This window comes from Marmota marmota, unplaced genomic scaffold (genome assembly GCF_001458135.2).
Source record: "Marmota marmota marmota unplaced genomic scaffold, marMar, whole genome shotgun sequence".
NCBI classification, from domain to species: Eukaryota; Metazoa; Chordata; class Mammalia; order Rodentia; family Sciuridae; genus Marmota; species Marmota marmota.
The window spans coordinates 1217043-1289131 of NW_026000240.1; the positions used below are offsets into that span (position 1 = coordinate 1217043).

Here is a 72089-nt window from a genome sequence, read left to right on the forward strand (position 1 = left end):
TATTTTTGGTTTTGGGTATTGAACCCCATGGCCTTTTTCATGTGTTAAGCACATATTCTACCACTGAATCACACTCCCAGTGCCTCTTTTGCCCATTTTTTTTAGTGAATTCTCTGACTTTTAACTATTGTTATTGATTGATCAGTTAATTTATTCTGATTTTGAGTCCTTTATCAGTTACATATATTATTCAGATCTTTTTTTGATTCCCTGGCTTCGTTTTCACCATTTTTTTTGTGTGTGTTGTGTATGTGTGTGTGTGTGTGTGTGTGTGTTTCTGAGGATCAAACCCAGGGCCTCACGTGTGCTAGGGCAAGCACTGTACCACTGAGCCATACAGTCCCTTTTAACCATCTTAATGATGTTTTGATGTGTGTGTGTATATTTTTTTTTAAAGTTTCTAATTTTACTATAGTCCAACAGATCAATGCTTTCATTTTTGATGCCTTATGTATGAAATCTTTCCTACCCCAAGGTCATATTTTTATTTCCTTTTAGAAGTTTTATTGCTTTATCTATCTCATTTATATCTACAATACACTTGAAAATAATTTTTGGATAATGTGAAGAAAGAGATTAAGGTTCATATCTTCTCCTTGTGGATAAACAATTGACTCAATCCCATTTATTACAAAGACTGCTCTGCAGCACACTTTTTTTTTTTTTTTTCCTTTTGAGACTGGATCTAGTGATGTTGCCCAAGCTGGCCTCAACCTCCTGGGCTCAAGTGATTCTCCTGCCTCAGCTTCCCTCTGGGACTACAGATGCATACCACAGCACCCAGCACTAAATCCATTCTTTTTTTTTTTTTTTGGTATCAGGGATTGAACTCAGAGGTGCTTAACCAGTAAACCACATCCCCAGCCTCTCTAAATTTTAGTTAGAAACAGGGTCTCTCTAAGTTGTTGAGGCTGGCTTTGAACTTGTGATTCTCCTGCCTCAGCTTTCCCCACACCCACCTAAAATCCTTTTTTTTCCCCCTTTTTTGGTGTCTCAGCCTCCTGAGTATCTGGTATTGCAGACATACAACACTGTGTGAACCATTTTTTTCTTTTTGGAACTTGGGATTGAGCCCAGGGATGCTTAACCACAGAGCCACATACCCCAATCCTTTTAAATATTTTATTTAGAGACAGGATCTTGCTAAGTTGCTTAGAACTTCACTTAAGTTGCTGAGTCTAGCTTTGAATTTGTGATCCTTCTGCCTTGGACTCCAGAGCTGCTGGGATTCCAGGCTCTGCACACTTTGCCAGGCTGGCTAGCTGGCTTTCTTTCTTTCTTCCTTTCTTTCTGTCAGTCAATTTTTAAAAAAGATTTCATTCAGATTTTTAAGTATTCTAAAAGGATGATCCTCACACTATACTGTAACATGTTAAACTGATTCTGTAAGCGATAACCAGTGTTTTTATTTGTTTGTTTTAGGAATAGGATCAAGGCATTTAGTTTGTTTTTGGTTTTGGATGGGGTCTTGTTATGTTGTCTAGGCTGGTCTTGAAATCCTGGGCTCAAACAATCCTCCTGCCTCAGCCTCAGAGCAGTTAGGACTATTGGCACACACCCATCCTAGGTATTATAATTATTAATACTAATTTGTGGTACTGTGATTGAAGCTAGGGGTCTTCTACCACTGAGCTATATTCTGAGATCCTTTTATTCACTTTTTTTTTTTTTTTTTTTGAGGCAGGGTCTAAGTTGCCCAGACTAGCCTCCAACTTGTTTTCTCCTGCCTCAGCCTCCTAAGTCACTGGGATCACAGGCATGTGTCACCATGCCCCCCTAGGTGTGTGTGTGTGTGTGTGTGTGTGTGTGTATTTTTAAGTAAAATAATTTAAATTTTCAAGTAACCACAAAACTCCTTGTATTTTCTTTTCAACATCTGCATCAAGTCTCTGTTAAACACATATCATTTGAAAGAACATAGAATCTTTTTGTCTTTCTTTGTAACATGTTTTTCCAACTATGAACCCATCAGTAATTCCCATGCCATTAAACATTTTTCTAAGCATATTTTAAAAATTTTTTCTTAAACTTTTAAATTTGTTTTAATTAGTTATACATGACAGTAGAATGTATTTATGCACTTTGATATATTATACATAGATGGGATATAATTTCTCATTTTTCTGAGTGTACATGTTGCAGAATCATACTGGTCATGCAAATATATATATATTTATATATATTATTACTATATATATATAAAGTAATAATGTCTGTCTTATTCTACTATCTTTTCTATCCCCACATCCCCTCTCCTCCTCTCCCATCACTTCCCTCTACCTAATCTAAGATAACACTATTCTTCTCCAGTGTCCCTCCCCACTTTATTGTGAATTAGCATCCACATATTAGAGAAAGTATTCGGCCTTTGGTCCAGCTGGATATTTTTTAAATCAACAGGGTAAATCTGATTTGTGGCCAGGGTGATAAAGTACTGGTCTCAGAGGACCTAAGTTTTGCAGGGAATATCATCCTTTGAAGATTTCTCCAATGATGGAGATGGATAAGATATATGGTAGAATAATACAGCTAGTGATGTTCTGAAAAAAATGAACAAGGATTTTATGATCCTGGAAAATAACATTTAAAATTTTTGTTTTGACTTTTGGAAATTGAAATTATATTAATTGTAAAGAAATCTATTTAGGCTGGGCATGGTGGCACATGCCTATAATCCCAGCAGCTTGGGAAAATGAGGCAGGAAGATTGGGAGTTCAAAACCAGCCTCTGTAATTTATCAAGGCCCTAAGAACTTAGTGAGACCCTAAGTTTTATTTTTAGTTTTATTTTTATTCTCAAAAATAAAAAATGTGGTGGCACACAACTGTAATCTCAGCAGCTCAGGAGGCTAAGGCAAGAGAACTGTGAGCTCAAAGCCAGCCTCAGCAACTCAGTGAGGCCCTGACTCAAAATAAAATATAAAAAGGGCTGGGGATGTGGCTCCGTGTTTAAGTGCACATAGGTTCTATCCCTGGTAAAAAAAAAAAAAAAAAAGCCAAAATAAAAACAGAATAAGAAAAAATGTTGAAAATTCTAAGAACCAAAAGAATAAGGCATCATAAAGAGCAGTAACATCAGTTAGAAAATTAGAGTATGTTATTTTAAAAGGAGTAAATTTTCAGTAAGAGAATTAACAGATACAAGGAGAAAGAGAAGTATGTGCCTAGTCTCCCCAATGCTTTTTTGGAAACAAACCCATTATCAAAAGGGTTTTGTCACATGCAGCTATGTGTCCTGATTAATCTCAGCAACTACGTGCCACTTGGGAGAACTGGTGGTAATAACATCAGAATGGTTAGTTGGGGCCAGTCTGGGCAGATAAGTGGGTCTAAGTAGTTAAACCTGCTTACCTTCTGTGTTCCCTTCCTGGATTTATGTTCCCTTCCAGGATCCACCCAGTCACTGAGGCCAGAAACCTGGGCTTCATCTTGACTCCAATATCTCCTACTGATAATGTGACTAATTTTCCTACTTGGCTACTTTAGGATTTACACTAAAATCAGTAGGGCACAATGATGTATGCCTGTAATCTCAGTTGCTCGGGAGGCTGAGACAGAAGCATCATAAGTTCAAAGCTGGTCTTGTCAACTTAAGTGCGGTCCTTAGCAACTTAGTGGGACCCTATCTCCAAAAGAAAAATAAAAAGGGCTGGGGATGTGGCTTAGTGGTTAAACACTCCTGGGTTCAATCTCCAGTACAAAAAAAAAAAAAAGATTTACATAAAAATACTCTGTGCTCCACCAGAATATCCCCATTACCTACAAACTATGGGTTCTAACCTTGCTACTTCCCCATATTCCCCAGCAAAATCATTGACCTAGTCCTAGTCTCACCTGGAGAAGCTAAACTCCAGAGGGTTTTCAGGACACTATGAATTCAAGCTTGAGTACTTAATTCTTAAAAAAAAAAAAATTAGACTTCTAGAATTATTATTATACTAAAATTGTTTTTTAGAATAAAGTTGCTTAAATACATCCAAACTCAACATTAGGAATTAACTTCTTATGTATCCAGCTTTTATACAACTATAAAAATCAAAAGCAAATTGAAAGAACGATCAAGGCTTGCTGTGGGACAAAATACCCATTTATTGAGGAACAGCTCTGCATATTTATAGAGCCAGGGGCAGTTTGACATTTGGCATGGGGTGCTTTTGATTGGTGGGTAAGGATTAGGTGAGCCAGCAGGGCTAGTCTGATTGGTGGGTAAGGATCAGGTGAGCCAGCAGGGCTAGTCTGATTGGTGGGTAAGGATCATGTGGGCCAGCAGGGCTCACCATTGGACAGCAGGATCATGTGAGTCAGCAGGGCTCACCATTGGATGGCTCTTCTTGAGGGATGGGGAAGTTAGTCTTTGGAGCCAGGGCAACTCCCAACATTCCCCCCTCTTTGTTATTAAATGAGAGTGGGTGTCGACTCATTCTGGCTGCTTCCTGCTGAAATGGGGTGGTGTGGGAGAAAGAGAGGAGGGAAGTAAGGAGCCCCCACAGGAGGGTAGAAAAGACCGGTATCAATGAAGGTTCCTTGCCACCACAGATCCATGATGATGTCAGTCCATTCAGCATAGATCTCGACTGGAGGTATCATCAGTAGCCAGGAGTTGGTAATTCCTGAGGAGAAGCTGGTAAAAGCTTGATTAGAAATTTTTTACCCACCTGAGTCTGAATGAACTTTATGATAAAGGGAAGGAACAGACACAGGGAGATTTTATAGCCCAAATCTAATGGGGTCTCTGGGTCTGCAAGCTGTCTTGTTGGCACAAGGGGGGTTAAGTGTTCAGCCTTGAGTGGGGGCTTGGGTGTTTGGGCTTGAAGCAAACAGGTGATAAAGAACCAGACAGAGGGTTTGAGAAGCCAGGTCATCCTGCAGCTAACTTTGTTTGGCATGACCTGCAGACCAGCCTGTCCTGCACCTAACACCCTCAATTCCACTCTTCATTCCTAGTCCAATCTAGCTCCCTCCCCTCTCTATTAAGGCTGCTCTTCAAACTTTCTCCTAACTGGGTGTACCAGCTTGCTTCTCTCTTTGCCTTTCTCAAAGGCGGCCAAGGGAGGATGGTGGCCCATTGTTACCATATTTCCCTTTGAGAGCAGTCAGCTCTCTCCAGGTTTTATGTAAAACACCTCAACTTTAAATACTGATACTTGAAATTCTTACAAAACTGGGAGGGTAAACAAAACACACATGTTCATCCTTAGGCCCAAAAGGCAACTGGTAAAGTGCTCTCTTATGATCACACTTATTCAGGGTTCACCATGCTCTGGACACCTAAGTGGTTTGTCAGAAGGACAACACACAACAGTCCCACTACCAGCCAGATCCAAGCAAGTAGGGGGTCTGTAAGGAAGAGAAAGGGGTCTGGCTGGAGGGGGCCCTTAGGGTCACTTGCCTTGAATATAGGTCAAAGAGAGGACCCAAGAAGGGCCAGAAATGAATGGAACATTGACAAGAATAATTAATGACAGGTGACAATCGTTGGCTCTTCTGATGAAGGTGTAGGAGTGCCGGGCTTAAGCCTGGAAATATGAATCCATGGGGTAAGTTGGTTATTAGGTAATTTGAGTTTGGCCGCTGAGGGTGTGCACATAATCACCTGAGCCAGGGCCCTTCCATTTTGGTTTTAGAGGGGACTTTTCCCCCGGTGGGCAATAGTAAACAAGTTGACCAGGTGTTAAGGAGGTAAGGTTTTGAGAGAGACTGGGGTCAGGAAGGAGCCAGTCTTGATAGTGCCAGAGTTCAGAGCGGAGATGGAAGAGGAGGGGCAGGGCATAGGTTTCGGAGATGGGTAGGGGTTCTGTAGGCAATCCGGGAGGAACAAGGGGACGGCCATACATGACTTTGAAAGGTGAGAGATTAGAAGGCTTTTTTGGCAAGGCTCTAATGCACAATAAAGCCAAGGGGAGCACCTTTACTCAGTCCAGGCTTAATTCCATGGTGAGCTTGGTGAAGGTCTCTTTAAGGGACTGATTGTCCTTTCAACATTTCCAGAAGCCTGAGGGCGGTAAGGGCAATGGAAATGCCAAGGGAGTGATAGTATGTGAGCCAGTCCCTGAGTTACCTGCTAGGTGAATTCTGGGCCATTGCCTGATTGGATAGAAGTGGGCATCCCGAAACGGGGAAATTATGTGAGTCAACTACCGTAGAGGCCTGCTTGTTAGAAGTGGGAAAGGCTTGTTTTTCACTCTGGGCATGTTGGTGAAATCAGTCTGCAGCCGGGGTATGACCGCTGGCCTGATGAGAAGGAAAAGATTTAGGTTTTAATGGAGTATTGGTATTGGTTCTCAGGCATATCTGACAAGCAGAAGTGATCTGTTGTAGGAGGGTCTTATCATGTGGGGAAAGGGTGAAAAAGGAGTGAAGGAAAGTAGTGAGACTTTGTGGACTAGAATGAAATAGAGAGTGAAGAAACTGGAAGAGTTGTTGGGAATCTTTGGGCCAATCCCCGGTAGCGGAGAGGAGGTAAAGCTCTGTAGGGCGGTTGATCCAGCCGCTTGATCAGCCTTGGAATTCCCCATAGTAGTAAAGGAAGTGTCAGTTTGGTGGGCCTTGCAATGGATTATTCCCAGTTGGGAAGACAGCCTGGAGGCTCGTAGTAGGCCAGAAATAAGTGTGGGATTAATGACTGCCGTCCCTCTGGTGGTCAATAGTCTCCTTTCTTTCCAAATGCTGTGTGGGAGATCAGGATATGGAAGACATATTATCTAGGGAGAGGGTTTTTCCCTCTGCTAGCTCACTGCCCTTGTGGCAGCTATGAGTTCAGCTTGTTGGTTGGTGGTATTGGGTGGGAGAGGTTTGGTTTTGCCTCTATGATGGATGAGAGGGAAACTACAGCATACCCCACTACTTTAACCCCTTCTTATATAAAGGAGCTACCATCTGAGAACCAGACGAGGTCCGAAGAGGGCAGGGGTCCCTCAGAAATGGTGGTAGGGCAGGATAAAATTGTCTCTAATACCTCCAGGCATTTGTGGACAGGATCTTGTGAGTGAGAAGATGAGAGGAGGGAGGCAGGGTTTAATGGAGAGCAGGGCTGAAAAGAGATGGGAGGGATTTTCAAGGAGAGACAAGGAAGGATAGAACCCTGGAAGGAGGAAGTGACTGTAGCCCCCTTGTAAGTAAGAAAATCCTTTAGATGGTGAGGAGATGAGATGGTTATCAGGGAGCCAAAGGTAAGCTTGTGTGCTTCTTTCTGGAGGTCATGGGCCTCTGCTAGGGTTCTGAGGCATGGGGGCCAACCCCTGACGGTGGGGTCGAACTGTTTGGATAGGTAGGTCATTAGTGCAAATGTGGGGCCATATTCCTGACCCAGAATGCCCAGACTTTGTCCCTATTTTTACATAGAGGGTGAAGGGTTGGGAGAGGTCTGAGAGATGCAGGGTGGGTGCCCAGAGGAGGGCATTTTTGAAGGGCTTCCCTACCTCCAAGGCCTCTTGGAGGCCCTTGGCCAGATTATATAGTGGCCTGGTGAGGAGGGAGAAATTAAAAAGTAATCCAGGCCCTGAAGTACCCAGCCAAACCCAAGAAGGAGAGTCATCTTTAGTCTTTGGTGTAGGTATAGACACAATAAGCTGTTTTCTGTCTACTGTAATGGCCTTTTTCCCTTCAGAGATAGAGAACCTAGATACATGCTATTTGGGCCTTTTGTGGAGAGGCCCGATATCCCTTTAAGGCCAAGAAATTAAGTAGGAGAACTCTGTCATCTGTTGAGCGTCCTTTGGACGGCTAGAAGAATTTGTTTGCAAGAGGTACAGAGAGCAGGATTGGATCAGAGCAAGAAGAAAGCCTGGAAGAGATCCCTTAGAATGAAGGGATCCAGGGACCCAAAAAGGGGCCTCTGCTTTGGTTGTCTAAGGGATAAGTGGGCCAAGCCTGGGTGCTATATTTGATCCAAGAGGCATTGTAGGGGAGAGTCGACCGGCAGAGAGGACACGTTACCCATGTAAGGAGGAGGGAAGAGGACGCAGAGAAGGAGAAAACTGATTTATTGGCAAAAGGGGTGTCCCCACTAGAGCCAAAAAATCAGGAGTGCCTAAGTGGCAGGTTCAAGCTGCAGAGATTGGTCGTCACTGAATCTTGACAGTCGAAGCTGTCGTCCTGGATGGAGCTGGAGCTGTGGGAGACCTTGGCCAAGGCTTTTCGGGACCCCTCCCGGATACTCCCAGGGCCGGAAAGAGGGGAGAGAAAGGGGTAGGTAAGCATCTCTCTAGCGGCCGAGTAGGTCCCTGGTTCGATCCCGGATTTTGGCACCAATGAAAGAATGATGAAGGCTTGCCGTTGGACAAAATGCCCGTTTATTGAGGAACAGCTCTGCAGATTTATTGGGGGGGGGCGGTTTGACAGTTGGCATGGGGTGCTTTTTGATTGGTGGGTAAGGATTAGGTGAGCCAGTAGGGCTCACCATTGGACAACTCTTCTTGGGGGATGGGGAAGTTAGTCTTTGGAGCCGGGGCGACTCCCAACACAAATCATAGCTAATAAAATTAAACTGACACCATTAACTTGCTATCATGGCTGATGTCTGTTTTACAGAAACTAAATCTCCTCTTACAGCATGGATTTGACACCAGCTACTTTAGAGCAGGTTCTCTTGCATTTGGCAAATGGATATTATCTTGGGCAGAGGAATGACTCAATTACAAAACTTTTCTCTAATTGAATTACATCTATTGTTTGGTTTATGTACCCTCAATTTTATTTAGATTTTTCAAAAGCCTGAATATTTATATCTGCCATTTATTTTATTTATTTTTTGGGGGGAGGGTACTGAGGATTGAACTCAGGGGCATTCAACCACTGAGCCACATCCCCAGCCCTGTTTTGTATTTTAGAGGGCAGAGTCTCACTGAGTTGCTTAGCGCTTCACTGTTGCTGAGGCTAGCTTGAAATCAGTGATCCTCCTTCCTCAGCCTCCAGAGCTGCTGGGATTTCAGGTATGCCCCACTGTGCTTGCCTGGCTCTGCCACTTATTTTTAAAGCATTTTAGGTTTTGTGAGTTTTTCAAACCAAACTCCATGACATCATAAGGAAGATAAAGTCTTCCTGTTATTTCCTGTGACTTCCACTACTGCTATTGAGGAGGGAGAACTGATGGTAGAGCACTGGGGAAGGGGTTTATTGACCCTTGTGTTGAGTGACTCCATTGTCTCTGGGGGACCTGTATCTGCTGAAGGAGGTGTTTCCCTTGAACATATGCCCAGTTACAACTCTTCTTTGTATTAATATTTCTAACATCATAATGTCAAACTAGAGAAATATGGGCAAGTATTAAGTTTTAAAATATAATGAAAAAAAATCTTTTTTTTAAGAGAAAAATGAGCTGTGATAAATCAAAGCAAGATGAACCCTAACAAAGACAAAGAAAGATCCAAACTTTTTTTTTTTTTTTTTGGTAGCAGAGATTGAACACAGAGCGCTTAACCACTGAGCCACATCCCTAGCCCTTTTATTTTTTGAGTCAGGGTCTCACTAAGTTGCTTAGGGCCTCACCAAATTGCTGAGGCTGGTCTTGAACTCGCAATCCTCCTGCCCTAGCCTCCCCAGTCATGGGAATTACAGGGATGCACCACCTTGCTTGGTTTCAAACTTTCTATGTACAAGGGACTTTGGGTAGTAACAGATTTAGAAAAATGACTAAGACATTTGTCTTGAAACTGCACTTTTAATGCAAGCAACCTTTTTACAAAATCATTTTGAGATATAATTTAAAAATAAAATTCAATAATTCAGTAATTTAAAAACTACAACTTGATGAGTTTTGGAAAATGTTTATAGTCACATAACTACCCACAATCATGATGATCACAGAACATCCCCATTTCCCTAAAAAATTCCCTTGTGCTTCCACCAGACTTGGTCACACATACCTGCAACATTTGGGAGGCTATATGATACTATTTATATGACATTCCAGAAAAGGCAAAGCAGAAAAAAGATGAGCAGATGAGTGCAGTGGGTGTAGCTCAGTATTGCTAAGTGCTCATCTAGTATGTGCAAGGCCCTAGGTTGGATCTGCAGCACGGCAAAAAGAAAAAATAAAAATAAAAAGAGATCAGTGGTCACTAGGAGGCAGAAGTGGGTTACAAGATTGATTTCCAAGAAGCACAAAGTTTTTTTTTGGTGGAGGTGGCAGTACTAAGAATTAAACCCAGGGAATGGGAGGGTTACTTCTGATCTACATACCAGCCCTTATTTTTTCTTTTTTGGTATTAGGGATTGAACTCAGGGGGGCTTAACCACTGAGCCACATCCCCAACCCTTTTTCATATTTTATTTAGAGATAGGGTCTCACTGAATTGCTTAGGACCTCCATAAATTGCTGAGGCTGGCTTTGAATTGGCGATCCTCCTGCCTCAGCCTCCTGAGCTGCTGGGATTACAAGCGTGTGCCACAGCATCCAGCTTTTGTGAATATAATTTTTATTTCTCTTGAGGAAAATAAGTGGGAGTGAAATTGCTGGGTCATAGAGTAAGCATACATTTAACTATAGAAACTGCCAAACTGTTTTCTAAAGTGGCTGTATCATTTTGCATTTGTACCAACAATATGAGTTTCAGCACCACATCCTCATCAACATTGCCATACCTTTGTAATTTTAGCCATTTTAATGGAGAGGTGATTTTACATTGTGCTATTTATTTATTTATTTTAGTTATAGATGGACACAATATCTTTATTTTATTTATTTTTTTGTGTGGTGCTGTGGATCAAACCCAGTGTCTCATGCATGCTCAACCACTAAGCTACACCCCCAGCTCTACATTGTGTTTTTTTAATACTTTAAAATATATATATATATAATTTTTTTTTTTTAGTTGTAGTTGGACACAGTATCTTTATTCGTTTTACCTCAGAGCCACAACCCCTGCCATACATTATGTTTTTAATTTGCATTTACCTAATGACTATTAATGTCAGGCACTTTTTCATGTACATTTTGGCCATTTACGAATCCACTTTGGTGAGGTGTCTGTTTAAATCTCTTGCTCACTTTCATTTTATTTTTAATTTTTTTTCCATCTCCTCAGAGTTACTTTTCCTCACAGAGCTCAATATAGGTTTGTGAAAGGGTCTTAAAGTTTATGTTGGTTGTGGGGTGGACAAGTACCAGGACAAGCCACACCAATATACTCTTAAGAGAAATAAGGCAGTCCTTACCCTTAAGCATCTTACACCCCAATAAAAAGAAAAATAGACAAACATGATTATAGTTTTTTTTTTAGGGGGGTACCAGTGATGGAACTCAGCGGCACTTGACCACTGAGCTACATCCCCATCCCTGTTTGTTTTTTTTTTAATATTTTTATTAGTTTTTGATGGACCTTTTTTTTTTCATATGCGGTTTTGCGATGCTGAGAATCAAATCCAGTGCCTCACACATGCTAGGCAAGCGCTTTACCACTGAGCCACAAACCCAGCCCCTCCCCATCCCTATTTTATTTAGACAGAGTCTCATTGAGTTGCTTAGTGCCTTGCTTTTTGCTGAGGCTGGCTGTGGGAGGCAATCCTCGGAGGTGATTTGAGTTACCTCCTTGTCTAGGTGAGAGGCACTTAGGCACATCCTGTGTCCAGAGTTTTCCCCACCCTTCTCAGGTCTGAGGGCTTGTCCGTGTGGAGGCGTGTCTGACCACTACCCCGAAGACCTTGGGATGCTGCCCCCCTTAATTTTCACTGGATGGGATTTTCCCCAGAATTTTTTGTTCTCCCATAAAAGTCCACTCCCTGGCATGTTCTCTCTCTCTCTCTCTTTCTCTCTCTCTCTCTCTCCCCTCAATAAACTTTGCTACCACAATAGGTGGCTGGAGGCTGGCACTAGGAGGAACCCTCCTGGAGCTGGTTTAAAGGTAATTAGAGTCTTGTCTCTTTAATTCAAAACTCCCTAGCGGTTTCTCATGTTTGGAACCTTGATTCATGAAGCTGGTGCTGGTCACTGGCTTTGAACTTGCGATCCTTCTCCTGCCTCAGCCTCCCAAGCTGCTGGGATTACAGGTATGTGCCACCACACCTAGCTATGATTATAATTTTTTAACATAAGACTCATAACTTAATCACCTCTACAAATATCACCAAATAAGGTAATATTTAAAGGTTTCAGTGATTAGAACCTGATTATCTTTGGGGGCATATTTTTCAGCCTACTAAAAATGGTGGGGCCGGGGGCGGTTGTCACTGAAAGTCTACTTCTGAGGGAGCAATCACTGAAGTTCCTACTTGTTACCTGAGCGGTCAGCAGACTTACCAGAGATAAACCATAGTCAAAAATGATATTCTGGTTCTCTGTAAGCTCAGACAGAGATGCTTTCTTTTGCTTACTTTAGCTTCACATTTCTTCAAAGTCTCATTACTCAATCTAGACATCTCTCTTCCTTACACTCAAACTGTAGCAAAACCTTTGGCACTCATAATAGTTCATTTTGTTTATAATTTTCACAATGAATATTTACTACCAAAGTATCAATAGTTGGTTGTAAATCTTTGGGGTCAAGTTCCTATTTATCCTGAATGGTAGCTGACTCCCAGAGCTAAGCTTGTTTTGGAAATATCTCCTCATATGGGAGTGGGCCCCTTTGGCAATAATCATGTATGTGATATCACCTCTTAACCAGAGATGACTGGATCAGGGATAAGCACCTAAGAGGGACCAATCTGATTTTCTCAGGAAGTTGGAACTTGGACCTGGGACACTGTTCCACTTGGTTTCTGGCTTTGAAAGAGTTGCTGATGTAACCCCCAAAAGCCATCTTTTTTTTTTTTAAAGCCACTAGGTAGAAAGAAACAGAGCCAAGTGACTACAGGGACTCAAGAGACAGAAAGTACGGCGGTCTTTGTTCTTAATGGTTTCCCTGGAAAGAGACTGAAGAGAAGGGAAGGTCCATTTCACCTCTGGGTTAAGAGAGAATTTTACTCCCTCCTCCTCTCTTGTCCTGATGGTAAAAAGTAAAATTTCCCTTTTTGTTTGGGCAGTCTGAGTTGGTGTCTGATATTCAAAATCAGTAGCTAAAATGATGTTGTACTTGGGTAAATTTCAAAAGATCTTCCTATAATTTCCAGAAGTTATTCATGATTATTACTGCTTGCTGGCATTTAACATAATGTTATAAACATTGGATAAGCATGTAAGCACAATATTATGATGGTGTTGTTTTTCACCCCATAAAATAGCACAGAAGACACCTTAGGGAAGTCTAAATCAACCCCTTCATATAAAAAATAAATAAATCAAATAAAAAAGGCTCCATGAACACATTTTGAAAATGGCTGGTTTCTGGCTCAAAATTGCTGAGGCTTCTCTTGCCATCTCTAGGAAAGGGCTTTCAAAAGGTGGGGTGCTTATAGACTCATGTCCCATCAGCATAACCCCAGCAGTACATACTTCACTGTTCTTGGCTTTCTCAATTATTTGAGTCAATAAATTGATTTTTATTCCCTTAAGTCAACATTTGTTTATTTATTCATGATGCTGGAGATTGAACCCAGGGCATTGCACGTTAGGCAAGTGCTCCACCCCTGAGCTATATCCCTAATTCCCTTAAGACAATTAAAATTTGGTTTTCGTCCCTTACAACTAGAGTCCTGAGCAATGTAGTGAAACCCTGTCTCAAAATAAAAAACAAAAATGGCTGGGGATGTAGCTTGTGATAGAACACCCCTGGATTTAATCCCTAGTACTACTAACAACAAACAAAAACACTCCAAGGGGTAGGCAGTGTGAGGAAAAGCTTAAAGAACATTTAGAAAAAGAAAGTGTCTTGCTAAATTGCTGAGGCTGGCTTTGAACTTGTGATCCTCTTGCCTCACCCTCTCAAGCCACTGTGATTACAGGCACTCACCACCACACCCAACTGAAATTCTGATTATTTATAACTTCAATATATTCTTGCTCCCTCCAGCATCATAGCCTGAATTGCTGTATAATATTTTAAACTGACTTGACCCTGGAATGCTTTTCTTATAAACACAGGATAGGCAATTGGTAAGGCCTCTGTGCCTTACCAAGAACAAAAGATTTTTTTCTTACAACCTGGTAAGGCTCCTCAAGACCTTTGAGATCAGGGCTGCAGTTATAGCTCAGTGGTAGCGCACTTGCCTAGCATGTGTGAGGCACTGGATTAGAACCTCAGCACTACATTAAAAAAATAAATAAAAGTATTGTGTCCATCTACAGAAAAAAAAATGTCTGGGATCAGAAATAACTAAGGTTGCTGGGCTTGGTGGTGCATGCCTATTATCCCAGTCACTCCAGAGGCTAAGACAGGTGGATCACAAGCAACTTAGTGAGGCCCTGAGCAATTTAGTGGGACCCTATCTCAAAATTAAAAATAAATTAATCAAAAAGGACTAAATATGTAATTGAGTGGTAAAGTGCCCCTGGGTTCAATCCCCAGTAGCAAAAATAAAAAGGAAATAACGAATGTCACAACTAATGTGGTAACCACTTTTGGATAGGGATGTGGGCTTCCCTAAGTCAGAAGGCTTGACAAGACAACCAAAGACCTTTCCATGCAACTAACTGTGCCCAAAATTTTCCTGGGTCCTCAAGTTACTTAACTTAGGTATTGATTCCTGTACCAGTAAAATGGGAGAAATCACTCATTTCATTGAGTTGAAATAAAATATATGTAATATATATAAGAAATGAAATATATGTAAAATGACTGGTACACAGTCAATACTCAATGAATATTAGTTCTCTTTCTCCAAATTTTAATGTCATTACTATATGAAATATTATCCAATTATCTTCTTCTGTTCAAATGACTTAAAAATTTATACAATGAGGGCTGGGGATGTGGCTCAAGCATTGCCTGGCATGCGCGTGGCGCTGGGTTCGATCCTCAGCACCACATACAAATAAAGATGTTGTGTCCGCGGAAAACTAAAAAATAAATTTAAAAAAAATTCTCTTTTAAAAAAAATTTATACAATGAAATGGTATGATTTTACATGATAAAGTGTAAGATTTACAGATTTACAGATAAGTGAAGCAGAATTTTTAAAAAATCTGAATCGGTTTTTCCACAGTTTTTATTGGATTTAAAATTCATTTAAGGCATAGACAGATATACAACTAGTTTGATCAGCTACTAATATATTTTGACGTCCCTTTATTTTTGTACCTAAGAGCCAATTCACTTTTTCTCCATGTTCAATATTTAGCTTTGGTGAGATTTTGCCATGTTCTTCCTCATCTGTTACTGAAGCATTAGTGTTTCCACCCTGCTTGGTGTAAGTTGCTCGTTTAGTTTTCTTTCTGTGGGTATGTTTTGCAGGACTCTTCTGTTTTTTCTCAACTTCTCTGCTCACATCCCATAACATTATCTTCCCATCATTCCCTCCAGTAAGCAGCAAATAGGATTCCGACAGAAAGCAGACCTGGGACACCCCCAAGGTGTGGCCCTTAAATCCCAGTTCTTGTTCACACTTGACTCCCATCACCCTAAAGATTCGAACCTTACCATCTTCAGCACCACAACTAAAAATATTGCCACATGATGCCACAGAGACAGAGTGGGCTAGAGCAGGATTTAAGAGTTGACCAGGTGATTGTAGGCTTTCCATTTCTTCTGTTTCATCCTCCTGTAAATTTGTAATCCAGAGTGGCCGGGCTTTCTGAAGATTCCATAGCATCACCTTTAAATAAGATGAAATTACAGTCATACAAAGTACTAGCCATTTTGCTCAACCACAGTATTTGTCCAGCTTCTAATAAAATCATCAAAGTAGTCTGAGAATGATCAGTTGGATACATCCCAGCAATATTTAAAAAACCAAATCAGACTCTACCACAACATGCCAGTAGAATGCCACCTAAAACTGGACTTAAAGCTAGAATGCAGAAGGGATGGTAGAATTTACAAAACAAGATCCTAAATAATGATATGAATAGAACTCATTAAAGTGTAATTATTAAGCAGCTACCAGTTTCCATATCTTTCTACCTCATCATTTCAAGTAAACTGAAGATTATGCTGAGCAGGGTGGCACTGCCTGTAGTCCCAGCTCCTTAGGAGGCAGAAGGATCACGCAAGTCTAGAAATTCAAGGCTAGCTTGAACAAAATAGTGAGACCCTGTCTAAAAAACAAAACAACAAGGGGAAAAAAAAAAAACCCTGCTGATTATGAAATTTGTTAATTTTCATCTATGCTTGTTATAAAAAGTCCTAAATAAACTAAATCTAGATTATTGTTGAAATTATTTCTGACTGGAATGGCTTTTCTTTTCTTTCCCATTACTCAAATTACCAACCCTAGGAGCTTACATATCCCACTCTCTCTCTCTATCCCATATCTAGTTCCAAATCTTTTTTTTTTATTTTTCAGTACTGGGGATTCTACCCATGTCCTCACACATACTAGGAAAGCACTCCACCACTGACCTATATACTTACAGCCCATTTTTATTTTATTTTGAGACAGGGTCTCTCTAATTTTCCAAGGCTGGCCTCAAATTTTAGATCCTCCTGCCTCAGCCTCCTAAGTAGCTGGGATTATAGGTGTGCACTACTGCATTTCTTTTTTTTGGAACCATTTATATTTACTTTATCTTTTTAAATTTTAATTTTGTTATATATGACAACAGGATGCATTACAATTCATATTATACATATAAAGCACAATTTTTCATATCTCTGGTTGTACACAAAGTAGAGTCACATCCTAGGGTAATGATGACCATCACATTTCACCGTCTTTCCTATACATACTGCATTTCTAATCTACTAATTGACATATAATGCTGGATTTTCTGCTTCCAGGGATTTAATTCATCTTTGCTTCTGCCTAATATAACAGCTGGGAAAGAGGAGAAATCCCAAATGTATCTGCTAATTAATTTGACATCCTGGTTTTATATTTGGCTTTTTTGTTGTTGTTCCCTACCATGATCTTAGATCTACTAGACTGACTTAAACAAAATGCTAAATAAAACAACAACAAAAAAAGCTTTGAGAACTAATTTTACACTATAATATTCAGATTCATTCCCCCCATGTCAATCTATGCTAATCACTAAACCACACCCCTAGTCCTTCCCCCCCACCACTAATATGCTTATAAGAATTTTTCGCTATTTATTTACTTGTTCTAATTAGTTACACATGTCAGCAGAATGCTCTTTGATTCATTGAACACAAATGGAGCACAGATTTTCACTTCTCTGGTTGTACACCCTAGTCCTTTTTAATATTTTATTTAGAGACAGGGTCTTGCTGAGTTGCTTAGGGCCTTGCTAAATTGCTGAGGCTAGCTTTGAACTCTCTATTCTCCTACCTCAGCCTTCCGAGCTGCTGGGATTACAGGCCTGTGCCACTGAGCCCAAGAAGGAAAACATTCTTAATCCTTTCAAGAACAGACATTTTATAACTCACATTTTTAATGGACAGTAGGATAAACACAGCCTTGTTTAGATAGTCAAATGAACAGATCTAAACTGATAAGATCATCAGTTATGCTATTAAAAAACCTGAATACAAGGAAACTGACATTACAGAAATCTGCTAGCTTAAGTGGATTGGCAGGTACCCCAGTTCTCATACAGCCCTAGAATGTCAGGACTGTATTTTCTGTCCTCCTAAGACATTAAAACAAACTGCACCAAATGTGTTTTCAGCAGATGAACATTTTTGTATTTGATTTAAATTATCTAAATGTGCTAAATAATTTTAGAGTCTACCAATTTTATAGTTATTTCCAAGTACTAATAATTTGGATGGTACCTGCTTAGATATTCCTTTTATGTTTTTTGACCCTCAATCCCTGATGCTGGGGATCAACGCAGGGCCTTATACATGCCAGGCAAGTACTCTACCAATGAGCTACATCCCCAACTCACTCTTTATGTTTATTTGTCTTAACTGCCAAAGACTCCAAAGCATTTCACGCTCATTTCTCAACCAGCTGTTTGAGCAGTTAACACCCTAAGCAGGAGAGCTAGAGATAGTGAAAGAAAAGAATAAAAGTTTGAGGCTTATAGGTCTGTAAAAAGTCAAAGGGACGGCTGGGGCTGGGGCTGGGGCCAGCAGCCGAGCATTTGCCTTACACCTGTGAGGCACTGGGTTCGATTCTTGGCATCACATGAAAAAAATTAATAAAATAAAGATATTTAAAAAAAAGTCAAAGGGAGTGAAAGTAGACAACTGGCAAACTGTCAGAAGTGAATGCAAACATATCAAAATGACCCTGCTCAAAAATTTCTCCCTACTTTGTAGTACTGGAGACTGAACCCAGGGGTGCTCTACCACTAAGCTACATCCCCAATCCTTTCACAATTTATTTTCAGATTGGGTGTCACATTACTGATGCTTGCCTCAAATTTGAGATCCTCCTCCCTCAGCCTCCCAAATTGCTGGAATTAAAGGCATGTGCCACTGTGTCTGGCAGGTCTCTACCTCTTTGAATGCAATTTGCCTAATTATTTAAACCGTCTAAATAAAAACAAAGACTTTTATAACTTTTATGCCCTTTTACTATCATGTCTATGTTCTTGGGCTCCCCAAAAGACAGGCTATTCTTAAAGTTTAGAATAATACTGGACAACCAGGTTTTTAAAAGAAAACTATAGAAAAAGTTTCAACTTTGGTGAAGGAAGGAATTGCTTGAAAACATGGCGGTGGGGCTGCAGCTCAATGGTAGAGAGTACTTGTCTAGCATGTGCCAGGCATTAGATTTGATCCCCAGAATTAAAAAAAAAAAAAGTTGATTTTAGCTGCAATTGCTATAACACAGACCACTACAAATGTTAATCTGTAGTGAACTTTTAACATTTTTGCCAGGCAAATCAAAATAGGTTACTACCTAAACCCAACTTTCACAGAATATTTGTTTCCTAGGCTGTTAACTAGCAGCTGCCTTACCACTAAAATATCTTACCTAGAAGTGGAGGCAAAATGATAAAATTCTGGATGTTCATTCCTCATCTAATCTGAAGAGAACAGGTCACCTCTGCATATTTAACTACCATGCCTAGTGAATAATGAATGAGCCAGTGATGAAAAATGGAATAGCTGGAAGATGAAAGAATGACTAGTCAAAAACACACTAAAACTGTTCTCCTTAAAAAAAACAAAACAGGTATCAACCTGGCTGTGCAGTGCTTCTTCACAACCACACAGGCAGATTATCACCCCAAGGATAGAGAATGTAGGTTTATAAAGGGTTTTGTCAAAGATCTAGGAGTGGAAAGGAATTTAGAGGTTGTAAAGTAACTGTGCCTCATATAGAATGATCCTCAACAGAGTCACTAGGACACTTCCGGTGGGGCAATTCTTCATTGATTGGGAGTAATCCCAGCACTGCAGGGCATCCACTGACCCCACCGCTAGACTCTCCAACTACCGCCCCCCCCCTCCAACTAAATGCTGGTAGCTTAATGAAGCTAGAGATGGTCATTGAAACCAACACCAAATCAGCCTCATGGATTCCTAAGAGATGTACAAGGAGGAGGAGGGATGGGCAAAGACCACCGACCAGGAAGGTGAAAAGAAAAAAACCTTTACTGGTTAATAGGAACAAAGAGTCTTAGCATTAAAAATTGTATATTGGGCTGGGGATGTGGCTAAAGTGGTAACCTGCTCGCCTGGCATGCGCGGGGTGCTGAGTTCGATCCTCAGCACCACATTAAAAAAATAAAGATGTTGTGTCCACCGAAAATTAAAATAAATATTAAAAAATTTTCTCTCTCTCTCTCTCTCTCTAAAAAAAACAACAACTGTATATTATTGAGAATACAGCTTCAATGCCTAGAATAGTGTTGGGCATATAGGCCATTTTTAAATAATGACTTTCTAGAGGTCATCTGTTCCTTAAGAATTTTTTTTTAAATTTTAATATTTTTATTTTTTAGTTTTCTGCGGACACAACATCTTTGTTTTTTTTTTTTTTTGTATGTGGTGCTGAGGATCCAACCTGGGCCGCAAGCATGCCAGGTAAGCGCGCTACCACTTGAGCCATATCCCAAACCCCAGAATTTTTTTTTTTTAACACACACACACACACACACATTAGTCGTAGGGGGACACACTACCTTTATTTATTTATTTAATGTAGTGCTAAGGATCAAATTCAGTGCCTCACATGTGTTAGGTGAACACTCTACCACTGAGCTACATCCGCAGCCCTTTTTATTTTTCATTTTGCTAAGTTACTCAGCCTGGCCTCGACTCTGAGAGTCTTTCAAGTAGCTGGGATTACAGTGTATGCCATTGCACCCAGCTCCTATCACATTCCTGATGATATTCTGTTTAAATACCTCAAGTGTCACAGAGAAAAAAACAGGCTTTGGAGCCAGAGAGACTAAGGTTTGAATTCTGGTCAGGCAGTAGTGTAGATACTTAATTTCAATTTCAGTTTCCTTATTTATAGAAAAGTAATGATCTGGGAGGGTAAGATTAGAATTAAAACTAATATATGTAAATCTGCAAGCACTAAGTACAACAGAGAAGTCATGATTATTCTCACTTCAGTGATGAGATGTATTCTCTCAAAGAGAAGTGCATCCCAACAAGGGAAAAGTTCAAGGTATACAAAAACTGTTCTATTAATCCAAAATCTGTTTCCCTATGACTTCTGTCATTTAAATTAGCATATTCCGAGTCTGAGTCTGTGGTTCAGTGGTAGAGCACTCGCCTGGTATGTGTGAGGCACTGGGTTTGATTCTCAGCACTGCATATAAATAAATAAAAGTATAAAAAAATAAATTATCATATTCCATTTTCAACCCTCAAGAAAACTAAGCACCTCCAGCTCCCATGTATAATGTGTTTTCTAGATATATCTACTTTCATGGTGGTCTTCCTCTGAATTTGGGCTAACTTGTGATGTTGCTTTCAAAACCCAGCACTGAATACAATGCTCTGATTGTCATCATCAACGCACACTATTTCATTTAATGTACTCCAGAATTTTTAAGTAAAAACAGAGTCAGGACCTCCAACTTTCCTTTCCTTTCTTTAAAGTGTAACACAGAGTTTGTAGAGAATGTGTGGATCTATTCTATCTTCTGCACTTCCCTTTGTTTGTTTAGAATCAAATATTTGAATCCTGAGGTTTTAGAAATGTTTTAAAGCATACATAAAGGAAAACTAAAGGATTAATGATTACTTTGTGAATAAAATCTACTAGGTTTTGTCAGTTTAGCATTCAACTTAGAAATAAAGCTTAAGGTTCATAAATGGAGAAGACATGTTAGTACAGAATAGAAAAGGCAACATATTTAGCATGATCAATAACTTGATTCTGGGGCCTGAGTGTTGAGAGCCACAGCCAAAGGGGCCCCAGCAAACTTCCAGCTGCCAGCAAACTTCCAGCTGCCGGCTGATGATTGGCTCACAGCGGCCCCAGCAACATCTAGCTGATTGGCTCCTCGGCCCCAGCAACATCTAGCTGATTGGCTCCTCTGCGGTGATGCTCATTGGACTGTTTCCCTGCCCTTTCAGACCACGGAGCTGCTCATTGGGGGACTTTTTTTGGCTCCGCCCACGTGACCCAGCCAATCGGCCTCAAGAGCAGGAGGATTGTGGGAGGTGAAGAGAGGCGTGTGTGGGAGAGAGAGGCTTGTGGAAAGCCGGTGGTGGCAGTTGAGGCTCTGAGGATTTTTCCTGAGAGGCTGTTTTGTTTGGCGTGTGTGGTTCTAAAAATAAAGTTAGTTTCTTTTGACAAGTGGCTCCTGATTGTGCCCAGCCAGACTGCGGCATGTAGCTCAGAGCATATGCTTAGTATGTGCAAGGATCTGGGTTCAGTTCACAGCAGTGCTAAAACAAAACAAAACAAAACAAAAACAAAACAAACAACAACAAAACAACCAACCCAAAACCATCATTTTGCTAGCAAATCACATTTAGAAATTACTCAAGTATTCTTTGCAAAATCATCACCTGCATATCCAGGCCACATGAAACCAGACTCTGAGGCCTGTGAGGTCGAAAAGCTACAGAAGAACAGATATTGGAATGTCTCTTCAGGGATCTGCTAACTTTCTTATTTTCCAAGTCTAGAATTTTGATTGCCCCGGAGTCATCAGCAGAAGCCAGCAGGTTTTCAGTTTCATTCAGTGAAAGACAATTGATTTCTTCTTCATTCACATGAAAATGGTCCAAGGAATCTTTGAGGGATCGGACATCCAGTATGCTAATGGTTTCTCCATGTGATGCATAGAGCTTGGTGGGGCAGGAGGGAGAAAATAAGACACTGGTAACATCATCAGTCCCTTGGAACTGCATGTGTCCTAAAAGAGTCCCATCTTCACCCCAAATCACGAGATCTCCACCCTCTGCTCCAGAAGCCACTAGCCCGTCTTTACTTGCATTCATGCAGAGAATAGGAGAAGAATGTCCACCAGTCCACTTCACTGCCATAATGACCCCGAAGACTCTGTGAAAGGGGAAAAAAACTATAATATCATGTTTTATACGAGAACTTGATGGTAGGATACAAATATAATAAGCAGCATTTCATTTAAATTATTTAAAAAAGACAGCTTAAAGACAATTTAAAAAACATTAAAAGTCAAGTTTATCAAAACCTAGTTGAATGCAGGGCATAATAGTTGAAAGCAGAGGTATACTAGTAGGCATATGCTTAAGAGGGCTTCCCTTACCATCAGGAACCCAAGTAAACTTGATCCTCTATAGTTTTTGTCGTGAGACATAAGAATAAACACTAAATATAACTTATTTTAAACTAGGAAAACTTTTTTAAAAAGAGGGCTGCACAATCTTCACATTATACTTTTCATCTGGGTAATGTTTTTCATTTTTTTGACATTGGGGATTGATCTAAAGGAATGTTTTAGAGTGTGAAATCTGTGGCCAGTTTCTCCAGGTATGTATTAGCTGGGTGCCTGGGCAAGTTACTGAACCTCTCTGTGACTAATTTTCCATCTCTATAAAGTGAGTATAATAATAACACCCACTTATTTCATAGGGTCATTGAGAAAATGAAATGTTAATATATATAAAACACATATAATATTACCCTGAGCACATATAATGAGTACTCAAAAACAAATTCCTATTATTACTTTTTCCATCTTTATTAGGCTGGTCAAAATGGCATCAAATATACTACACCAGTGGTCTTAAAGTGTGTTTCCTATAGCACTTTGTGGTCTAGCAGCATCAGTATCACTTAAGGAACTTGTTAGAATAGAAATCATTGGACCTTACCCTAGGCATATACATCTGCACTTCTGGGGATAGGGCCTAGCAATGTGTTTGACAAGTCTTCCAAGTAATTCTGATGTATGTTAGAATTTTAGAACATGTATTATACTATTAATCATCTGGAGAACTGGTTAAAAATATGGGCCACTGGGAGACACTGGAGACTTATTAAATAGGCTATTATCAATTTATTCTCAAAATATTCTTCTGATTAGTTTTGTTTTTTTACAGATAATAAAACTGAGTCACTGAGCTGGGGTGTAGGTCAGTGGTAGAACTTTTGCCTACCATGCACAAGGCCCTGGGTTCAATTTTTGGCACCACAAAAACAAATAAACAAAAACTCTGAATCTCAGAAATGTTAAGTAATTTGTCAAGGACACCTGTCTCTTAGGATTTATACATGAAAACCAATATAAAGGGATTCCAAATATTTAAATAATGAAGAGCCTTTTCTAACAATTCCACTTAACAATAGTTTTGCACTTAACAATAGTTTTGTTAGTGTTCTTTGAAAGTACAAAAAATGACCAAATGCTATTAATAGTTTAGTACAGCTTTTAAATGTATTCACAGATTCTAAAACTATATTAGTATCTATCTGCACTTATACAATAATAGTATGAGCATATAAAATTTAGATTTATCCTACTCTAGAAATCCCAGACATACAGACTGGAATTGACACATAATACTGCCCTGTCTCAGCTGTCTACTGGTAAGGGCTAAAAAAGGAAATCAGGACAATTTATACAACTTTAATGGTCAGATGAAAAAAAGAAAACAAATCTATCGGGACAAATTTACTTTTTCATTTCACAGTTCAAGAGAGAAGTTACCAAAGAAAAACTCCCTGAATTGCTTTATTACTTTCAGATAAGATACTTGAATTTAGCCCAATGGTACAGAGATAATTTCCTAATAATGTTTCAAAAAAAAAAAAATCATATGAGGGCTGGGGTTTGCCCAGTGGTAGAGCACTCGCCTAGTATGTGTGAAGCACTGGGTTTGGTTCTTAGCACTACATAAAAATAAATAAAATAAAGGTATTGTGCCCAACTACATCTAAAAATAAATTAAAAAAAAATCATTTAAAACAACCTGGTGCCTAAAGTTTGCATTCTCAATACAAAACTGCTTATTTCCTCCTACTTGTAGCCACACTCCTTTATCTCTTTCACATGCACAATCACTAATTAGATTGCAAAAAAAAAAAAAAAAAAATTCAGACATATTAGTAATCAAGGTAACAGAAACATGGTCATAAAATCACATACAGTAATATTCATAAAGAGGATAAAATGGGAGAAAGACAAAACCAAAACTTTTTTTTCAGCAAAAGCATTAAATTAGTATATAGAGGAAACTAATTAAATAGACACTGAAACAAAGATCTAAAGGAGACTCTTAGAGAGGAAATGACTCAGAGGGAGGTAAAGAAGCCCTGGTGGTTTGATTTTTGCTGAGAAGTACTTAAATGGTAGTTAAATAATCTTCTGCCATAACAAAGATTCTTGCCAAAAGCTCCATATAAATCAAGAGAAAGGACAAATGACTTTATTTTTTTTGTGTGCCAATGATGGAATCCAGGGTCCTGTGCATGCTAAGCACACCATTTACCACTAAGCTACATCCTCAGCCCCTTTATGATTTTATTTATTTATTTATTTTGAGAGAGAGAGAGAGAGAGAGAGAGAGAGAGAGAGAGAGAATTTTTTTAAATATTTATTTTTTAGTTTTCGGCGGACACAACATCTTTGTATGTGGTGCTAAGGATCGAACCCAGGCCGCATGCATACCAGGCGAGCGCACTACCGCTTGAGCCACATCCCCAGCCCCCCTTTATGATTTTAAATAAAGGCAGGAACTGTCATACTGACACTTCATCTGGCAAAGATGCCTTCCTAACTTAAAATATGAAATTTAAATTAACTACTGAAAAGACTATTTAAGTCACCAATAATTTTAACTATTAATTCTTAGAGTGTTGATCACTTCTGTACTAAATTAGGGCCTAAATTTTGTGATGGTGAATCAACTTTAATATCAAGAAGTCTGGCTGGGAGTGGTGATGCATGCATGTAATCCCAGCAATTCGGAAGCCTGAGGCAGGAGGATCACAAATTAGAGGTCAGCCTGCCCCATACCTTAATGACCCTGTTTCAAAATAAAAAAATAAAAAAGGGCTGGAGAATGTGATTCAGTGGCAGAGCACCCTGGTTTCAATACCGTGTCTTCCCCATCCCCCAAAAAACTTCAGGAAGTCTGTACTCTGATTCTATCATATGCATTTTTTTGTGTATGCATACAGGTTTGGCATCCCTACTGGGATTTCAGGTTTTAGGTAAGACAAGAATGAGACAGGATTCTAGTACTTTTATTTCCTCTAATACAATTCTATTCACAGTAGCTCCAAATAAAAAATGTTGATTGGCAGACAAAGTTTAGCAGATTTTCTTCCTAATATAATTCTTTTCTGAAATAAATTAATTCAATTTTAAAGTACATTTGGTTAAGCTCCACCCCAAATTGTGAGAAGTTAGGCAATAAGTGGACATTATGCTTAAAGGCACTATTATAACCAACAATGATGTTTTCTATAAATTTTTCCATAGGAACAAATTGTAACTCTTGTATTAAACCCACAATATCTAAGAACAGTTCTATCTTAAACTCTAAAATTACTTAAATTTCTAATCTTGAAATCACATGGGTAATATTTACTGGTCACTTGCTTGGTCAGGAAAAAAAAAGATATATTACTGGAAATGCTAAAAGAAAAAAAAAAGCTAAGAAAAACTTAAAAAAATCTATACATTCAAGTGAGGCTTTTAATTTTAGTCAATCAGCATTTGTCATATGGAATATTGATCAGGGATTCAACAAGAGCCTCCAAAACCATCTGATTACTTAGTTTATAAAACTGTTGTTATTTGGAACTTACCCAAAGACCACTATCGAGAAGTGTTAAAACAGACCTCTATGGTAGAAGGATAGTAAGGAAAATGAGTTAAATTTGGGTTCAATTAAATAATCCTTCAGGAATGAGTTGTTAGCAAGCTACTGTTTCTTATTTTTCTGACTGGGACTAGAAAGCTTAGTGGAAATAGATTAAGTACCAGTATCCCCACATTCATGTACCAAATCTATAAGCTTCTCTTTTCCTATGCAGTTGCCTAAAGGATCAAGCATGGCAGTTAATATCCTCCTATAAATTACTTTAGATGATAGAGTCCTCCCTTCTAACACTTAATGAGATCATGAAGTGGGTGAGGACAAGGTGTGGTATCTTGAGAGCAACTTGAGGGTGGAGTGCCGGAGTGCCACAGGTGACAGTTCTGAATAGCTAGAGGGCAGAATGAGGGCAATAAACAGGAGGGGAAGGGTAAGGGTGATGAGCAGGTAAAAGATTTGTAAAAAGGAGGAATCTTTTTCTCCCTTGAAATTCTACCTGGGCCACTTGGGGGATGGTCTGCCACTCAAAGTCACCTAAATGATGGACTAGAAAAACACCAAAATTATCTCATGGGATCCTTCAAAGGCTCTACCTCACCTGTACTTTCAGACAAAATAAAGTTCAAAGTATAATAAATGAGTAATCTTGATTAGCAACACTTTTCTCCAGCCATACCTCCATTAGTCCACTTCTTCAAATGTCCATGCCTCCCCCCCTTTTTTAAGAGAAAGGGTTTTGCCATGTGTGGTGGCTCAGGCCTGTAATCCCAGTTATTCAGGAGGCTGAGGAAAAGGGCCACAAGTTCAAGGATGGCCTCTACAACTTTTTTACACCTTGTCTGAAAATAAAAAATTAAGAAGGGCTAGGATGTAATGTAGCTCAGGGGGTTCAATCCCCAGTCTCTCCCTCTCTCTCTCTCTCACACACACACACACACCCAAAGAAAGAAAAAAGAGATAGGGTTTTGTTACGTTGCCTAGGCTGATCTCAAACTCTTGGGCTCAAGTGGTCCTCCTATCTCAGCCTCCAGAGTAGCTGGGACTACATTTGCAGTGCACCACACCTTGTCAGTGCCTTATATCTGTTGATTCTGCACAATTCTTTTTTTTTTTTTTTAATTTTTTATTGTGGGTTGTTCAAAACATTACAAATTTCTTGACATATCATATTCCACACTTTGATTCAAGTGGGTTATGAACTCCCACCTTCACCCCATACACAGATTGCAGAATCACATCAGTTACACATCCATTGATTTACGTATTACCATACTAGTGTCTGTTGTGCTCTGCTGCCTTTCCCATCCTCCACCCTCCCTCTGCACAATTCTTTATCCCCTTCTCTGAGGCATCAACTTTACCTCATTCTTGCAAATTTAAAATAAACATAATTGTCTTTTCAGACAAAAGTTGTTGTTTGGAACTCAGGAAATACCTTAGCATCACCATTACTATAATCAGTAGTCACTGTTCCTTCACAGGTTTGTTTCCTAAAGTTGGTCATGATGTGGAGAAATGGGATAGTGGTCAAAATGATTGAAAGGCTGTAACATTGGTATTAGTAAAAACAAAAGCTCAGGGTTACTGAGCTTGGTGAAAAAGATATCTGGAAGAAGGAACCGGAAATAAACAAGTTATTACATAACAGAAGGGATGGAGGTTGCAGTTCTTGTTTTCATTAGAGAACAAGAAATTATACACAGGAAGTTTCAGACAAGATTTCTTACTACATAAAGATTGCAAGACACTGAAGGTGACTCTAAGGGAATCTGTGAACCCTACTATTAAAATAATTACCAGCTTTGAATTGTCTTGAGGATTATATAAAAACCAGAGTAGAGGGCTAAGGATGTAGCTCAGTAGTAGAGTACTTGCATAAGTGCCACCAAGGCCTTGAATTCGATCCCTGGTACGGCACAACAAAAAACAAAAACGATGTAAAAGAACTAGTATGGAGCCAGGCTCACGCTGTGACTATTGTTCTTTTCCTATGTGTTCTTTAAAGGCTGTCAGAAAACGGTTGGGGTCCTCTAGGAAAACGTACTATGACCAAATAATGCTGAAATTCTTTTCCTTCCACGAAACCATCTGTAATATGGTCTCCATGTCATTCTCTCTATTGTAATGTTTAATTAAAAATTAATGCCTTAAGGGCTGGGGTTATAGCTCAGTGATAGAGCGCTTGCCTCGCACCTGTGAGGCATTGGGTTCAGTCCTCAGAACCACATAAAAATAAAGTAAGTAATAAAGTAACAAAACAACCCCAACACATTGCCTTAATCTACGAAGCGGTGGATCTGGGAATACTACATTTTGTCCAAAAAATACGGCACTTATTTAGTTCGCAAACGGCACTTTGAAGTTATCCAAATTTTCGGGGGGCGGTGTCAGGAGGGTATTCAAATGTAGCCAGGTATTCCAACGTAGAGGGTATTCAAATGTACTTTTGGAGCGCACGGTGGGTCAGAAATTCTGGTAAGTACCGATATTTAAGAAGAACAAGCGGGTCTGACCAGGAAAGGACCGCCTCAGCCTCCGAAGGTATAGAAACGGATCAAATCAGACCAGGAAAAGACGGCTCCAGATACCCAAGGTAAAGAAAAAGGATCCAACTCAAACCGAACGTGCATCGCTAGGAACTGGCTGGCAGGAAAAGAGAAGTTTCATACGTTAATTTGGAGATTTAACAGGAACCAAATGCTACGGGAAAACTTCGCAAGCAAAGGGGCCCAAGAGAGCGGACTCGCAGCCACTAGAGCAAAAAGAGCTTGAAAAGGTATCGGAGCGCAACCCAGAACCCACCCGCACCAGCCTCATACCTGCGTTTCCCTTCTCCTCCTGGGCTCCTAGTGATGACCTCATCAGCCGCGTCCAATCCCACCAAGCGTAGAACGCGAGGCGCCTCAGCCGAACAGTCACATCCGGGGCCGAGAGGAACAGCCAGCGAGCTGGGCGTGCGCCCTTGCTTCGTGCCCTCAACCCGCATGGCGGAGCCACCGGCTCGCCTCGAGGAGGCTGGGCGAGTCGGGCGGTTTCGGCGCCCGCACTGAGCCGCGGGGGAGGGGCAGGGGACGCCCGTGCAGCCGGTGCTTCTGCCCTCAGTGAGGCGGGGCGCGCAGCGGACGCCCCCGGGCAGGGGCGGGAGTGGTGGAGGCGCCGGCGGTTGGCCCTGAAAGGGGCGGTGAGCGAGCTGCTCCGGTCTCAAGGCGAGGCTTGGCCTCCCGCGCCGAGACGGGGGGAAGCGGCGGAGGCGGCGGCCCTCGGGCCGGCTGGTGAGGTGATGGCGGCGCCGGGCCCGGGGGCTGGGGCAGCCTCGGGCGGCGCTGGCTGTAGCGGTGGCGGCGCGGGCGCGGGCTCCGGGTCCGCGGGGCTCGGCGGCCGGCTGCCCAGCCGGGTGCTGGAGTTGGTGTTCTCCTACCTGGAGCTGTCGGAGCTGCGGAGCTGCGCCCTGGTGTGCAAGCACTGGTACCGTTGCCTACACGGCGATGAGAACAGCGAAGTGTGGCGGAGCCTGTGCGCCCGCAGCTTGGCAGAAGAGGCTCTGCGCACGGACATCCTCTGCAACCTGCCCAGCTACAAGGCCAAGGTGAGGGAACCCCGGGTCACACTACTGCCCTTAGTCCAGTCTTGCGCGCTGCTCTCTGTGCTACCTTTAAGCTTCTGAGTCAGACGCCTTGTCTCACCATCCCGCCTTTCCACCGCTCCTTCCTCACATTCCCCCTCCATAAAGATCCTCTTTTCTTTTGGATTGAAGTTGTGCTTCTTAACCCACCCGACTTTCGTGTCCACTTTTAAAAAAGAGTGGATGGTTTCCCACCGCTTGTATCAATCACTCGTTCTACTTTCAACCCTCTTTCCTCTTAAGGACGGACCGCTAACTATTGTACCTTAAAATACTCTGATCTTAATTTTCTCCTTGGTCTCCATAGATTTTTATAAGATAATTTTTCTTTAATATGGGCTTAGTGTCTGAGATCTTTGCATTCATTTAATCTCTTCCAAGCTCTGATTTATAATCACATTTTCTTTATCCTCCTTCCGTTGAATTTCCAGCTTACAAGTGTGGTCCTAGGTACACTGCTAACTAAAGACACAGAACATCCTTCCTTCCGCACCAGATAATTGTCCTAATACTGCCTTGTGCTACTGCTATTGACTTCTTCCATGCTAACTTTTTCATAGTTCTACCTTGATGTTTCTCATCTGTTCCATTTGTCATCTAACATGCCGGTTCCAGTTTTTGCTGCTTCCTTTTCTTCCCCCTAGATTCTTGTCTATATTCCTGTCACCTTCATAATAGAAAATAAAAATGCCAAGTAACAGGTTGTGGTAGGGCCCCGAGGTTTCTCCAGGACTTATAAACAAGGGATCCAGAGATGGATAGCAGCTTTTTCTTTTCATTTTCTTTCTTCTTATTATTTTTTCTTCCTGATACTGGAGATTGAACCCAGGGGTGCACCACTTCCAACTTACATTTTCTAGCCCTTTTAATTTTTTTTTGTATTTTGGGACAGAGTCTTGTTAAGTTGCTGAGGCTGGTCTCATACCGTAATTCTCCTGTGTCAGCCTCCGGAGTAGCTGGAACTATAGGCAAATAAGAGAGTGCAGAAGATTGCAATTCTGTTATACTTTGCCTGATAAATGTATGAGTTTCATGAGTGGTTTTTTTGTTTTTAATTTTTAAAGTTTTTCTCATAGAGTTTATTTTTGCTTATATTAAATTAAGACTTTTTGATAATTTACTTCTAATAGATATGTATCTTACAAATATTAGATAATGTGTTCATGTGAGTCAAGCTTCAATGAAAGCACAATGATATAAAGCTAGGTCTTCCCTTGGGCCCTTTCTTGAAGCCACCCAGTTCCCCTCCTTGGAGACAACCTGTGTTACTATTTGGTTTGTATTCTTCATGCATTTAGGTATTCCAGGCTTGTACTACTAATCATAGGTTCTTTTAGATGTTACAGGACCATTTTTAATGTCTTAAGGATGAAAGATTAGTTCAGAAGAAGTCAGATATGTCTACTAGGGAAGTCATTGAGTAGAAAATTGGAGGTTTGAAGTTGAGGTTTGATTGAGCCAAATTTTAAAGATGAGATGGATTTGGATATCCTATGAGGAGGAAGTATTTTTAACAGAAGGTAAACAAGAGGAAATCAGAGGTACCATGTTTAATTTTGCAGATGTAATGGTGAATAAAAATACCCCACAAACTCAGAAAGGGGGGAATCTCATGAAAATCAAAAGGAGATCAGTTTAATAGAGGAAAGGGAGCAGGCAGTGGGGAGGGGAGGAAAGGAGAAGTACAAGGGAGTGATATTGGCTAAATTATATTGCTGTATTGTGTCCATGTATAAATAATGTAACAATAAATCCTACCATTATGTACAAATATAATTTACCAATAAAAAGTATGATAAAATTAGGGGAGGGGGGAATAAAAACAGAATCCTTTAAAAAAAAAAAGCAAACTCTTATGAATGCCTTGTCTTATGGGGGAATGAATATAAACTGCATTTGATAAGTACCATGAAGGAGAGACACATGGAGTTCTGAGATTCAGTTATGGGAGAATTTGACATAGGTCGGAGGTCAGGGAATGCTTTCTTCATAGGAAGTGATGCATGAACTGAGATCTGAAGGATAAAGATAAATAGGCCAAGGGGAGAGAGAAGAGCCATTTAAGAGAATCTGATGAGTATAAGGGACAGAAAATATATGTCTATGTGGCTGGAGCATAGAGAGCAAGCTGGTTTGAGATAAGATGGAAGAAGTGGACTGGGGCCAGACTATAGGGAAGCCATTTCAAATTGTAATCAGGAGGAATTTAGGGATATGGGGGTTAGTGTTATGATTATTTTGCATTTTTAGGAGATATTTCTGACATTACTGTGTAGGAGAGGTAGGTGGGGGGACCTTAGAGATATGGTAGACAAAAAATTAGAAAGTAGATAGTGAAGGAGATGGAGTGAAATTAATAGGTTTAGGAAGGTAAATCTGCAGAATTTGGCAATAGATTTGAAACGGATGAGAAAGAGGGAGGTGCCAAGGATGACTCTTAGGTATCTGGCTTACATAATATGGGAATAACTTTGGCTAGGTTTAGAGGACTGGCAACAAACAAGTTCATTTGGGGTAGATTAGAATTTATGGTGTTTTTGAGAAATCAGCAATAACAGATACCTGTTAAAGACTCGAGCCTAGAGTAAATGTCTAGGTTAAAAATATAAAACAGTTCAGTTATATTGAATGAATGAATGAAGAGGAATATGATTATAAACATAAGCTGGACTGGGTATATCATGAAGTGAGCCTTTTGAAATATAGCTTTCAGTATATTGTTTGAACTTTGTTCTATAGTTGGAAAACCCATAGAAGTTTGACTGGAAGAGTGACAAAATAAAAGCTGTGCTTTAAAGAGACTAGGCCATGGGCACAATGTCACATGCCTATACTCAGGAGGCTGAGGCAGGAGGATTACAAGTTCAAGATGAGCCTGGGCAACTTAGACCCTGTCTCAAAATAAAAAGGGCTGGGGTATAACTTAGTGGTAGAGTGTCACTGGGTTCAATCCCCAGTACCACAAAAATAAAGACAGGGGGCCATAAGATGAACTGAAGAGGGCAGAGGTTAATGATATACCAGAAATACAGTAAGAGGAAAGAAGTAGATGACTGGGAGAGCTATCATAAACAACAAATCCATGTAGATGGGCAGCTAACTGGGTGAGTGGGGTAAGGAGCAGAGTCAAATAGAATTTCTGAGGAGCCTGAATAACTCGGAAAGGATTGAAACAGATTTGGGATAACGTACAATTGAAAAGTATTAAAAGTTTGTCGGTCTATTTGGTTTTCTCTTTCTTTTGTTTTTTTTCTTTTCCTGTTTTAAAATTTGCTTGTTTGTTTGCTGTGAATCAAACTCAGGCCTCATGCATGCTTGGCACATGGTCTGCCAACACATCTAATCCCAGCAGTTTTCTTTCTTTTTTTAATTTTGTTCTTTTTAGATAGGAGTTTTCTTTTTAAAAATTCATGTTTTACATGTCACCAAATAGCATTAGTTAGTCCCATAATACTTGTCATCTGATTGTCTAAATTTCAGATTTAAACTAGGTCTTAAAGCTATTTACTATAATGTAAAATCCAAGTTGTTATGAGACTGAGACAGAAGTTATGGATTGTTTTATTTGGTATTTTTCCATTTCATCTGGATTTTTTCAGTATCCATTTCTATTAGACACAATATAATGATACCGTTAATCACTTCTAAAAAGAAAATAATTTTCTTAATGTAAAATATGCAGTGTTCTAATTTCTGATTCTCAAATTTTATTATTATGGTTTATTTAATTTATATAAGGCTATCATGGCAAACTCTTAATTGTGTCTCTTTAGGCTGTTTTAGTATACAGATAGACTCTGCATCTTTTCTTTTTTTTTAATATATATATTTTTTTTAGTTGTAGTTGGGCACAATACCTTTATTCCATTCATTTATTTTTATGTAGTGCTGAGGATCGAACCCAGGGCCCCTGTGCATGCTAGGCGACTGCTCTACCGCTGAGCCACAATCCCAGCCCCATGCATCTTAACATCTCATCCCTGCAACTTCTTTGTCATGAGACTGGATTTTGCTGATTTCATGGTGTTGTTTAGCGTGTTCTTCTGTCCCCCATATTTACTACAGAAATTTGATAAATTTAGATTAGACTTTTTTTGGCAAGATACTTTTACTAGAATCAAGTGGTTAGAGGTATGTTAGAAAGTAAAATCTATATAATTAAGTGTTGTATGATATAGACAATGGTGGATAGGAATTCAGAAGAGAAATAAAGAGGTTGGATGGCCTCGGTTAACAATAGCTTCATGGAGGTGGTGTTAGAGAATGTGTAGGAGGAGGCAAGCAGAAAGGATACAAGGAAAGTAGAAAAGGAAATAAGAATCTAATCTGGAGATCTTCAAAAGCTAGGCAGAGGAGCTGTACACCTATAATCCCAGCAACTTGGAATGCTATGGCAGGAAGATCACAAGTTCAAAGTCAGCCTCAGCAATTAAGCGGGGCCCTAAGCAACTTAGTGAGACCTTGTCTCAAAATAAAAAATAAAAAGGCCCTGGGTGTGGCTCAGTGGTTAAGCGCCCCTGGGTTCAATCCCTGGTACCCCACTCCCCTGTAAAAAAAAAAAAAAAAAGCCAGGCAGAAGAATTTGCAATTGATATGGAACTGTTAAAGGTTATTAACTGGGATGAGATGCAATAAAGATGCTGTTTTAGAAAGACAGGCCTGGAAGAATTCATGGTGAAGGACTGGAGAATTTAAGGGGGCAGAGGAATGGTGGCCAATAAAAAGAATATAGTTGGGGATCACTACAGTAAAATAGGAAGATGTCACAGAAGTTAGAGGAAGAAGTTATTAATTGATCAGTATGACAAAGAGAATAAAGATAGAAAAAAAGCAGCTGGAATTTGTGAGACTTGAAGAATAAGCATAGGGAAATATTAATTTAAAAAAATTTTTTTTTGGTTGTGGGGATTGAACCCAGGGGTACTTAACCACTGAGCCACATCCCCAGTCTTTTTAATTATTATTATTATTATTATTATTATTATTATTATTATTATTTATTTTTTTTTGAGACAAGGTCTTCCTAAGTTGCTGAGAGCCTCTGTAAATTGCTGAGGCTGGCTTTGAACTTGCAGTCCTCTGGCTTCAACCTCCCAAGTCACTGGGATTACAAGCGTGTGCCACTGAGCCCTGCTAAATATTTTATAATGAGGAATTATTTTGCTTGATGTTATTCTCTTGAGTGATTGAGATAATGCTTGTGAGGGGACATTTTCTTTCCTTATTTACTTTTACTTCTGATCTTTTAGGTGCTCACAAGTATATAATAATGGTCAAGATAGGGAAAACATTAAGACTACATCTGTTTTACAGCCTCCTTATGAAAACATGGGGTACCTAAAAGAAGCAGTTTAAAACTGCTGAACAGTGCAACAATGAAACAGTAAAGTACTAGCTAATGGAATTGAACATTTACTGAGGGGACTAGATACCTGATTTCTCTTGGGGGCTCCTGCATTACCTAGCTTTTGACAGGTTTGTGTTTTTAACCCCTGAGTTTGGAGTAAATGACCTTTAAGGTCTTTCATAATGCTGACTGTGACTCTGGTATAGATTTCTCTGGTTAACAAGAGCAATAGGTCTATCTTCCATTGCTTTGGGGTAGTTTGAATAAAGAAAGGATTGTAATTTTATTTTTATTTTATTTATTGCTGTGCTGAGATTGAACCTAGGGCCTCCCTCATGCTAAATATGTGCTCTAGCACCGAACTACATCCTCATCCAAGAAGGAAAATTTTAAAATAATATAGAAGGCAACTTTTTAAAATTATTAAAATAGAAGGGTTTTTTTTTTTTTGTAGAGGGGAACTATTTAGAAGAAATTATTTATTTAGAAAAATTTGTAATTACTGAAGGATCCTATTGGTAACTGCTCTTAATGACCATCTCTTTATGAAAAAGTCTACTGTTTTAGATGTTATCTAGGAGATTATTTGATTTGGAAAAATCAGAGTGGTGATGTCTTAGTGTATGAGTAATACCTAGAAAATAAACTGAGGACTTAAGGTAGTTTGTGGCTAGTAAAGTTTTTATAAGTTATAGAGCTGCTATAACTAAGGTCTTTATTTTGTATATTATTTATACATATACACACATGTGTTGACATGCAAATATATGTGTACATGTATTTATGCATAAATATATTTTTACACATTTATATATACACATATGTTTTATACAAATATGTGTGTGTGGTGCTGGGTATTGAACCCACAGCTTTGCACATGCTAGGCAAATGTTCTATCACTGATCTATATCCCCAGCCCTAAAATATAATTGTTTTCCATGGCATCATTGTTAATATCAAAAAATTTAAAAAAATATTTTTTAGTTGTAGATGGACACAATACCTTTATTTTATTTGTTTATTTTTATGTGGTGCTGGGGATTCAACCCGTTGCTTCACGCATGCTAAGCAATTGCTCTACCACTGAGCCACAACCCTAGCCCCTGAAAAAAAATTTTTTAAAACATTTATTTATTTATTTATTTATTTATGTATTTTTAGTTTTAGGCGGACACATTACTTTGTTTTTATGTGGTGGGGAGGATCGAACCCGGTGCCTCACGCATACTAGGCGAGCGCTCTACCACTGAGCCACAGCCACAGCCCCCCTGAAAAATTTTTTATATAAAAAGATCAAATATAGGCAAAAGCAGAGAAAATAGTTTGAGCTTCCCTATACCATCACCAGGCTTTACCAGTGACCAGTGACAAATCTATGGTCATGTTTACCTCATGCACTCTCCCATTCCTGAGTATTTTAAAGCAACTCTTAGATATCATTATTTCATCCATAAACATTTCGGTATTATCTCTAATGATATAAGGATTCTTGTAATTTTTTTTAATGTTTCAAGAAGTCCATTTGGAGAAATACTGTAATTTGAAATTTGGTCAGTGATGAAACATTTTGCAGTAATTCTGTTTATGTATTTATGTATAGGTATGTACATATTTATTTTAAGAGACAGGGTTACTGTGGTTCGGTTGCTATATTGCCTATACTGGTCCTGAATTCTTGGGCTCAGTTGATTCTCCCACTACCTCCCAAGTAGCTGGGACTGTAGGCATGCTCCAGTGTCTGGCTCCAGTTGGTGGGGGAGGTGAATGTATGTTATTAGAGATGGAACCCAGGATTTCTGTACCACTGAGCTATGTCCCAGCCCTTTTTATTTTTTATTTTAAGAAAGGGTCTTGCTAAATTGCAGAGACTGGCTTCAGACTTGCAATCTCCTGCTTCAGCCTTCAGAGTTGCTGGAATTACAAGCATGTGCTTCTATACCACCACACTTTGCATTTGGCAGTTATCTTAATGTTATGCAATGTTTTATATTAGTATCCCATCCTGAAACTTTAGCCATTATTTGGAAATACTTATTATGTTATTTAAAAATATATAAACTTATTTTTTAGAAACATATAGTCTGAAGTTTGGGTATTTCTCAGTGTTTAAGAAAAAACAAATTTCTTTTTCTTTGGTCTATTTCTCATCTTTTTAGGTACGTGCTTTCCAACATGCCTTCAGCACTAATGACTGCTCCAGGAATGTCTATATTAAGAAGAATGGCTTTACTTTGCATCGAAACCCTATCGCTCAGAGCACTGATGGTGCAAGGACCAAGATTGGTTTCAGTGAGGGCCGCCATGCATGGGAAGTGTGGTGGGAGGGCCCTCTGGGCACTGTGGCAGTGATTGGAATTGCTACAAAACGGGCCCCCATGCAGTGCCAAGGTTATGTGGCATTACTGGGAAGCGACGACCAGAGCTGGGGCTGGAATCTGGTGGACAATAATCTACTACATAATGGGGAAGTCAATGGCAGTTTTCCACAATGCAACAATGCACCAAAATACCAGGTGAGAAACTGTTTTCAGGTGTGGGCCTTTGTCCAGTCACACCTTAATTTGTTTTAGGCTTATAAATTTTTATATAGCAGCTATGTCTTTTCTGGTAATTTTAAAGTAAATGGTATATATGACGTATTTCAATATCTGTTAATGCATATTCCACCATAAACAACTCATCTTTGTTCTAGATTGAGGATTGGGAAACATTTTCTGTACAAAGTCATAAAGTAAGTATTTTAGGCTTTGCAATCAATACAATCTCTATCACAGCTTTCAACAGTTGTTATAGCACAAATGAGCTGTAGATAATATATGAACAAATGAACATAACTGTGTTCTAATAAGATTTTATTTATGGGCTGCAGGACAGATTTGGCCCAGGGATTATAGTTTGTGAGTTCTTGATCAAGATTTCATCTTTCCTATATCATGGCATATCCAAATTATTGTTTTCTACGTACCTCAGCTCAACAAATGCACCTATATACATACACATGCAAACTCACCCTCTGCTAGCTACTTATTAATCTGTGGATTCAAAGTCCTTGGAGGTGTCAATAATTTCTAGAGACAGACAAGTTCAGACAAACTGCTAGATTTTTTAATTCTTTTCACCTTAGCCTTAAGGCATACTCATTTTATTCTGGAGTCAAAATTATAATTGCTATTTCTAAAAGCCTTATTACTATAGATGTGATAGAGTATAAAACACAGTAATCTGATAAGAAATTAGAAGTCTTATGGAACTATAGATTCCATATTTCAGAGCCATGGGTAGCTTGAAATCTGTAGTCTCATTGATGACCTATCAGGCATACTAAAGTAGAAAAACTAAAAATGTATTCCATTTCCTGAGTTATAAAACCTGGAAGTATTTTATTTTATTTTATAGAATTCTTTCCTCATTGTCTTTTTATGTTCTGCAAATACCCTACATAGAAGGGTGTCTGGATTTCATAATCACCAAAGATAAACTCCTCTCACTACCTTTGCAGTAATTTTGTAATGACAGTTCTTCAAGTGTTTTTCAGAGAACATATTCTGTTTGATTTAAATCTTTTTCAATTTACTAACTTGTTTAATTCCCATGTATGACCTATTTTGAGGAATGTTCCATGTGTGCCTAGAAAGAATATAAACTGATGGAATATTCTGTGATAGGTCAAGTTGGTCAATAGGGTTCAAGTCTTCTGTATTGTTACTGATTTTTCTTTTTTTCTGTTCTTATACTGAGAGAAGTACTGAAGTCCTAAACTACACTTGCTACCTTGTTTATTCTTTCCTTTCTGTCAGCTTTACTTCATAGATTTATGGGCTCTGTTATTGGATAAATGTACATTTTTAAATGTTATATCTTTCTGTCTAATTAGTTCTTTTGTAGTCATGAAATGACCTTTGACTATTCAGATTCCTTTAAATTTGTTTTATCTGGTTTTAATGTAACCTGTCCAGTTTTCTCATGTTTACTATTTTGCAAAGGGCTCCCTGGTGCCCTTTTCTTTCTTGTATTAAAAGTGGGTCTCCTACGTAGCATGTGGTATTGATTTTTATCTAACCCAGTCTCATAATCTCTGCTTTCTAGTGTTTAGTTCATTTATATTTAATGTAATTATTGGACTGCTTGATATTGTCCATGTCTCTGTGCCTATGAAGTTATGTACACACACATACAGACACACACACACACACGGGCTTGTTTCTCTATGTTCTTTGGATTAGATAATTTCTATTGCAACATCTTCAAGTTTGTTGCTTCTTTTTTCTGCCATCTCAACTGCTATTGAACGAGGCTAATGAGTTTGGGTTATATTATACTCTTTAACTCTAGACTTTTCATTGAATTTCTTTCTTATTTATTTATTTTTGTAACTGGGGATTGAACCCAGGGTTGTTTTTACTAAATTGCTGAGGCTGGCCTCAAGTTTGCTATCCTTCTGTCTCAGCCTCCTAAACCGCTGGAATTACAGGAGTGTGTCACCATGCCAAGCTGGTTTCTTTATTTAGAGTTTGTTTTTCTCTTTGAGATTTTCTGCTTATTCACTACTAAATACTATTTTATTCTTTGGACACATTTAGACTCATTGTTGCTGAGAGACACATTAGAATAGCTACTTTGAAGTCTTTGCCAAATGTAACACATAGGCCTACTTGGAGTCAGTTTCTGCTGACAAACCCCCTACCCTTAACCTCCTTTTCTTTTCCTATAAAGTCTTTTTTTTGTTGTTGAAACTGGAATGTAGATAATATGTTTTATTATTTATAAAACTCTGGAATGTTTTGTTTTTCTAGAAACTTGTTTTATTCTCTGAAGAGTGTAGGTTTTCTTATAATGGTAAGTATTTAATTTACCTGGACTCAAACCATAAACTTGATCTCCCACGTGGTATGAAGTAGCTAATGCCATTGCCCAGTTTTTTCAAGTTCTAAGGTTGTCACCTTTGCTGCTTTTCAGTCTGGTTTCCTGGGGGTTTCCCTGGCTTCTGTAATCCTTGTAGTCTCAAAGGATTTGGGCAGACTTTATTATCAGACCTGTGGGCTCACCCTCTCTGTGGTTTTTTTTTTTTTTTTTGCTTCTGGAGTTCCTTCTTGCAGTTTCCAGTTGCTATGCCATCCTCAAGTTTTATTCACTTCCCTCTGTAGCTAGTAAGACTTTTACTTTTTGCTTCCTACTCTGTATGCATGGTGTAGCTCAAAGTTGAAGCAAACTTAAAAATTTTAGCAGGATTAATCCTGTCTTCTTAGTCATGTCTTTTGTGAAATATGAGTAATTCTTCGGATTTACATGAGGATTAAATGGCACAATGCAAATGAAATACACAGTTACTCAACAAAATATTATTTCCATTTTGTTGTTGTTGGTGTTGTTTTTGTTAGTAACATTGATGGTGATGATTTGGAGGTTCTTAGGTCCACAGAGTAAGATATGAGTTTATTTTATGTTGGGCAAAGGAAAGGAAAAAGCAGACGTTGGTAACTATTTGTGACAGGAAAATGCAGCAAAGGAAAGTAAATGACAATGATAGGAATTATAATCAGGAATTATTAAATTTTGATTTTTTTATTGTAAATATTCGAACTTTCTACCTCTGAATATATAAATGCAACTCTCTTATAGATGCAAACTGTAAAGATGAAATATTCTTCTTTGCTTTTCAAAATGGAGAAAGAAATGAACATATTGAGCTTCCAGTTTAGTTAAATAGTCTGAACTCTTATAACTGGACCACAAATTGACTATTCAGTAAAGCCAATTCTAAATTTTTAGAATAATATAGACAGGTTTAATTTTCCATGATTATATAAATTCCACATTGGAACTGATTTGTAAACTTAAGCCTATTGAGTGTTTTACTATAGTGATTTTTTTTAAAATCATGGTAAAACATACATAGCACATTTATTATTTTAACACTTTGTAAGCAAACAACAATGCAATGTTGTGTAACCACCACTGCTATTTATACCCAAAACATTTTTTGTGATCCCCAACATAAATTCCAAATTCACTAAACAATAACTCCCTATTTTCCCTGCTCCTTAGCCCTTGGTAACCTCCATTCTACCTTCTGTCTCTATTTAATTATTTTAGATATTTTATATAAATGGAATCATATAATATTTATTTTTTTGATGTCTAGCTTATTTAGCATAATGTTTTCATGTTAATCCATGTTGTAGCTGAATAACGTTCTATGTGTGTATATTCAATAGTGATTTTAGAAGGTTATTTATATAGCTTTTGGCAAAATATACCAAGTTACAGATGTTAGTGTTAACTTGCTTAAGAAGCATCTTTAAGCAAAGAATATATAAAATCTGGGGACAGTTCAGGGGGAACATTTAAATTGTTAGTAATTAAATGTGGATCCCATGTTGTCTCAAAAAAGTGATCAGAATAAGCACTTTTGATGAGAATATTATTCTTCTAGATGTTTCTCTCTGACCAAAAGGTTTCCCTTCTTATTTTTCTAGATAACATTAAAAATATTTTTTTCTTAGTAATATTTTAACTTCTTAATTTGTGTCATGTTTCTTCTGGCTATGCCTTTGGTGTATTTTCTTCTAACCTTTTTTAAAAAATTATTTGATTAATTATTTATTTTTATGTGGTGCTAAGGATTGAACCCAGTGCATTGCACTTGCTAGGCAAGCGCTCCACTCTACCACTGAGCCACAACCCCAGCCCTTCTGACCGTCTTTTGATGTCTTTTTGCAGATAGGAGAAAGAATTCGAGTCATCTTGGACATGGAAGATAAGACTTTAGCTTTTGAACGTGGATATGAGTTCCTGGGGGTTGCCTTTAGAGGACTTCCAAAGGCCTGTTTATATCCAGCAGTTTCTGCTGTATATGGCAACACAGAAGTGACTTTGGTTTACCTTGGAAAACCCTTGGATGGATGACAGTGGCTTTCTTGGGATGAAAGACAGACTGGAGAAGAGATCTACTTGTGGAAAGTAGAATCATGAAGTGACAGTGTCATATGTGCATGTCCAAGAAACATCCTGAAAAACACATGAAATTGTAAACTGGAGAAGCAACTCTATTAACAGATTATCTTAGTGTTTCCTCTTTCCACTGGGCCAGAAAAATCCTCAGGGTTGCAGTTGGTTGAGTGGGCAGTTGACATATGCATGTTGCAACAGATTTTGTCTCTATGTTAGCAATGTGTTATTTCCAACTTTAAAGGTGAGATTTTAGGGACATCCGTAAAAGGGATAAGGATTTTTAAGTAATGCGTTTGTGAAAAAGATTGATCCCATCTTACAACTGCCTGTTTTTTCTCCAGTCCCTTTTTTTCCAGCCAGCTTGACTATTAGAAAAGTATGAAACTGGTTGGGTTTTATTTAATATTTTTAATATATTGAGAAGCATGGTCTGCTTGGACTGCACTTCTCTAACAATGAGAAATAAAATTGTGCAGCTATTTTAAGAGTTGTATATACAATATGTGTGTAAAAAAGAACTGTAAAAAAAAAAAGGACAAAGGGTTGCTTTGTTCTATTTCAGTTTCTTAAAAACCACTACATGGTACAAAATCAAAATAACATTTAGGGACAATTGGGTAACTTCAAAGAGGAGGATTTTAAGAGGAGATGTATTGTATTGGCTCATTTGGTCTTACTTTTGATTCAGTTCCCATAACTGTTATAGTCTGTTGTCTGTTGTTGGCTTGTTTTGATTTTTGTTTAGTTAAACCATCAAAATTATAGTTAAGACTCCTCAATCTCCTGGCTAAAGATAAGTCTATTTCTAATTATTCATATATCAGTAAACATGATCTAAACATAATAATAATATACGTATTTTGGTATCTTTTTTTTTTTGGCTTTCTGAGAAAGTGTCTCATAACAGAAAACAATGCCATGTGCTCTTACAGTCCTCAAATATGAACGCTATTAGTCATACAACCTAGGAAAAGAATTAATCAGTGATTCTTTTATTTTTAACTTTATAATGCTGTAGATATTAAAGTTTTTTAATTTCATATTGTTTACATCATGTAACAGTCCAAGCCTCAAACTCTTCATTGGGGCTATCAAAAAATGTTTACCTACCCATCTGAAACAGTGCCAACCTGAACCCAGGTTAATTTTATTAATCTCATTATAGATAATTGCCCCCATGGGACTTGAAATGTAACACCTTGTGCTGAGAACTTCAGGTTGGCAATGTTTTGAAATTTTCATTGGAGGAGAGCTTAACATCCTATTTTGATAAATCTTTTTTTTTTCCTCATTAACACTCTTTTGAATTAACAATCCAACACACATGAGCTGAGATTTTTCTTTTGTTAGAAGAGAAACAAACATCTTTCTGTATGAAAGTATAAATTGTATGGTTTCAGATACATAACAATTAATTAAGACAAGTGAAATATTTGTACTTTTTAAATTATTGCCGTATGTATAATTTTAAATCTAATAAAACTAGGGACAGCAAACAGCTTGCTGGGGTTCTTGGGTTGCTCCTTGAGAGTTAAAATTATCAAAATCCCTATGAAGCAGGAGATGTCAGCCATAGAACAAAGATTTGTTATTGTTACCTGAAAGGTTTACAAGTATTTATTGTGCATTTGGTATGTTGTTTGAAACAAAAAAAAAGATTGTTAAAGATTCTTTTCGATATCCATGTCAAGAAAAAGCTGCCTTGTACAGAGTGAAAGTATATGTTAAATGTATTAGAGAATACAGCTGACACAGGAATTGGTTTTTCTTGGTGTAGAACAACTCAATTGGCTAAGTCTAAATGATTAAAGAGAACTGGTTCAGGATGAAGATTGACTAGTTAGAAAGTGATAAAGACCTTTAAGTACTTGTTGCATTTTCAGGTTGTGATATGGTCAATTCCAAGAGCATCTGCTAAGAATTTTGTTTATAACTTCTATTTTGTCTTGTTAGTAAATGTTCATTTACAACAAAGTTTTGAAGGTGCTTACTGGAAAACAAAAACATGGTTATTCATTCCATATTGAACCTAGAGTCCAATAATTGCCTAAATATTTAACAACAAGCCATTCTTATATCAAAGATTTGAATTCCCAAATATCCCCTTTGCAAGTTTTGTAAAATGGAGTTTCATAGTTAGCATGAGCATCAGGAGAATAAAGAATCATCATTTATATCCTGATGGATCAATTTGTTACTAGAGACCAGCAGTGACTGTCCAGATGATTAAAACAAACTGCTACCATATTCAAGGAGATCTCTTTTTCATTGTTGCTGAGAGAGCATTTAGGTAGAAGATAGTTGCACCTGAAGATTGAGTATAAATCACTTAAACCAATAGTTCTCAACCTTGCCTGTATTTGGAATCACTTTGGAGTTTGTTTTAAAATATTTATGTTTACCAGGCTCAGGGGCGCACACACCTGTAATCTTGGCAAATTGGGAGAAGGATTGAAAGTGGGAGGCCAGACTCAGCGATTTAGGGTGATTCTGTCTCAAAAAAAAAAAAAAAAAGGCTGGGAATGTAGCTCAGTGGTAGATGCCCTGGGTTCAATCCTCAATACCATAGGAAAATAAAAAATTTATGCTTGGGTCCCATATCCTAAGACACTGATGTTGGTCCAGAATGTGATCTGGCCTAAAGGATATTTTAAAACTTCCTGGTGATTCCAATAAGCCACCAAGGTTGAGAACCATTATTCTAAAACTCACCTACTTTTCTCATCTGCAAAATAGAAAATTCTTGCTCCCTCCCTTCACTACCTCACAAGGATATTGAGGGTAAAGGAAAAAATAAGGGGAAAGTGCTTGTGCTAAGGATGAAAAGCAAAGTAATATTTGTTCTATTTCAACTGCAACCATGATCAGGAAAAAATGTGTAATTAAATTTACTGTGTTGCCTTGGGTAACTGGGAGCTCACTCTTTGGTTCTTTTAATGAAGTATGCAGATGTGGAAGCAAACATTACCATTACCCATATTCAGACAATGGTCTTCTGTCATACTTGAGATAGACTGTTTTTATTTATCTGATTTTACATAGGAAAGAAAGGACTATCAATAGGTTTAAAGTCTGTAATAATGTTCATTGACTTATAACTCATTAAAATTTTTCATACAAGGAATTTTGTGGTTAATAGATATCATTTCATAGTTGCCATTTACTTTTTCATTATTTTGACTTTTAAATATCAAGCTATTTATTTCATCTTTCACTCTTATTCATATAAGGTAAGGCACCTAAAGCCAAGTAGGTCTTGCCCAGTTGAATATATGAAATCATGGCTTAATGATTAGGCCTCTTCTGCCTTTCACATATGATTTGACTGGGGAGTTTAAAAAATAACAAAACCCTAAACTTTATAGAAATGATTATTAACTTTTAACTTAAGTCCCCAAACTACTGTTTATGTAAACTCTAACTAGTATTTTTTGGCTAATTTTAAGAAATAAACTGTTTGAAGAGATAGAAGCTTAAGGAGTTTTAAATCTTAGTGTTTAAAAGATTACTTTCCAGAAATCAAGACCACCATAGTTGGGACTGTGGTAGATAGGCCCACTTTGAAGCCTTTATTAGGAAGGAAGAGTCCATACCCAAGCCAAATGCAATCCTTATAAAACATTCCTCATTCCCTTTAGCTGAATGTAATCTCTCCTTCCTTGAAATTTTCTTAGTTTTATATGTATCTATACTTAACTCATGCTGTATGACTTTATACTTTGCATAAAATTATTTATATTTATTGATTATTTATTGGTGTCTTAACTCCCTAAACTAGGACAGGGTCTCTGATGGACTCATCTTTGTGTTCACATCTTTAAGCTCAATAGGCTTACATATATGTTGAGGAACAGATAAAACTACATAGAAAGACAAAAATTCCTCTACAGTTATAGGATATTTAACAAAAGATAGATGAGAAAGAAATTCTTTGTCTTAGTCCAAGTGAAGCAGAAAGGAAAGAGATGCAAATCCAAGGCTAATGAAGAAAAAATAATTATTGTGAATGCATTTTAGCCATTCCCCTTTATTTGTAACTATTGGTAAACTGATTTTTAGTTCTTGGTGTAGATTTCATATTTGTTCAGAATTGAAATTAGAATTCTGTATTTTAATTTTTTGGAATTATGTTGTTTTGCTTTAGTTTCCTAATAAAAAGTTAAAACAAAGCTTAACCACCTGTGATTGCTTACATTTTGGAAAGGAAAAATTTTATACATTGGTCAGAAAAATTGGGGTGCCTTGTAGCCAAAGGTAGTGAAGAAATTAACCTATAAATTCCATGACTTTTAACAATAGAATGTTTAGAAGGGAATGTAGACAGGGAACAGTAATTCTGTAGATCTTGTTCCTTGTTGGCACAACCCCAGCTAACAGTTGATTATGTAGGTTGTTTGCCAAGAGTTAGAAGAGGCAGCATACTAGTCTAGGACTGGCTTAACAAGTGGCCTCCAAGATACAAAGCTTAGAAGAGAATCAGTGCATGTTGCTAAAAGTTTCTTAATATATTAATGTTAAAATTAATTTCCTAACAGAAAATTAAGGAGGTGTGAAATTTCTGTATCTTTTTGTTTAATGGAAAGAGACGATAGGGACAGCTTCACCAGTCTGTTGTCCTAGTTTCATTTTTAGATCCTCCCTCAAACCATTGCTTTTTATTTAATGTAGTCATTAGAATATTGTTGACAGCGTCATGTTCTCTAATCTTAATATAGTTTCCTGAAAGCAGTCCTGCAGGATTTAAAGTTGTCATGCATTATTCAGCCTTTGTACATAGGATTTCATAATGATTGACTCAAGAATCTTTAGGGAGTTTCCTTAGGTCACCCTATTGATGGTGTTTAATTTGTTTCTTTTAAACAGGAAAGCATAAGAAAAAGATAAGGGAAGTCAAGCCCTATCCTATGGTGTGATACTTAATATGATATACTGTATTCTGTTCCTTTCCTCTACAAATAAATTGGGAGAGGTGAAATAAAATAATGGGAATGGTTTTAAGTTCCTATCTCCCTTAAGAAAGACTCCTTGAAATAATTTTTTAACATAGTATCCTAAATTTGATTAATTAAAGGTGCATTATAATGAGAATAGATGATGTACCTGTTAATTTTAATGTAGTTATTTTGTTTTCTTTTCCCTGCCGGTTTATTCATCTATGCCCTTTGTTGACCACCTCCAACTTTGAAGGAAAGCAGGCTTAAGGTTAGGATGAGTTGTCAGTAACATCTATCCCCACCCCCCAATAGGCCAAAGAATGATATTGTTCATGGCCAAATTTTCCAGAGCAGTAGAGGACAGATGGCTATTTGCTGAAAGGCATAGTGGTAGCAAAGACTGCATCAAATTTTTGGAAGCAGCTAAATGCATCCATGCTTTCAAATACAGCCTATTGGAATAGTTAACTTAATTACCTATGGAATCATGGAACTGTTACTGACTCCCTAGGCCATGCCGGGTTTTTATGTAGCTGTAACTGCACCATAGCTTCTGAAATTATGAAGGATCTCCTTGCCCACCTACAGTAACTCAGTAATTTAGAAAGAATGAAAAAAATAATAATTAAGAATTCATTAAATGGGGGTCTGGGATCATGGCACAGTGGTAGAGTGCTCATCTAGCACATGTGAGGCACTGGGTTCTATCCTTGGTACCGCATAAAAATAAATAAAACAAAGGTATTGGGTCCATCTATGACTAAAAATAATATTTAAAAGAAAAGAATTCATTAAATAGATTCTTGTGCCTATTATGTACCAGGCTCTTGTCAGTTACTAGGGATGTGCTAGTAGGATATAATAGGGATATGGAGAGGGCAGAGAAAGGTCTATTCTGAAGTTGCTTATGAGTTAGCATGAAAACAAATGTGGAAATAGACTACCATGAAACAGTGGAATAGTTGCTTTAGTGAAATTATGTATGAGGTCCAGGGTGGCATAGGAGACTGAATATTCAACTTAACCTGGGGTGAGATAGCTAAGTGGTGTCTTAGAAGTTGATTAAGATTTATATTAATGAAGATTGTAAGAAGAGGGAATAGTATGTGCTGTGATACAAAGGCATAAGGAGGTCCAGTATATCTGAAAATGATGCATACTGGAGAAATGGGACAGGTCATGGATCAAGGAAACTGAGGCCAGGTCATAATAGCCAATCTAAGGAGTCAAGAGTGAGGCACCCAGTTTAGTGTGGACATGGAGAATAATGGTATTCTTTTTATTAGGGAATAAAAAGGAAGAAATAGATTGGGTGGTGGTGTCAATATATTAACTTGCAAACATGTTGAATCTAAGTTAGATTCAAAAGGCAATTGGAAGCCAGGTGCCAGGCAACCTCTATAATGAAAACTACAGAACACTAAAGAAAGAAATTGAAGAAGACCTCAGAAAATGGAAAGATCTACCATGTTCCTGGATGGCAGAATTTATATTATCAAAGTGGCCATATTATCGCTGGGTGCAGTGGTGTATGCCTATAAATCCCACAGCTCGGGAGGCTGAGGCAGGAGGATCGTGAGTTCAAAGTCAGCCTCAGCCAAAGGTAGGTGCTAAGCAACTCAGTGAGACACTGTCTATAAATAAAAATACAAAATAGGGTTGGAGATGTGGCTTGGTGGTTGTTAATTTATAGTAACCATAATAACTCGGTAGTTGAGTGCCCTTGAGTTCAATTCCCAGTACCCACCCACTGAAAAAAAAGGCAGTTAGAACTAATAAGATTATAGTTGAGATAGTGAACAGTCAACTAAAACAAATGCTGATGAGAAGCTGGGTGCAATGACACATGCCCATAATCCTAGTGACTCAGGAGGCTGAGGCAGAAAGCTAACAAATTGAAGGTCAGCTTCAGCAAGACCCTGTCTCAACATAAAAATTATAAAGGAGATGTAGCTCAGTAGTAGAGTGCCCTGGGAAGGAAGGGGTGGGGGGATGCTAATGAGTTGCTTTCCTCTGATTCTACCAGCTCCACCATTCAGTAGGACCAGTGAAGGGAGGTGTACCTAGTATAGACATTGAAAGGACAGCCTACAATTAAATGTTGGTGATTTAGATATTCCTCTCCCATGCCCCACATCTCTGAGTTACAATTCTAATACTTAAAACTTTTCAACTCTGAGTTACAATTCTAATGCTTAAAACTTTTCAAATGCCTCTTTTTAATTTTTTGAGGAGCTCAGTAATTTTCTATCATTTGGTTTTTAGGCAAGACCACTGGATTAGTAGTTCAGAAGCCACCAGTTCCAAATCCTGGAGGTGCTGTAAGCCATGACAGTTTCCTGAGCAGACTTCTTCCTTTCTGGGTCTGTTTCCTCATCTGCTAAAAGGAGGTTGACCTAGCTCAATGGTTCTCATTTTGGCATGCCCACTAGAATCACCTGGAAAGCGCGTTTTATTTATTTATTTATTTATTTATATGCTCGCACTTATTTTTTATTTTATTTTATTTTTGTTGTTGTAGTTGGACACAATACCTTTATTTTGTTTATTTTTATGTGGTGCTGAGGATCACCCAGCGCCTCCCACAGGCTAAGCCAGTGCGCTAGCTACCCCTGAGCCCCTTGTTTTGTTTTTTACATCAGCTTTACTGAGAATTGACATACAATAAGCTATCTACACTTAAATTGTTCAATTTGTTAAGTTTTGACATGCACATTTTCCATCACAATCAAGTTACTATATAACTGGGAAGCTTTTAAAAGATAAGATGCCCAGGATGGATAAAGTCTATGTGGAATAAGGCATTAGTATCAGTATTTTTTCAAAAAAACATTTCCAGGTAATTCTCCCCCTGAACTTGAAGATCACCATTCAGGAGTAACATTTGAGGAGCCTGAGAGTGGTAGAAAAATATCTGTTTGGGGGCTGGGGTTGTGGCTCAGTGGTAGAGCACTCACCTAGCATGAGTGAGGCACTGGGTTCGATCCTCAGCACAACATAAAAATAAAATAAAGGTATTGTGTCCACCTACAACTAAAAATATATATTTTTTAATTTTATTTTTAATTATAGGTGGACACAATACCTTTATTTTATTTTATGTGGTGCTGAGGATCGAACCCAGTGCCTCATGCATGCCAGGCGAGTGCTCTGCCTCTGAGCCCCAGCCCCAGCCCCAAAATATATATATTTTAAAAAAAGAAAAATATCTGTTTTGTGACCAGGAAAAAGAAAAAAAGAGCTCTTGTCTTATACTGAGAGCAAGTCATTGGCAGAGCAACAGCCAAGAAACTTATTATCTCTTTTATTATTCTTTCAATGGACCTTAGAAAGCTAAATTTAAAAAATAAAAATAAAAAGATGCTAGTATACTTGTTAGGATTCTTCCAGAGAGCAGTGGATTTGGTCCTCCCTGAATCAGGGTAGCAATGAAATTTGGATGCTAAGCCCAAGCTGAGAAGCTGCATCTGTGATTTGTTGTCTCCAAGAATCAAACTTCGACAAAAGGAGAAATAACTATTGAAAATTTCTGCAGGAATAAAAATAATGAAATCTAGTATTATAGATTGAATTGTATCATCCTAAAACTCATTTTATTTTATTTTTTAGAGAGAATATTTTAATATTTATTTTTTAGTTTTTTTCGGCGGACACAACATCTTTGTTTTGTATGTGGTGCTGAGGATCCAACCCGGCATGCCAGGCGAGCGCGCTACCACTTGAGCCACATCCCCAGCCCCCTAAAACTCATTTTAAAATCCCGTCCTCTGGGTACCTCAGACCTTGTGAAAATAGGATCATTTAAGATGTAAATAGTGGGGTTGGGGTTGTGGCTCAGGAATAGAGCGCTGGCCTCGAACGTGCAAGGCCCACATAAAAATAAATAAAATAAAGTTATTGTGTCCAACTACAACTACAAAAAATAAATATTAAAAAAAGATGTAAATAGTTCAGATGAGGTCATAATAGAGTGAAATGAGCCCCCCACCCCTATTGTTGTCCTTATAAAAAGGAAAGATTCAGATATGCACACAGAAGAAATGTCATGTAAAAATGAAGGCAAAGATCTGGGTGATCCAGCAGAAACCAAGAAGTACCAGATTGCCAGGGAACCCTCAGAAGCTAGGAGAGAGTTGTGGAACAAATTCTTTTTCAAAGTAGTCAGGAAGTAACCATGATGACACCTTGATCTTGGACTTTGAGCTTCCAGAGGAGTGAGATAATAAATTTTTGTTTTTAGATTCCATCAGTTCGTGGTGCCCGCCCCCGCATGTGGCAGCCCTAAAAAACTAATGCACATGTTAAAATTTTTTTTCCTCTATCAATTCTGCTATTTCTCTCTAGAGGTAAATTCAATGCTGTGTTTGGTTGTTCACTGGAATGAAGGGTAAGGTCAACAACAATTTTAGGGGTGTTGCATATTTGTCAAAGGTATTTTGTCAGGTTGTATTGGTCACCCAGTGTTTGTAAAGCACACAGTGCCGTGGTTAAAGGCATGGATGCTAGAGTCAAGATCACCAGAATTCAAATCCCAGTTCTTCACTTTCTACCTGCCTGACTTTAAGCAAGACATCTCTCTCTGCTTGGGTTTCCTGATATGTTAAATGGAGAGAGAGATAGTTCAAAACAAATGCATGTTGAGCTGTTTAGAATAGTGGGTAGCGAGGAAACAGAGTAAGCATTCACTGCATTTCTTGTTTCTTCTAGGTAAATATCATTAGGAGCCAATCATGAGAGAGAAGCAATTTTATTGAAATTTTTTTTTAATTCAAAATTTTTTTGTGTGTGAAATATAAAATGTTCAACTCATCTAGTCCTAAAGTTCAGACAAGGATGCTGGGGATATAGGTAAGCGATAGAGCACCGGCCTAACATGTGTGAGGCCCCGGGTATTAGGCAAAAATGCTGACAAACATGCTTCCCCTCCCACACACCCCAACATTTAGCCATATAAATAATAGCATATTTAGGCAATCTGAACTTGAGATCCTCCTGCCTCAGCCTCCTGAATAGTTGGGATTACAGGTGTTCATCACCATGCCTGGCTCACATAGTACTTATCAATAGGCATTTAGTTTATTCCAGTCTTTTCTTATTATGGATACAGTGCAATGAAAAACCTTATACAAAGGTCATTGCAAGCACATGTAGGATAAATTTGTAGTACAACAAGTTGTCCTAGATTGACCTCACACTTTTCTTGCTGCAGACCTGGTATCAATTGTTTTACCAAGGAGCCCGCATGTCAGAGAGAACATTCAGCCTTTGTTTTTTGGTGATTGGCTTATTTCATTTAGCATGATAATCTCCGGTTCCATCTGTGCAAATGCTATAGTTTCATTCTTCTTTTTGGCTGAATAATATTCCATTGAAGGACACCTCGGTTGTTTTCATAGCTTGGCTATTGTGAATTGAGCTGCTGTAAACATTAATGTGGCTGCGTCACTGTAATTATGCTAATTTTAAGTCCTTTGGGTATATACCAAGGAATGAGATAACTGAGTCAAATGGTAGTTTCATTCCAGGTTTTCTAAGGAATCTTACTGCTTTCCATAGTGGTTGCACCAACAATGTATGAGAGTACCTTTCTCCCTACATCCTTGCTGACATTTATTGTTACTGTGTTCTTTATAATTTCCATTCAAACTGGAGTGAGATGAAATCTTATTGTCGTATCAATTTGCATTTCTCTAATTGCTAGTAATGTTGAACACTTTTTCATATATTTTTATTTATTTTTTCTGGTGTTAAGTTTTTTGTGTTCTTTGTATATCCTGGAAATCAATGCCTTATGTGAGGTTTAGGTGGTAAAGATTTTCTCCCATTTTGTAGAATCTCTGTTCACATTCTTGATTGTTTCCGTTGCTGTGAAGAAACTTTTCAGTTTGATCCCATCCCACTTACTGATTCTTGATTTTACCTCTTGCACTTTAGGAGTCTTATTGAGGAAGTCGGTTCCCAAGCTGAACTGATGGAGAGTTGGGCCTACTTTTTCTTCTAGTAAAACAGGGTCTCTGGTCTAATGCCTAGTTCTTTGGTCCATTTAGAGTTGAGTTTTGTGCACAGTGAGAGATAGGGGTTCAATTTCAATCTATTACATATGGATTTTCAGTTTGCTCAGCACCATTTTTTGAAGAGGCTATCTTTTCTCCAATGTATGTTTATGGTGCTTTGTCTAGGATGAGATAGTTGTATTTATGTGGGGGTATCTCTGTGTCTTCTATTCTCTTCCATTGGTCTTCATGTCTGTTTTGGTGCCAATACAATGCTGTTTTTGTTACTATAGCTCTAGTGTAATTTGTGGTATGATAAATGGCTTACTTCATTTAACATGATATTCTCCAACTTCATCCATTTACCTGTAAATGCCATAATTTTATTCTCTTTTAAAGCTGACTAATATTCCATTGTGTATACTTTTTTTTTTTTTGTATTTTATTTAGAGACAGAGTGTCACTGAGTTATTGAGGGCCTTGCTAAGTTGCTGAGGCTGGTTTTGAACTCATGATCCTTCTGCCTCAACCTCCTGAGCCACTGGGATTACAGGCATGCGCCACTGCACCCAGCGATAGTATGGCAATTTTGATAATATAAATTCTGCCTATCCAGGAACATGGGAGATCTTTCCATTTTCTGAGGTCTTCTTCAATTTCTTTAGTGTTCTGTAGTTTTCATTATAGAGATCTTTCACTTCTTTCGTTAGGTTGAGTCCCAAATATTTTATTTTTTGAGGCTATTGTAAAGGGTATAATTTTTCTGATTTCTCTTTCAGCTGATATATCCTTGACATATTCCAATTTATTTCTTATTTTGTCAGTTGTACTTCTGGTATCATCTCTAAGAAATGATTATCTAGTTCAAACTCACAAAGACTTGTGTCTTTGTTTTCTTCTAATGGATCTATAGTTTTAGCTCTTATATTTAGGTCTGTGATCATTTAGAATTAATTTTTGCTTATGGTGTAAAGTAGGAGTTCAACTTCATTCTCTTGAATGTGGATATCCAGGAAACAATTATCTTTTCAATCATTCCTATTTCACCTTTCTCACCATTCTTATCTTCTGAGACTTAAAAAAGAAAATGGATTATTGATTTTTTATTTAGTCCATGTCACTTAGCTACTATTACATATTTTTTACTTTAAAAATTTCTTCATTTGGCTGGGGTTGTGGGTCAGTGGTAGAGTGCTTACCTCGCACGCATGAGGCCCTGGGTTCGATCCTCAGCACCACATAAAAATAAATAAATAAAGATATTGTGTCCATCTACAACTAAAAAAAATGTAAAAAATAAAAAAATAAAAATTTCTTCATATTTTAATTCACAATCTCTCTCTCTCTCTCTCTCTCTCTCTCTCGTTACCAGGGAATGAACCCAGGGGCAGTTAACCAGTGAGCCACGTTTCCAGCCCTTTTTGTATTTTATTTAGAGATAGGGTCTCACTAAGTTGCTTAGGACCTCACTAAATTGCTGAGGCTGGATTTGAACTTGTGATCCCCCTGCCTCTGCCTTCTGAGCCCCTGGGATAACAGGCTTGCACCACCATGCCCGGCCACAAATTTTCTGAATTTTTAAAAATCATTAAATATATACTATGTTTCCATGATTTCTAGTCTACTTCTTCTGGATAAAAATAAGCTATTTAATGAATTTATTATTTTAAATATGAAATATAGGCACACAGTACAAGATTCAAAAATACACTAAGAGGTTATTGGCTTAAAAATATTCACCTGTTCTTGTATGATTTTTGTTTCATAATTTTATATCTGCATAATGTATGTTTTTCAGAGAGCTGTGTTTGCAAGGTAGATAGGAGAGAATATTGGCACTGAAAGAACAGGGAAAAGAGAGGAGAGAGAGTGGGGGAGAATGAAGAATCCAGTTTGACAGGAGCATAACCTGTGCAAGAAAGAAGGGTGGAGGCTGGGCATATAGTTCAGCTGGTAGAGTGCTTCCTTGCATCCACAAGGCCCTGGGTTCAATCCCCAGCACCTTTTAAAAAAAAAAAAAGGAAGGGTGGGAGGTAGGACTAAAGAGTTAGGTTGGGGCTTAGGAAGGTTAATAAGGTTCAGATGAGCCAGAGTATACCGATGGGCAGTCTAGGCCTCATTAAAAGTCTACCTCTGGTGGTTACCCTTCCCCTTGGTGTTCCTGGACCCCTTTAACAGGCCTGTATGCTGATTGTAATTCAGACATTTCCCACACAGTGTTACTTTGGTGTCTGGCTGTACCTGAATCCTGTTTTATTGCCTACCTCCTAAAGTCCTCTCTTCTGCCTTGTTGTGGAGAGTAGCCACCCTTCAGCAGAGTCCCTGTCCCTGGGGGTCCAACAGTGTTTCTTCCAGCAGGCGGCAGCAGCAGCCCACTTCAGGTGCTGGGTAGGGTGGGGAGCTGTGGGGTGCCCTGAGGGGAGGAGCTTGCAGGAGGAAACCCATTAAGTGGAAAAAGTTAACTAGTTCCTCAATCCCATTTCAGAGGCAAACCCACACCCTGTGGTGAGTTGAGCCACAAATACCATGTTTTCTGTAAAGCTGACAGTCTTTTCTTTTGGAAGGAGTTGGTCAAGTCAATAATTTTGAGAACCTGGCTTTTTATTCTTTTGCTGTTCCCCTAATTCATTACCCTCTGCTTTGGCCATGAAATTTCTAGTTCCTTTCACCCTCCTCTTCCCTTCTTCCATTTCCAACATTTTCCTGTTTTTCCCCCACTGTCAGGATTATAGATCAAGCCCCAGAGCTACCTTCCAGTTACTCTGGAAGCCCGAGGCAAGGCCAAAGCTGGCAGGCCCCCTACTTCCTCATCTATCCAGTCTCATCATGGGTATCTTCTACCACAACCACTAGAAGACAGAGGCCTTTCTCAGTTTCTTGCACATCTCCCTGTTCCCCACTTTCTTGCTGGACCCACTCACTTGCTGAGTCCTCTGACAGAACAGGAGAGAGTCTAGACACCTGCCTGCAATCTGTCTGGCAGCTTTGTCCACACCTGCACGCCTTGGGGCAGTTCGCCAGTGACTGGGGATATCCAAGCACAGTGGTGAAGAATAAGGCTGCTGGGATCCCCCAGGAATGTAAGCTTAGGACCTTCTCACTGCTTGGCTCTGAAATCCACTATTACGGTGTGCTCATATAGAAGCAGTGTGGTAGAATAGAGAGCACCCGGGAGAGTAGCATCTCATCCTGGGACTAGGTCATAGGTCATATGCTTGATTTTACATACTTGATTTTGGGCAAGTCACTTGCCTTTTCTGAGTATGTTTTCATATTTATAAATGGGTATTAATAATGCTTTCCAAGCTGGGTACAGTGGTGCATGCCTGTATTCTCAGCACTCAGGAGGCTGAGGCAGGAAGATCTCAAGTTCAAAGCCAGCCTCAGCAATTTAGCAAGGACCTAAGCAACTTAGTGAGGCCCTGTTTTGAAATAAAAAAATAAAAAGGGCTAGGGAATGTAGCTCAGTGGTTACATGGTTCTGGGTTCAATCCTTGATGTCTAATAATAATAATAATAATAATAATATGCCTTCCATAATTACACAGAATTGAGGTACTAAGGTAAAAAATTATATGGAAAGATTTTTATATGTGACAGAGTGCTTTTATTTTTTAAAGTTTTTTTTTTTTAATTAAAAACTGTTTTATTTGTATTTTTTTCTTATGGTACTGGGGATTGAACCCAGGGTCTCATGCATGGTAGGCAAGCACTCTACCACTGAGCTACATCCCCAGCTGACCGAGGACTTTTAAAACACTGTTTATCCTTATTAGTTCCTTTTTACCAGCATTTTGGCCTTTGTTTCATGGGCATGTGGAATTAGATGTTGGAAAAAAGTGATTCTTGAGGGTTTGAGGCCTATTGAGAGACAAGACAGGAGAGTAGGATTATTTCTAGGGACTTGAATTCTAGCCCTTTGTGAGGAAAAGGGGTTCTTTCTTTCCGTGGGACCAAGAGCCTAACAGGGAGATCTACTTCTAGAATTCTAATCTAGAAGATCATTGGTTTAAGGCCACTTCCCTGCTCCTCACCTAAAGCTGCATCTAAACCACCAGAAAGAACATGGGATAAATAATTTGTTATATTGTTATATATCCGGGGAGAGTTCATATTCTTTCCTGGTAATTCGGGACTAAATATGTTTATAGTGAGTTTTTCTTTGTGTTTAATTTTTAAAAATAATTTACTTGTAGATGGACACCATACCTTTATTTTAATTAATTTATTTTTATGTGGTGCGGAGGATCAAACCCAGTGCCTCACACATGCTAGGTGAGCTACAACCCCAGCCCCTGTAGCTAATTTTTAGCTCTCCAGATGCAGTTGAAGGTTTCGAATGCTTTGAGGGCAAGGAAAGCATATATTCATCTTTATATCCCTTCCAGGCTCAGCACAAAGTGGCCCTAGGGTCCAGTTTGTTGACCTGAACTGAATTGTTCTTTCCTCTCTGGAGCTGGGAAATATGCTGGCCACTGTTCTTTGTTGGCTTTAAATGCGGTCCTTGTAAAGTTCAAAACAAACCTTGCAAGAATTTGGCTGGCAGCTTCTCTCCTAAATCTCCCTGCTTTCGGGATGGATTGAAATGGGGCAGGAAATGTCACGACCGAGCTCCCCTTTCGGCTGGCGCTTTGGCTCCAGCTCCCCTCCCTTTCCTTATCAAATGAAATCAGCCACTGCAGGAAATTGGTTTCTCCAGATTGTAAGAGACAGGAAGCAGCCTGAGAAGCTCTGGAGGGGAAAAGGGAGGCACTGGGAAACTAGAGATCAGAGAATTAGCTCAAGGCCCCTCCCAGCCTGTGCCTGGTCCCTGATTCCTGGCCTCCTTTCCTGCACCTTTGCTTTTCCTGGGTCCTGGTGGCTGAGGCTTCCAGGGACTGGGCAAGTCCTCAAGGCCTGCTTACCGCTCCCCTACTCACTCCTGTCAAGCCTTCCCGCCTGTGATGGGCGCGTGGAGCCATGGGAATCCTGCTGTTTCTCCTAACAGATCTGCTCCATTTGGCTTTTTATCCATCTGAAATCCACCTTCAGTGTTCCCATTGGTCCACCTGGGTCTTTCTTCTCTGAAGTGACATCAAGCACTTCAGGTACCTTGTCTCCAGGTTAACCCCCTAGGGGTGGTCCCTTGAAGACAAGAGTTTCTCAGAAACTTAAAAAGGGAGTCAGGAAGGGAGCCTATGCAGGAAGGAAATGCTGAGAACAATGCAGTCTATCCATGGCCTTTCCTTGCCAAGGAGGCATGTGTGGTGGCTTCACCTGGGTGTTCAGGGTGACCTCAGCATGCTGCTCTCCCCTCCTGTGTGTCCAGAGCCTCTGGGGAAGAAAGCTCATTCTTGCTTTATTAGCTTTTAATGACATATTTAAAAGCATATTTAAAGGCCTTATGACATTGACATTCCACTCAAATATTTAGTGTACATATTTATTTATTTTAATTGATTTTATTTTTGAACTACATGACAGCAGAATGCATTACAATTCTTCTTTTTAACCATACGATTTATTTTTATTTTTATTTTATTTTATTTTACAATTCTTATTACACATATACAGCACAATTTTTCATATCTCTGATGTATATAAAGTATGTTCACACCAATTCATGTCTTCATACGTGTACTTTGGATAATAATTTAGTGTACATATTTAAAACATTATATTTTCCTGAACATTCAAACTATAGTGGCCAACAAATTAGCTATGTTTTCCTAACACTAATACTGAATCCATGTTTGAAATTTCTGCAGTTGTCCCTAAAATGTTCTTTACCACTGTTTTGTCCCAAACTAGGTTCTTTTTACTTCTTTTTATTTGTTCTTTTTAATTATATGTGACAGTAGAATGTATTTTGGCATATTATGCAAACATGGAGTATAACTTCCCATTTTTGTGGTTGTACAAGATGTGGAATTATACTGGTTGTGTATTCATATATGAACATACGAAAGTTTTGTCCGATCATTCTACTATCTTTCCTATTCCTATACCCTCTTGCTTCCCTTCTTTCTCTTTAGTCTAAGCAAGTGAATTTCTATTCTTCCGCCCCCACCTGTTATGTGTGTTAGCATCCACATATTAGAGAGAACATTCAGCCTTTGGTTCTTTCGGACTGGCTTATTTCACTTAGCCTGATAGTTTCCAGTTCCATCTATTACCAGCAAATACCACAATTTCATTCTTTTTTATGGCTGAGTAATATTCTATTGTGTATATATACCACATTTTATTTATCCATTCATCTATTGAAGGTCACCTAGGTTTGTTCCATAGCTTAGCTATTGTGAATTGAGCTGCTATAAACATTGATGTGAATGTATCTTTGTAGTATGCTATTTTTAAGTCCTTTGGGTATATACCAAAGAGTGGGATAACTGAGTTAAATGGTGGTTCCATTCCAAGTTCTCTGAAGAATCTCCATGCTGCTTTTCAGAGTGGTTGCACCAATTTGCAGTCCCACCAGCAATGTATGAGTGGACCTTTTCCCCCACATCCTCGCCAACATTTATTGTTACTTATATTTATAATTTCCATTCTGACTGAAGTGAGATGAAATCTTAGTGTAGTATCAATTTGCATTTCTCTAATTGCTAGTGATATTGAACATTTTTTCACTTATTTGTTGACCAATCATATTTATTTTTCTGTGAAGTGTCTGTTCAGTTCCTTTGCCCATTTATATTGATTGGGTTATTTGTTTTTTTGGTGTTAAGTTTCAAACTAGGTCCTAATCTGGGACTATCTTTGCATCTGCTTGTTACAGTAAGTAAGGCCCTTTTATTTATGATGTTGACAAGTGGAAGGGAACATCCCATCTTATGGATTGATCTGAATGATTTCTTGTCGTAATGTTCTTAGTTGACTCTTCTATGCCCTTTATTTCCTAAAGTGATAAATTAGATTTTAAGATCTGATTCAATTCAAGTTAGACATTTAAAAAAAATATTTAGTTTTAGATGGACACAATACCTTTATTTTTATGTGGTGCTGAGGATTAAACCCAGTGCCTCACATGTGCTAGGCAAGTGCTCTACCACTGAGCTACAACTCCAGCCCTCAATTTAAATATTTTTAGCAAAGTTATACCCTAGGTGATACTGGGTACTTCATGAACCAGGGGACATATCTGATTATTCTACCATTAGTCATGCTAAGATTAACTTCTGGATTAGGTATTGACAGTTTGACACTTTCATGTGATTTTTTCTTTTTCCTGTTGTAATCAGAAAAAAAAAAAATCTATGTGGTTGTTGTAGTATCATGCAAATTTCAAGAGATACATATTATCAGTCCATTTTTTAACAAAATATTAACAAAATATCTGAGGACAAATACAAAGAAAAGAGGTTTATTTATCTCACAGCTTTGAAAGCCAAAAGTTTAAGATTGAGTGGTCCCATCAGGTTGGCCTCCAGTAAGTGTCTTCTGGGGGTTGGCATCACAATGGTGGAAATATGTGCAGGAGAGATCACATAGTGAGAGGGGAAGCCAGAGAACAGGGAGGGACCAGTTTTTCTCTTTTATAATAACCCAACTCTCAAGGCCCAAGGCTCAAGGCCCCACCCAGTCAGTGAACTCACTCCAAAAGACTAGCATTAATTCCTTCTAAGGATAATGTCCCAAGGGAGTTAACTCCCACTAGACCACTAGATTCCACCTCTTAAAAGTTTCTACCATCTTGTGTGCCCATTGGTGCTGGGGATTAAACCCAGGAGCTCCTGCATGCTAGGCAAGCACTTTACCACTGAGTTACCACCTCTTAATGCCACCACACTGGTGACCAAGCTTCCAACATAGGAACTTTTGGGAAACACACCCAGACAGTATTAGTATTTTAAAGACACAATTGATCAAAAGAAGAAAAGGGGGCTGGGATTGTGGCTCAGAGGAAGAGTGCTTGCCTCACCTGTATGAGGCACTGGGTTCGATCCTCAACACCACATAAAAATAAAATAGATATTGTATCCACCTATAACTAAAAAATAAATATTTTTAAAAAAGGAAGAAGAAAAAGCAGGTATATTATTCAAGATTCTCCAAAGAAACAGGATGTGTATATTTACCAAGAGATTTATTCTGAGGAATTTGCTCACATGATTATGGAAGCTAGCAAGTCCAAAATCTGCAATGTGTGCCAGCAGGATGGAGATTTCCCTCTTGGTGTGTGTGTGAGGAACATTAGTCTTTTTTGTCTTGTGCAGCCTTTCAACTGATTGGATAAGGTCCACCCACATTAGGGAGAGTAATCTGCTTTGCTCAAAGTCCATGACTTAAATGTTAATCTTAAATGTTAATGTCTCCAAAAACATTCTCAAGGAAATACTCAAAATAATGTTTGACCACACATCTGGGCACTGTGGCCCAGCCAAACTGACATATAAAATGAACAATCACAGTACCACTAGAGAAATAAAAAGTTGTGTTCCATTTGTGTACAATGAATCAAAATGCATTTTGTTGTCATGTATAACTAATTAGAACAAATTTAAAAAATGAAAAAAATTAACAATCACAGTAAGGCTGAGATAGAACTATGCTTTGTTCTTACATAAATAATTTAATGCTCAGGGACTCCATTTTTCTCTCTGTGGGAAAAGAAATGTGGGGGAACATCTCTAAGGTTTCTTCCTGCTCTAATCTTTTTCAAATTTTTTGCAGCAAAATACACATAACAGCTGGGCACGGTGGCACATGCCAGTAATCCCAGTGGCTCCGGATGCTGAGGCAGGAGGATCACAAGTTCAAAGCCATCTTCAGCAAAAGAGAGGCACACTAAGTAACTCAGTGAGACCCTGTCTCTAAATAAAAAATATAAAATAGGGCTGGAGATGTGGCTCAGAGTGCCCCTGAGTTCAATCCCCAGTACCAAAACAAAAACAACAACAACCAAAAACCCCACATAACATAAAATTTACCATCTCAACCTTCTTCTCCTTCTTCTTCTTCTTTTTTTTTTTTTTTGCAGGGGCAGGGAAGTGGGGGTGGTAGTGGGGATTGCTGAAGTCTTCTTTAAATTGCTGAGACTGGCCTTGACTTTGTAATCCTCCTGCTTCAGCCACCCAAATTGCTGAGATTATAGTGTGTGCCTCCATACTTGGCCATCTGAATCATTTTTAAGTGTTCAGTTCCGTAGTATTAAATACATTCATGTTGTTTCAACCAATCTCCAGAATTGTTTCATCTTGCAAAAAACCTCTATAGCCATTAAACAAATTCCCCATCATGCCCTCTCCATAGCCGCTGGCTGCCTTCAGGTCTTTTGGATATACACTCATTAGTAGAATTTTTGGATTATATGGTAATTCTATTTTACATTTCTTGAGGAATCTCCATACTGTTTTCCATGGTGGCTGCACCATTTGATATTTTCTCCAACAGTTCACAAATGTTCCAATTTCTCCACATTTTTGTTATTTTCTGCTTTTGTTTTGGGGTGTGTGTATGTATTTATAGCAGTCATCTTACTGGGTATGAAATGATATTCCATTGCGATTTTTATTTGCATTTCCCTAGTGAATAATTATGTTAATCAACTTCTCATATGCTTGTTGGTCATTTGTATACATTAAAGAGATGTCTATTCAAGTTCTTTGCCAATTTTTAAGTCAAGAAATTTTTGTTATTGTTGAGTTATTGGAATTCTTTATTTATTTTGGATATTAACCATTTTCAAATATATGAGTTAAAAATATTGTATCCTATTCCATGATTTGCCTTTCACTCTGCTGATCATGTGCTTTGATGGACATAAACTTCTCTCAAACTGTGAAATTTGGAACTGCAATTCTTTCTCTCTTCTGTGGTCCATGGCTACAGCCTGAGGACCCTCTCTTTTCTCCCTTAAATAAATGGTATTCCCATTTTACTACCTCTTTGATGATACTTCCTTCAGAATTTTAAGTTCTTATAACTAGAATAGACCTTAGAGGGCTTGTATGACCCCATTTTACCCATTGAGAACCATGCCCATTGTTAGAACCGAGCTGGGCCTGCCTCTGAATCTTCTCCCTCTCCATCCAGTGCTCTTTCTGTCCTATCAGCACAGCCATTCTGCTCTGAAAGTCTCCTGGTTGCTCTAATGACCTTGTTAGGAAACATAATCAATTACAGAAAAATACAATCAGGCTGTTAAAAGGGAATTTTACTCTATTGAAACTCTGTTATGGAAATATGCATGTGTTTATCATGGGTCATCTACTGACATATTTATAAAAACTCTTTGTCTTCTTAAAGAGGTACAGACAGGATGGTCATCACTTTTATCTGCCAGCCTTTATCCCTCTTCTTCTGATTAAAGCACACACTGTTTTTCTTCTGAGAACCACTCCTTCCTCTAAATTTAGTTCATGTAGTTTGGGTGGAGTTTCAGGAGTGGGAAGATGACTCAGTCCAGAAAAATCAGGGCATTCCTTCCCCAGCCACAGGGACTGATTAGGAGAGAGGTACTTGACCCCAGGTCACACAGGAGAACCAGTCCTAGGTCTTTTACTAGACTATTTTCTAAAGAGGACTTCTTTCCCTGGATATTGCTAAACTGGTAGGTCATTGACCTGAAACTGCCACTTGGGAGGAGGCTGCTACTGTTGGAGCGTCACGGGAGGGTCAGGCTGAGAGGTGGACACACTGGTTCCTGAAAACATTGTTCGATCTCGCCTTAAACCAGATTTTTTAGTTATATGAGCCAATACATCTTTCTTTTGTTTATGCCACTTTGAATTGGCTTTCCATCACTAATCACTAAATGAGAGCTAATTATTCCAAGTTGTGTTTTATGATATTCATATAAGTTATCTGGAAGATAGTATAATTGGCAAGCAAAGGGTCGAAAGGGCAAATAGTGAGATGATATTAAATTATTTTAGTTAATAAAAAGTTGCCAGTTGTGGTAGCACATGCCTGTAATCCCAGTAACCCAGGAGGCTGAGGCAGGAGAATCACACATTCCATCCTAAGCAACTTCATGAGACCCTGTCTCAAGAGAAAAAAAGGTGTGTGCGTGTGCCGGGGTAGGGTGGTGGGGTGGTGGTGGTGCTGGAATGTGACTCAATGGTTAAGTGCCCCTGGGTTCAAACCTCAGTATCAAATAAACAAAAACAAAATAAAGTGAAATGGATAGGAATAATTCTGCTGGGAAATTCTCTTTCATTTTTTTTTTCCTTTTTGGAGCTGGGGAGCAATCCCACAGATTCATACATACCAGGCAAGCACTTTACTACCGAACTACGTCCCCAGCCAGTTCTCTACTGGAAAATTATGTAAAACTATACTACATAAGAAAAGTGACTGTGGTCAATTTTCAGTGTAAGCAAGCAATTGGTAACTCAGGAAATAATTTATATTGTTTATAGTATGACAAATTGTAAGGCTAAGAATGAGAGTCATTAAAGATTCTTCAAGAACACATTGTACAAAGATGCTACTGTTGCCCAAACATATTACAAAAGCATAATAGAAATAAAACAGGTAACATGATGTCTCCTGCCATTGCATAGAACCACAGTGGTCCAGCCCTATTTGATCTTCCAGATCAATTCTCCACCTTCTCTCAAAGGATGCACAGAACAGTTGACCTGACTATATCAGCCATTCTGTGTCTGTTGACTTCTAGTGATGCCTAATGAAGACCCCTAGCAAGAGATGAGAGGCAGGCATTTATTCCCCTGGCTCCCTTCTATTGGGGTTTCTTCAGAATGGCTGCTTCCCTCAACCAGAAGTCACAGAACTGGGACCCTCTGTATGTCACTTTTGAACTCTCATTTTCTGGCTCTGGTCATTGCTGCCTGTCTTCAGATCTAGAGATATTAGTGGCCCTGTGTATCAGTACTTTTATTAATCCTTCCTCAAATTGCCTAATTTGCATGTGCTGATGTGATGTGATGTAATATATCATTATTCACATCCTAGGTCCACAGTCAGAAAAATCGCACTGGATTGTGGCCACTGAGCCTCATGAAGAATACAAGCAAAGTAGGGCAAGTCTGAAGGAGACTGAAGTCTGAAATGATCAAGAGGCCAGGGGTGAGAGTAAGAACAGCCATGCAGCACAACCAGAATGTGGTGCCTGAGAATGAAATCTGCAAATGAATAAACTTATAGATTCAACTACATAATAGAAAATCAGTAGTGGGAACACATCTTGAATCTAGAGATACACTTGAAGCAAATAAGATGAAGTATTGGGCTGAAGGTGTAGCTTAGTAGTAAAGCAAGTACTTAACATGCAAAAGGTCCTGGGTTCCCCAGCACCAAAAATAAATAAATATATAATTATTATTTCATGCAGAGGATTGGATTGTATCCTCATGAAAGAGTGGTATGATTTGAAAGTCAAAAATCAGTTCCAAAATGGTTTAAATATACCAATGAAAGAGTTTTAAGGCACCAAGGGAAATGTGAATTTTGAGGCTAATATCAAGATGTGAGAGAAGTCACTGAGCTGGCTGACATAAAACTGGCTAGACAAGTCTTATATTTAATAATCAAATAAAATCTTGAACATAAACTGCACACAGTGGATCACACTTGTAATTCCAGCGACTCAGGAGGTTGAGGTAGGAGGACTACAAGTTCAAGGCCAGCCTCAGCAACTTAACAACACCATCAATAGTTAAGCGAGACCCTGTCTCAAAATAAAAAATGAAAAGGGCTATGATGTGTAGCTCAGTGGTTAAGTGTCCTTGGGTTAAATCCCAGTACCAATAAATAAATAAATAAATAAATAAAAGAAACAAAGAAAAAAGAATCTCGAACACAATAAAACTTAGAATAGCTTCACATTTTTCTACTTCACTTGACTCTTCTGAAAACACATACCTTATAAAATGCTTTTGCCTCTTTCATTTGAATTGCAGATTCCAAACTACCATCTATTTGGGGCTTCATAACCTGGGTTCATGGACCCAAGGTATCTGTAGATAAAATTCTTTTTAAATACAGTTTATTTGTTCTGTGACCCAATGAGACTTATTTTCTTCTACAATTAATAATCATGATTCTGAGGAGTCCATAGGCTTTGCCAGACTACCGAAGAGGGGAGTGACACAGATAAGGTGAGATTTCCCTACGGGCCAATCCAGCAGCCTGGGCTGGAGTGTAACAAAGAAGTGCAAGTCTGTTGCACATCTCTTATGAGGATCCTGGCTACCAGTGCACTTCTCACTCCTTGGAGAGGCTGGGGTCCTTCTCTACTTTGGTCTGAAGGCAGAAGGCAGGAGATGGAATTGGGCCCAAACTGACAGGGCCTTCACATCCCAGGGTCCTGATTGGTAGGGTGAAGCTGAACTGGAGGAGCTGTCTTCTAGGTAGAACACCAGCTGGCTCCTCCCTTCTTTTAAGTTAAAACATTTTAATTGTGGGCTGGGGTTGTAGCTCAGTGGCAGAGTGCTTGCCTCACACGTCTGAGGCACTGGGTTTGATCCTAAACACGACATAAAAATAAATAAATAAATAATAAAGTTAATGTTTCCATCTACAACTAAAATTTTAAAAACATTTTAATTGTACATATTTATGGGGTACTGTGTGATGTTTTGATACAGGTACATACTGTATAATGCTTTAATCAAGTCTAATATTTCTTAAACATTCATGGTTAAAACATTCAAAATCCTTTATTCTAGCTTTAAAAATATATAATACTTTGACATTATCCATAGCCACCCTAAAAGAAAAAAAGAAATAAAACATTTTAACATGTGTTTTTAACTAAAATTTGAAAGTAAAATCTGGACAAAATTTAGGCCTGCAAAATCTGAGTTGGAAAATTTGGACTTGATAGAAATAAGGGTTATAAAAAAAAATAGCAGCCAGGTGCTGTGGTGCATACCTGTAATCCCAGTGGCTCGGGAGGCTGAGGCAGGAGGATTGCAAATTCAAAGCCAGCCTCAGCAAAAGTGATGCACTAAGCAACTCAGTGAGACCCTGTCTCTAAATAAAATGCAAAATGGGGCTAGGGATGTGGCTCAGTGGTTGAGTGCCCCTGAGTTCAATCCCTGTACTCCCCCCAAACCCTGAAAAAAAAAAAACGATAAAAGAAAATTAGCAATTAGTGTATCAATCAAGATACTTTCAGTTGCAAGGAACAGAAAACTATATTGTCTTCAAAAGGGGAGAAGGAACCAGGCACAATGCTTATAATCCCAGAAACTTGTGAGGCTGAGACAGGAGGATCACGAGTTCTAGGCCAGCCTGGGCTACTTAACAAGAACCCTATCTCAAAATAAAAAATAAAAAGGGGGCTGGGGATGTGGCTCAAGCGGTAGTGCGCTTGCCTGGCATTCGTGCTGCCCGGGTTCGATCCTCAGCACCACATACAAACAAGGATGTTGTGTCCGCCAAAAACTGAAAAATAAATATTAAAAAATTCTCTCTCTCTCTCTCTCTCTCTCTCTCTCAAAAAAAAAAAAATTTCAATTCTTTAAAAAAAATAAAAATAAAAAGGGCTGGGAAATGTAGCTCAGTGGTAGATGATCCCTGGATTCATCCCTAATACTAGGAGAAGGAAAAAAAAGAGGTGGAAGGGAAGGGATAGAGGGAGGTGTTTTAATGATTTGTATAACTGTAAAGTTCACCAATAGATCTTAATTTAGTTTTTGTGGCCACATCTACAAGTGGCTGTGTCCTTAAACCAGACTTTCCTCATGTCAGCAAAATGGCTGAAGTGTTTCCAGGCTTCACATCTTCATACCACACTATTCAAAGGAAGAGGTGGGAGATTTGCTTTCCCAGAATCCCACCAAGTCTTTTTCCAGCGTCACTGGATTCATTCAAGTCGTGTTTCTTCCCTGCAATCACAAATTTTCTGATGAGGCCTAAGCTATGGTCCCTACTTTAGCCAGGGATGTAGCTAACTTTCTTCAACGCCCCTGGGTTGCATGGTGAAGATATGGTTACTGGACAAGAGTTGGGGTGTCACCAGGAATAAGGAAATGGATGTTGGGGTGGGGGGAGCAACTCTAAGGTCACCTAGCATGGCAGGATCTTAAGTAAAATTTGATATAGATCTGATACAGATCAAGCAATGAGGCAAAACTTAGTTTAAAAGTAAATTTTTAAAAAAATTATTTCAAAAAAAATGATTTCAGTGAACAATATTTCAGTTAACCAAAAATAAAAATGGATAAAAATGGAAATGTTTCAAATGAGTGGCATGGGAAGACAATGAGGAGTTAAATTTTAGTGGGGTTAGTTTCAGAAAACACGTTCCCAATGAAAGTAATCAATGTTGGTAGAATTCATTTGAGATATTTGGGTTGAAATCCTCCTTGGGGACAAAACGGTAGAGATCAATCTGTTCTCCAGCCCCGTACACTGACTCCAAGAACCCCCGCCTCTGTGAGGTGTACATGAACGTCTCATTAATAATCCATTTTGGTTCTTGGCTCAATAAACACAATGGCTTGTGGGTTGAGGCATTGAATTTTTTCACTGTTTTGAAAATTGTAGTAAGTGCTTGCTTCCAGAGCACGTGTCTACCCTTTAGACAATGCCTGGAGGGCAATTCATTTGCAAGTCTCCCCATCCTCTGGAAAATAATTTGTTCTGGTTGGATTCCTGGAATTCATGTAGAAATACTGGAGAGATCTCTTGCAATTTTTTCTCCCACCTTGGGTTGCCTTTTCCTCCAGGCGTTTCAGTTCTAAGAACATTCCCTTTGACATGACAGAGAAAACAGAAGCAAAATACGAATTTTGAGGAGTTCTGCTTTCTTCGTCACCCACCAACATGACAACATTGACCGCAAGCAGCGTATTCCTTTTTTGCTTTGAATATGACTTTATGAAGCCCCTCACAGGCCCCAGTTCCTGTGTGGCTTTCACTTTCTCAGAAGCATGATTGACATTCATTCCATCTTCTTAAGTTCATCTGGGGTCATGTGTCTGTTGGGCCTACGCTCACTTTCTCTTCCAGTCAAAGAAATAGCATCTGTAACCAGGTGTGTTCTTTAAGCCTCTTCCCTTTTGTCACTGACTGACCATCTCACAGATAAAAAGAATGTCCTAGGAAGTTACTAAGGCTGGGTGGGGATGGAGCTCAGTGGAAGAGCACTTGCCTAGCATGTGCGAGGCCCTGGGTCCAATCTCCAGTACTCAAAGAAAAATGTAAAAAAAAAAAAAAAAAAGTAACTAAACTCTTGACCATCTTTCTAATATTTCAAGCTGTACTATTTTCTTTTACTTCTTAAAAATCCAGTGAATGTGTCTAACTGCCGTACCATTTCTCTCACTATCACAGGCTTCTTCAGAAGACAGTTGCTTTCTCCCAAGCTTCCTGTCACTTCCACTCTGCCAACCAATTCCTCCTTTTGGCCAAATTTAGGTTCAGAGTGACAGTTCCCCTTATTACTTCCTCTGCTCTGTGGCAAATGATATTGTCAGCAAGCAATAATAATAGCTAACATCAATTTCGTTCTTACTGTGGGAAGGACAGGTGCAGAGCTGCAAAGTACCTTGCTCAAGTTCATCCCTCTGGTGGGTGGAATGGCACGAGCATTGCAGCCAGGATCTGACTCCTGTGATGAGCACCTGTCATAGTCTGATTTTAGTTTCATGGATTTGCAGCAGGCCTGAGGATGTCAAGGTCTCTCATCAGCTAACGGAGATCCCTGCCTCTGGACCATTTTTGAGATTTGGATGGGGGAGGGGGTTGTGGTCTGTGTCTTGCATCTGCGTGGGAACTCTGGTAATGCCCACCACAGCATCCTGTCTGATGTCTCTCTCTCCTTTCCACCTCAGCTTTCTCTTGTGATCTATGACCCAGCGCCCCCTCTACTCCTTGTAGGTTTCCTTGGTTGCATCCCTGGGTATCCTTCGTCCTCTTAGCTGACAATTCATGATGACAGACTTTTCTTAAATCTTTTCTCCACCTGCCTCTGGATCATTTAAAAGACATGTCTGGCAAAAAGTGTACTTCTAGGGACCCCTTGATTAGTGGCAGACTGGTTAATCCTTGAGGGCCCCCCAAATGGTTGTGCTCTTTTTAATTCCCCTAAAACTTGATGTATTGGGAGTGTCACACCTTTTGGGTTTCTTAAGTAATCTTGTTTCAACTAAATTGCTGCCCAAAGCTGCTTTTGTTCCCACAGTCATTGGGAGTACATCAGACGTTACCCTAAGTTACAAAAACTCCAACAATCACAAGATGAATGATAAGCACTTATTGAGCTCTTTTTATTTTTGTACTGGAATTGAACCCAGGGGCACTCAACCACTGATCCACAGCAAAGCCCTTTTTATATTTTATTTTGAGACAGGGTCTCGCTAAGTTGCTTATAGCCTTGCTAAATTGCTGAGGCTGCTTTGAACTCAGGATTCTCTTGCCTTAGCCTCCCAAGCTGCTGGAATTACAGGCATGTGCCACCGTGTCCAGTTTATTGAGCTCTTAATAGGTGCTAGGCACTATTCATGTGTGGTTAATTCATTTAATTTTTATAACAGAGCTATGAAGAAGATACTGTTATTAATGTTTTACAAATGTGGAAACTGAGGCACAGAGTGGCTATACAACGTATCAACAGGTCATTTCTGCTGATAATCATCCAGTTGGGGCCTAAAATAGAACAAAGTCTATACAATCTGTTCTTTTCACAAACTTGAGAATAAGGTGATCCTAGATGGAGATCAGGTCCTCCAGCTTTCACTAACATTCAACTCCTCTTCGAAATGCTTTCATGTCTTGGTCTCACTGAATTGTTTAGTGCCTCACTAAGTTGCAGATGCTGGCTTTGAACTCATGATCCTCCTGCCTGTGTCTCTGGAGCAGCTGGGATTACAGGTGTGCACCACTGAGCCCAGCCTTTCTGAAGAACTCTATCATTTAGGTGACTCAGTTCCCTCTGGATAGTAGACACATTTTTACTTTTGCCAGTTGAATGGCAGTACTCATTTCTCTGAGGGTCCGGAAGCTTTGCTCATAGCTGCAGGCAATGTAGTTTAATTTGAGCAAAACAGATAGCTATCATTTCTTTTTTAAAAAAATATACATATATTTTTAGTTGTAGGTGAACACAATACCTTATTTTATTTTTATGTGGTGTTGAGGATTGAACCCAGTGCCTCATGTGTGGTAGGCTAGCGCTCTACCACTGAGCCACAACTCCAGCCTCTTGAGCCATCATTTCTTTCCACTAATTCTAGAAAAAAACTTTCCAAAATCCAAATCCTCCAAATTTTCCAAATCCCAGTGCCTCCTGCCTTCCTCAGTCTCCTCTTTTCCCCATCACCTTCCTCAAATTCAAGGAATTGTTTGCTCATTATTTTTCCTACTTGAAGAATGAGTCAGGGTTTGCAATTTTAAGCAACAGAAAGTGACTCTGGCTCACCTAATCAGGAAAGGAATTTGTTGGACAGATATCGGGTAGATGCCAGGTGAAGGATGGACATCTAGATGATCACACAGGCAGCACCAAGAGGAGGTGGGCAGTGTAACCACAACCACAGTCAAACCAAGGGGATGGCCTGGTTGGAAGCCTTTATCACTGTGGCTGTTGAACATTGTCCCAGGTACTTCTGCCACTATTGTCTGAGACACCAGAGACTGCTGCTGCCACCTCTGAAGCCAGTCAGCATATTTATACCACTTACTCCAGATCCATGGTTCTTGGCACATATTCAGGGGATTGAGCCTGGATTATGCAACCGGACCCTAATTTCCAAGGGATATGGTTGTGCTTCCCAAGACCACACAAGAAAACGCTCCCCTAAACAGTAAAGGGGCTTAGATGCTGAATACACCCCAAAAACAACCCTATCAGCAAATACTTCCTATTATAGATCCCAGCCCAAGACACATAATCCTCTTTTCCCTAAACAGAAAATGGGAGTCATTTTTGCTCTCAAAGGAATGAAAGCACCTTTCTCCTTAACAAGGAATGAAAGCACCTTTCTCCTTAACAAGGAATATCAACTTCCTGAAGTTTTCTGATATCAATAATGTATAATTAATTTATAGAGATCACAAAAATTTTTGAATATTTAAATATTTATTATATTTATATATCATAGTTATATTTAATACATTATAATAATATGAAATATATACTTTGTTAATACAGTATAATATAAACAACATATATTAATGATCTTCTTAGCAATCATCTCCAACAAAGGATTAAGGACAACTGTATTTTAGATAAGGAATC

General features: G+C 38.8%; 2 protein-coding genes and 1 non-coding gene across 7 annotated transcripts; 1 reads left to right on the forward strand and 2 right to left on the reverse strand.

Annotated features, from left to right (window-relative positions):
• Positions 1–15002: 15002 nt before the first annotated feature.
• On the reverse strand, positions 15003–29015 carry Wdr53 (WD repeat domain 53). Of its 5 annotated transcripts, XM_048794572.1 has the most exons (4): positions 28927–28958; positions 22291–22361; positions 21866–22147; positions 15003–15626 (listed from the first exon to the last, which is right to left on the reverse strand). In XM_048794572.1, exons 2-4 carry the CDS (start codon positions 22294–22296, stop codon positions 15030–15032), a joined length of 885 nt encoding a protein of 294 aa, XP_048650529.1. In that variant the 5' UTR covers positions 22297–22361; positions 28927–28958; the 3' UTR covers positions 15003–15029. The 5 variants fall into 5 exon arrangements, with proteins under 5 accessions (XP_048650529.1, XP_015342306.1, XP_048650528.1 ...); XM_015486820.2 differs by having other exon boundaries at positions 21866–22361; positions 28927–29015; XM_048794571.1 differs by lacking the exon at positions 28927–28958 and adding an exon at positions 28591–28745 and having other exon boundaries at positions 21866–22361.
• Positions 29016–29192: 177 nt separating this feature from the next.
• On the forward strand, positions 29193–45151 carry Fbxo45 (F-box protein 45). Its single transcript, XM_015486822.2, has 3 exons — positions 29193–29693; positions 37233–37589; positions 41797–45151. The coding sequence occupies exons 1-3, from the start codon at positions 29388–29390 to the stop codon at positions 41980–41982; spliced, it is 849 nt and encodes a 282-aa protein (XP_015342308.1). The 5' UTR covers positions 29193–29387; the 3' UTR covers positions 41983–45151.
• Positions 45152–56617: 11466 nt separating this feature from the next.
• Positions 56618–56690, reverse strand: Trnag-acc. Its single transcript has one exon. It is a non-coding gene; the product is annotated as a tRNA-Gly (tRNA).
• Between the last annotated feature and the right edge of the window lie 15399 nt (positions 56691–72089).

Excerpts from the sequence above, each read along its gene's own strand:
- Fbxo45 (XM_015486822.2), top strand. The coding sequence starts at position 29,388 with ATGGCGGCGCCGGGCCCGGGGGCTGGGGCAGCCTCGGGCGGCGCTGGC. Across the intron at positions 29,694-37,232 it reads TGCCCAGCTACAAGGCCAAG|GTACGTGCTTTCCAACATGC; the intron begins GTGAGGGAACCC and ends TCATCTTTTTAG. Across the intron at positions 37,590-41,796 it reads ACAATGCACCAAAATACCAG|ATAGGAGAAAGAATTCGAGT; the intron begins GTGAGAAACTGT and ends GTCTTTTTGCAG.
- Wdr53 (XM_048794569.1), bottom strand. Across the intron at positions 15,627-21,865 it reads CATGTGGCCTGGATATGCAG|GTGATGCTATGGAATCTTCA; the intron begins GTGATGATTTTG and ends TCTTATTTAAAG.